General features: G+C 45.8%; 3 protein-coding genes across 3 annotated transcripts; 2 read left to right on the top strand and 1 right to left on the bottom strand.

The window, feature by feature from the left end:
* Nucleotides 1-23,843: 23,843 nt before the first annotated feature.
* Nucleotides 23,844-26,823, bottom strand: LOC123411776 (elongation factor 1-gamma 2-like). Its single transcript, XM_045104741.1, has 8 exons — nucleotides 26,709-26,823; nucleotides 26,524-26,575; nucleotides 25,767-25,916; nucleotides 25,632-25,692; nucleotides 25,494-25,546; nucleotides 25,317-25,418; nucleotides 24,750-25,236; nucleotides 23,844-24,390 (listed from the first exon to the last, which is right to left on the bottom strand). The coding sequence occupies exons 2-8, from the start codon at nucleotides 26,530-26,532 to the stop codon at nucleotides 24,011-24,013; spliced, it is 1,242 nt and encodes a 413-aa protein (XP_044960676.1). The 5' UTR covers nucleotides 26,533-26,575; nucleotides 26,709-26,823; the 3' UTR covers nucleotides 23,844-24,010.
* A 3,956-nt stretch (nucleotides 26,824-30,779) lies between these two features.
* On the top strand, nucleotides 30,780-45,995 carry LOC123409169. Its single transcript, XM_045102135.1, has 5 exons — nucleotides 30,780-30,964; nucleotides 31,013-31,016; nucleotides 45,248-45,339; nucleotides 45,475-45,670; nucleotides 45,761-45,995. The coding sequence occupies exons 1-5, from the start codon at nucleotides 30,780-30,782 to the stop codon at nucleotides 45,983-45,985; spliced, it is 702 nt and encodes a 233-aa protein (XP_044958070.1). The 3' UTR covers nucleotides 45,986-45,995.
* Nucleotides 45,996-51,609: 5,614 nt separating this feature from the next.
* Nucleotides 51,610-56,388, top strand: LOC123408325. Its single transcript, XM_045101450.1, has 7 exons — nucleotides 51,610-52,801; nucleotides 52,890-53,024; nucleotides 53,108-53,695; nucleotides 53,862-54,154; nucleotides 54,324-54,453; nucleotides 54,542-55,120; nucleotides 55,203-56,388. Exons 6-7 carry the CDS (start codon nucleotides 54,836-54,838, stop codon nucleotides 56,277-56,279), a joined length of 1,362 nt encoding a protein of 453 aa, XP_044957385.1. The 5' UTR covers nucleotides 51,610-52,801; nucleotides 52,890-53,024; nucleotides 53,108-53,695; nucleotides 53,862-54,154; nucleotides 54,324-54,453; nucleotides 54,542-54,835; the 3' UTR covers nucleotides 56,280-56,388.
* Nucleotides 56,389-71,849: the final 15,461 nt, after the last annotated feature.

The raw sequence follows: 71,849 nt of genomic DNA, 5'->3' as shown, positions 1-71,849 counted from the left end.
TATCCTAGAAATCATGTTGTTAGACAACGGTGAACCTTCAAACTATGAAGAAGCCATGGCGGGCCCGGATTTCAACAATGGCTTGAAGCCATGAAATTCGAGATAGGATCCATGTATGAGTACAAAGTATGGACTTTGGTGGACTTGCCCGATGATCGTCAAACCATAGAAAATTAATGGATCTTTAAGAAGAAGACTTGCGCGGATGGTAATGTGATCGTCTATAAGGCTCGGCTTGTCGCTAAGGATTATCAACAAGTTCAAGGAGTACTACGATGAGACTTTTTCACCCGTAGCGATGCTGAAGTCCGTCCGAATCATGTTAGCAGTTGCCGCATTTTATGATTATGAGATCTGGCAAATGGACGTCAAAAAGGAATTCCTTAACGGCTTCCTTAAGGAAGAACTGTATATGATGCAGCCGGAAGGTTTTGTCAATCCTAAGAATGTTGACAAGGTATGCAAGCTCCGGCGCTCCATCTATGGGCTGGTGCTGGCATCTCACAGTTGGAACATTCGCTTTGATGAGGTGATCAAAGCATTTGGGTTTGTACAAACTTATGGAGAAGCTTGTATTTACAAGAAAGTGAGTGGGAGCTCTGTAGCATTTCTCATTTTTTATGTGGATGACATATTGTTGATGGGAAATGATATATAACTTTTGTAAATAATAAATGCCTACTTGAATAAGTGTTTTCCAATGAAGGACCTTGGAGAAGTTGCTTACATATTAGGCATCAAGATTTATAGAGATAGATCGAGACGCCTCATTGGTCTTTCACAAAGCACATACCTTGACAAGATATTGAAGAAGTTCAATATGGATGAGTCCAAGAAGGGGTTCTTGCCTGTATTGCAAGGTGTGAGATTGAGCACAGCTCAATGCCCAACCACAGTAGAAGATAGAGAAAAGATGAGTGTCGTCCCCTATGCCTCAGCCATAGGCTCTATTATGTATGCCATGTTGTGTACCAGACCTGATGTGAACCATGCCATAAGTTTGGTAGGGAGGTACCAAAGTGATCCCGGAATGGAACACTAGACAGCGGTCAAGAATATCCTTAAGTACCTGAAAAGGACTAAAGATATGTTTCTCGTTTATGGAGGTGCCGAAGAGATTGTCATAAAGGGTTACGTTGATGCTAGCTTCGACACAGATCCGGATGACTCCAAGTCACAAACCGGATACGTGTATATTTTGAACGGTGGGACAGTCAGCTGGTGTCGTTGCAAGCAAAGCGTCGTGGCGGCATCTACATGTGAAGCGGAGTACATAGCTGCTTCGGAAGCAATGCAGGAAGGAGTATGGATGAAGGAGTTCATCGCCGACCTAGGAGTGATTCCTAATGCATCGGGTCCGATGACTCTCTTCTGTGACAACACTGGGGCTATTGCCATTGCCAAGGAGCCCAGGTTTCACAAGAAGACCAAGCACATCAAGCGCCGCTTCAACTCCATTTGTGGTTACATTCAGGATGGAGATATAGATATTTGTAAAGTACAAGATCGTGCAGTTGGTTTGCTAGAGCTTTTCTAATGTAAAAGTATTATTTCCATAGACCATGAGATTGTGCAACTCCCGGATACCGTAGGAATGCTTTGGGTGTATCAAACGTCACAACGTAACTGTGTGACTATAAAGGTGCACTATAGGTATCTCCGAAAGTGTCTATTGGGTTGGTACGAATCGAGACTGGGATTTTTCACTCCGTGTGACGGAGAGGTATCTCTCGGCCCACTCGGTAATACATCATCATAATGAGCTCAATGTGACTAAGGAGTTAGTCACGGGATCATGTGTTATGGAACGAGTAAAGAGACTTGTTGGTAACAAGATTGAACAAGGTATAGGGATACCGACGGTCGAATCTCGGGCAAGTATCATAACGATAGACAAAGGGAATTTTATATGGGATTGAGTGAATACTCGACATCGTGGTTCATCCGATGATATCATCGTGGAACATGAGGGAGCCGATATGGGTATCCAGATCCCGCTATTAGTTATTGGTCGGAGAGGTGTCTCAGTCATGTTTGCATGGTTCCCGAACCCGTAGGGTCTACACAGTTAAGGTTTGGTGACGCTAGAGTTGTGATGGGAATTGTATATGTGGTTACCGAAAGTTGTCCGGAGTCCCGGATGAGATCCTGGACATCCGAGGAGTTCCGGAATAGTCCGGGGTGAAGATTTATATATGGGAAGTCCAGTTTCGGTCACCGGAAAGGTTTCGGGGTTTATCGGTATTGTACTAGGACCACCGAAAGGGTACCGAGGGTCCTCCGAGAGGGGACACCTATCCCGGAGGGCCACATGGGCCAAAAGTGGGAGGGAACCAGCTCCCTCGTGGGCTGGTGCTCACCACCAAAGGGGCCCAAGGCGCCTAGGGCTGAAACCCTAGGACGTGGGGCTGCCTCCCGCCAACTTGGGAGGCAAGCCACCCCCTTGGTCACCACCGCCCCCTCCTAGGGTTTCCTAGGGTAGCCGGCCCCCTCTCCCCTTCCTCCTATAAATAGAGGAGGATTGGGAGGGTTGCGCACACACCTGAACCCTCCCCCTTGGCGCAGCCCTACCCCTCCTCTTCTCCTCCTCTGCAACGCTTGGCGAAGCCCTGCCGAAGAACCACAAGCTCCACCGCCACCATGCCATCGTGCTGCCGGAGCTCTCCCTCAACTTCTCCTTCACCCTTGCTATATCAAGAAGGAGGAGACGTACCCGAGTTGTACATGTGTTGAACGTGGAGGCACCGTTCTTTTGGTGCTTGGATCATACCTTCCGCGATTTGAATCGCCGCGACTACGACTCCATCAACCGCGTTCATTGTAACGCTTCCGCTTAGCGATCTTCAACGGTATGAAGGTGCTCTCCCTCTCTCACGTTGCTAGCATCTCCTAGATTGATCTTGGTGACGTAGGAGAATTTTGAATTATTACTACGTTCTCCAACACTTTAGCCATGAAGAAGTTTCCAAACCCCTCATTTGGTGAATCAAATATGTTGTAGGAGTTGGAGGAAATGAGTGCAATGCCGGCAACACCTTCATCTTGACTATAGTCGAAGTCGGGGTGGTAGCTTCTCTCGGATTGGTTTTGAGACTCGGAGCGAGAAACCCATTCGCCAACATGAGATTTATGTCTTTTTCTAGACTTGCTCTTGGTGTATTTGTCCTTCTTCTCTAATTCCTTACCTCTCCGTGAGTGTCTTCGTTCATAATGATCTTCTCTACTCCTTCTCTCTCTCTGCAAGGTGACTCGTCTCTTGAGCTTCGTCTTCAAGGTGACTCTTCTCTTCGTTTGTAGGGAGCCGAGCACTCATTGGACTAGTGTCCGGGCTTCCCACAGCTGTAGCAGTTTCGGTCACGACTGGACAAATGCTTGTCATCATGTCTTGAGCTTGAGCTTCTCTCTTTGCCTCTACTCTTGTAGAACTTGTTGAATTTTCTGACCATGAGGCTTATCTCTTCATTGGTAACAAGGTTGTCCTTTGAAGTAGTGGGAGCATCACTTGAAGCTTTGTACGCACCGCTTGACTTGTTTTGCAACTCATCCTTGTCCTTGAGCGACAATCCTTCCAATGACTTCTGTTGGCTTGAGATCTTTGTAGTGTGGCATCAGTTGGATCAATGTGCACACGGTGTCATACTTTCCATCTAGAGCTCTAAGTATCTTCTTGATGGTGAATTTTTCGGTCATCTCTTCGCTTCCTACGCCTGCAATCTCATTTGTGATGAGAGCAAGCCTAGAGTACATTTCAGCGACTCCTTCAACATCCTTCATCTTGAACTTGTCAAGTTGACTTTGAAGCACATCCAACTTAGATTCTTTGACAGAATCAGTACATTCGTGCATATCAACCAAAGTATCCCAAATTTCCTTTGCATTCTCAAGGCGGCTGATTTTGTTGAATTCTTCGAGGCATAGATAGTTGAAGATGATGTCACAAGCTTGTGCATTGAATTGCAACATCTTCAATTCTTCTGTTGTTGCATCACGATATGGGTCACGCCCTTCTCCAAAGAAATCACCTTGCACACCAACGCGGACAACAGCCCGTGCGGCAGGATTATAACCAAGAATATGCATTTTTATCTTATGCTTCCAACTAGAAAAATTAGTTCCAGCAAAGTATGGACCTCTATGGTGATAACTTCTCTCACTAGACGCCATACTCTCCTAGGTTGTGAAACCAATGCAATGGAGACCAAAGCTCTGATACCAATTGTAGGATCGAAAGTATGTCTAGAGGGGGGTGATTAGACTACTTGACCAATAAAAACTTAGCCTTTTCCCAATTTTAGTTGTGGGAAAGTTTTAGCAATTGTGGCAAGTCAAGTACACCCTACACATGCACATCTAAGAGTATAGCAGCGGAATGTAAACATGCAAGTGTAAAGTAAAGGAGTAAGGTAGGGAGATCAAACGCAAGAGGTTGACACGACAATTTTTGGCATGGTTCTGATAGGTGGCGCTATCGTACGTCCATGTTAGTGGAGACTTCAACCCGCTGAGGGTAACGGCTGCTAGAGTCCACGGAGGGCTCCACCCACAAGGGTTCTATGAAGAAGCGGCCTTGTCTATTCCACCACGGCTTCCGTCCACACAGTACTAGCCTCACTCATGGTAGATCTTCATGAAGTAGGCGATCTCCTTACACTTACCTTGGTTCAACTCCACAACACGAAGTAGGAGGCTCCCAAGCGACACCTAACCAATCTAGGAGGCACCACCCTCCAAAAGGTAATATATGTGGTAGAACGATGAACTCCTTGCTCTTGTGCTTCTAAAGATAGTCTCCTCAACACTCAATCACTCTCTTACAGAATAGGCATGGGTAGGAGAGATTGATTTGGTGGAAAGCCACATGGGGAGGCTAGAGATCAAGTTTCAAATGAATGGATTGGAATATTTTGATCTCAACACATGAGTAGGTGGCTCTCTCGCAGAAAAATTAATCTGGCAATGAAGTGTGTGTTCTGAGTGCTTCATGTGCGAATAAGTGGAAGTTCAAGGGGTATATATAGGCAGCACCCAAAATCCAACCATTACACCTAAAGTTACAAACTTGGTGACACCGAAGTCATAAACTCGGTGGTACCGACTGCACAAAAGGGGCAACTTGGTGGCACCGATTTTGGATATTTGGCTTTGCACAGAAATGTTATGTGGGAAAATGAGTGAGTATTTTTGGTGGCTATCTGTGAGCACTTGAGCAAGCAGTTCATTTTAATACCTCACACCCTTTTAATAATATTGGCTTTCCTATGGACTTAAAAGTGGTTTCTCACAAATATAAAATGAAAAGTCTTCTTGCTTGAAGCTTGAGCCGATCTTATTCATTTCTTGCATCAAGGGGCATCTCCACATAAGCTTTTAGCCAATGCATCTTTTGAACTTTTCTGAAATATACTTGGATAGAATCATAAGTCCAATGATGCATATGTTGTGATCAATTATCAAACCCACCTTAGGGAGCAATTGTGCTTTCACACTCAACGTACACCATTCCATGTTTCATGTCAAATTTATCATGTTTCGGGTGTGGATAGATCTTGCAACCTTTTGTGTTGGTACAAAATCCACACTATGATTTTTAATATACAAATTATGTCTGGTGTATAGGTAGAGCTCATAGCGTGACCAAGGTGTAAAACTATTTGCTAAGAATGGTTGTCTAATCTTATTAGGTCTCCAATAAGTGCTCCATTCAGTCAATGCAAGAAATTAGAAATGCAATCAAAGCAACACAAAGGCCCACAATCAACGCATGCAGAGGATGCTACCATGCATGCATTGGAGGCAAGCGCTGCATGCAACAATTAGGAATTAATTTTCTGGGAGAGTGAAGGCGAGTCATACTCCCTCCATCACAGTTTAGAAGGTGTGCTTGGAAATACTTTGGAACCTAGGTGGTTATTAATTGGTTGTGAGATGGACTGAAAAATAGCATTCACACTATGCATGCATATAGAAATAGTATATAGCGGAGTACTAATTAGCTGCTAGAATTAAATGCAATGTGCCATAATCCTTGTCTATTATGGAAATACACGTAAATTTAACCATGTCTTCTAAACTGTGACGGATGGAGTACTATTTAATTAGGATAACTTATATCTATCAGGCCTTATTCTTAAAGCAAAGTGGAACAAATAATTTTTTCTTGTAAGACTTGCACATCAGAGCGAAGGGAGTAGTACATGATGTATCCTACTCCCTCCGTTCCTAAATATAAGTTTTTCTAGAGGTTTCATTAGAAGATATACAGACATACTTTAAAATAAGGATTCATTCATTTTGTTTCGTATGTAGTCTCTTAATAAAACCTTTTAAAAAAACTTACATTCAAGAAAGGAGGGGATATGATAACTTTACATGATCAATACTTCCTCCATTCGTACTTGATCCCGCCTCCTAATTTGAAGGCCGGTTGTAGTTACCATGCTACTTTTCTGCTCGAATCTACTGATGTTATTCACATTGATTCGCCGAGCATGACAAGCGGTTGCACACATATATAAAACATTGATGTTGCATTGTATTTAAATAGATGAGAAACGGGAGTTGTATGCTACTGAAGATACTACCCTTAGCTCATTTTTTTCCTATGCATTGTAATTAATACCATGATCGTGCGTGGCTTATTATTATTTTCCAATCCCTTCCCTCTATGAGACCATGACTAGACCACGACGTTAAGATGCAAATATGATCCATAGGACAATTAAATGCAAATCACTTTAGATACAACACCTAAGAGACCAACTTCCCCATCATGACATTTATACTATTCCCTTCTATAGAGAAATACTAGTGGGTAATGCGCGGCGGCACGCCGCGCCACATGGATTGATAAGCTATTTAGTTTTTTGTAATATTGGGTATGTCAGTCCCAAGACTTTATTCCTAGCAAAATAATTTATACAAGGAAAGGGTACATCTAGTTAATACATGCATAAGTGATCTACAACACATAATGATAGTAGGTAATGGATGCAGAATTGTGAAGCTCTTGTCATTCATAGACGTGGGATATTGATCCTCCAGGTAGGTTTGTCTCTGTAATGTGGTGGTAGAGAAATGAATCTAGTTTTTTTGCTCTTATTGTTGGTGGTCTGTTTTATGTGTAGACAATGTTGCAGTTGTTGCTCATGCACGTTATGGCTGTTAACGGATTGGCAAATTATCTTGAAACTGGTGACAAATAATTTAGGATGGAGGGAGTTTCAAATTTACCCAAATGGTTGCCTCACGTCCATTTATGTGACAAATAATTTAGGATGGAAGGAGTTTCAAATTTTCCCAAATGGTTGCCGCGCCCTAGAAGCTAAGCTAGACCAAATGATATATATGCATCAGTATTCCATACCGATTAATTCCGCTTGAGAATGCTCTAGATTATCTATGCGTTCTAAATATTGCAAAGAAAAAAACAAATAACTACAATGTACTCCCTTTAAAGTAATATAAACGTTTTGAATCATTAAAGTAGTGATTTAAAAAGTCCTATATAGGGAGCAGTTTGCACATGTTGTTACAAAGAGTTCTTTCATTTGATAAATGCTTATTAGGACACACTACAGGAATCAAACTCTTTGTCGTCTACTATAACAGACGGCAAAGAGGTGTTCCACGGACGGCAATGTCCTTTGTCGTCTGTCTCCTATTGGCAATGTTTTTGCATGAGCTTTCGACGGCAGAGTACCTTCTTTGTCGTCTGCCTCCAGGAAGCGGACAGCAATGTCCTTTGCCGTCAGCCGGCTCATGGCAAATTAACTTTAGACGACAACCGAAGGAAACTACACCGTTAGGTGACTAACGGAGCACTTTGTCGTGAGCCTTCTTTTGCAGCCTTTGTCGTCTGCCTTACAGGCCTTTGTCGTCTGCCTCCTGGCCTCTTTGATGCCTGCCTCGCAAGCCCTTTGTCGTCTACCTCCTGCATCTTTGCCGCCTGCTGGCTTTGGTGGCGGAGGGCAAAATGACTAAATGGGCTAGCTGCTGATGTCCCGGGTTGCATAGGTGGCTTCCACCTGGCCTCTTTGCCATTTGCTCCATGATGACAAAGGCCTTTGCCATGAGCTGGCAGACGGCAAAGAGCCCATATAGTCCCTGTTTTATTAGTTTTATTTTAGTTCATGGCACATATATGTATTTGACAGCACATATATGATATATTTTTCACAACACATATATATAGTTCACAGCACATATTTGATATACATATAAAGTTCATCAATGTACATCCCATATATCGAAAGAACCAACATACAAAGTTTTACACTATTCATCCATAGATACATATACATATAGTTCGACATTGTTCATCAACTCAAATGAGAACTAGAACTAAAACACTCCGTGAATGCCATCTTCCATGCATGTAGTACATCCAATCTGCAAAAATGTGAATAAGAAAGTCGGAAGAAGAAGAACAACAACATATGATGTTTTTGAGTTAATCAACAACAACAACAAAAATGTGAATATGAAAGAGGAGAAGAAAGAGGAGGAGGAGAAGAAGAAAAGAGATCAAGAAGAAGGAGAAGAAGAAGGAGAAAAAGGAGGAGGAGGACAAGGAGGATAAGGTCTTCTCCTCCTTCTCCTTCTTCTCCTCCTCCTCTCCTTCTCCTTCTCTTCTTCTTCTCTTGTTCTTCTTCTTGTTCGTCCTTCTTTTTATTTTTCCTATTTCTTCACCTCTTCTCCTCTTCTTGGAGCTAAATTATTTAATTATGTCTTTTTGGAGCTAAATGGGGTAATTATGTCATTTTAGAGGAAAACAAGCTAAGTATATAATATTCATGAGCTAACCAAGGTTATTATGCCATTTTGAGATTATTATGTCATTTTGGAGCTAAATGGGCTAATTATGTCATTGTTGGGGAAAATAAGGTAAGGACAATATGAAAGAGGATAACAAAGAGGAGGAGGAGAAGAAGAAGAAGAAATCAAGAAGAAGGAGAAGGAGAAGGAGAAGGAGGAGGAGGAGGAGGAGGAGAAGGTGTTCTCCTCCTTCTACTTCTTCTCCTCCTCCTCTCCTCCTCCTTCTTCTCCTCCTCCTCCTTCTCCTTCTCTTCTTATTCTTCTTCTTACTTCTTTTCATTTTTCCTATTTCTTCTCCCCTTCTCCTCTTGTTGGAGCTAAATTATCTAATTATGTCTTTTTGGAGCTAAATGGGCTAATTATGTCATTTTGGAGCTAAATGGGAAAATTATGTCATTGTTGGGGAAAATAAGGTAAGGATAATATGAAAGAGGAGAAGAAAGAGGAGGAGGAGAAGAAGAAGAAGGAATCAAGAAGAACGAGAAGAAGAAGGAGAAGGAGGAGGAGGAGGAGAAGGAGGAGAATAAGGAAAAGGTCTTCTCCTCCTTCTCCTTCTTCTCCTCATCCTCTCCTCCTCCTTCTTCTCCTCCTCCTCCTTCTCCTTCTCTTCTTCTTATCTTCTTCTTCTTCTTCTTCCTTCTTTTCATTTTTCCTATTTCTTATCCTCTTCTCCTATTCTTGGAGCTAAATTTTCTAATTATGTCTTTTTGGAGCTAAATGGGCTAATTATGTCATTTTAGAGCTAAATTAGCTAAGTATATAATATTCATGAGCTAACCAAGGTTCTTATGCAATTTTGAGATTATTATGTCATTTTGGAGCTAAATGGGCTAATTATGTCATTGTTGGGGAAAATAAGGTAAGGAGAATATGAAAGAGGAGAAGAAAGAGGAGGAGGAGAAGAAGAATAAGAAATCAAGAAGAAGAAGCAGAAGAAGGAGAAGGAGGAGAAGGAGGAGAAGAAGGAGAAGGTCTTCTCCTCCTTCTCCTTCTTCTCCTCCTCCTCTCCTCCTCCTTCTCCTTCTTCTCCTCCTCCTCCTTCTCCTTGTTCTTCTCTTCTTCTTCTTCTTCCTTATTTTCATTTTTCCTATTTCTTCTCCTCTTCTCCTCTTCTTGGAGCTAAATTATGTAATTATGTCTTTTTGGAGCTAAATGGGCTAATTATGTCATTTTGGAGCTAAATGAGCTAATTATGTCATTTTGGAGCTAAATTAGTTAAGTTGTGAGCTAACCAAGGTTCTTACGATGTTTTTACCTAACTAAGCTAAACTAGCTAATTATGTCAAAAATGAACTAGAGAAAACGTACCAGAGTGGTCATCAAGGAGGAGAAACACCAGGGTTGCTCGCGTCGGCTTCGTTTGGAGGCGGTTGCCCTTGAGAAGGGTCGTGCGATGCCGCTCGGGAGTTATTCTGCAGAAAAGATATTTTGCAATGTCTCAGTTAGCATTATGACACACAATTGTTGATACTAGTTTATAATGACCATTGAAATGAAACTCACCATGCCAATCGCACAGAAGACGGGCATCGGTGGAGGGGCTTGACCGAACTTCTCATACATAGACTGCACATTCGGTTTTGAAGAGTCGGCCGTATTAGTTAGTAATGAAACAGACATTACACACATGATTTGGCTAACGTGAAAAAGAAACTTACCACAATAAGCTCGTACATGGCCAGGTGAGCCGCCTCATTCCGGGTCCTCTCCTCCTCAATCAACTCAGTCATGGTCCGGTCCCTCTCCTCAAGAGCAGCCTGAAGAGTAGCCTGGCTTTCCGCTCTCTCTTTCTCAAGAGAAGCCTCGGTTGTCGCTCTCTCTTTCTCAAGAGCAATCTCGTTTTCCGCTCTCTCTTTCTTAAGATCAAGCTGCAACACCATTCCTCGTTACCACAGTAATGATCGATGGCCACACGCACAATGAAATGGATGAAAGTTTTTTGAGTCCGTACAACTAACCTGGATGGCAAGATCAACTAGCCGTGGACGAGGCGTTATCTCAGGACAGGAGCTCGACTGGCGCGCCTTGATCTCCGGGAGAGTGAGTGGACAACGTATTATCCCATCTCCAATGGCTATCCAGCCATGGGGCCTCCCGCCACCATATATCATCACCAGCTCTAGATCCAAAGGTTCCTGGCTCGGGTTAAAGTCCTCCCCTTTCCAAGCCTTCCCTGTGTCCCTGTATTTCACGAGCTTGCGGTGGGATGAGATGTTGGTGAAGTTATTTGGATCATCCAGGTCAGACTCAGAGAATGCCTTCGCCTTCTTGTACAAGGCGGTATGGGCCATGCCATAAAGGTCGTACAACTCTGGCATCTCCGTCTTATTGTGATGCGCCTAAAAGAGAGGAACAAAGTATTAGTAAGGGGCTCAAGCTAGCATGAAGAATGAATTGCATGAATCATGAACCAAACCACATACCCGGTTTCGTCCGAACTGAAGTAAGTTGGCGTTACCTTGATGGTGTGGCACACCAACCATTTGGCTACGCTGATCCTTTGCATTGTCGTGGATGGCTCGCTAGTTGCCTGTGCACCACTCATCCACCAACGCCTCCCAACAATCCATTTTATCCGCACACCATCTCAGGGGCACCTATAAGTTATTAGAAAGAATTTTGAGCGCTACGCCTATGAATCAAATCAAGAAAACTACATACAAGGCCTGAAGAATAGGTAATTACCTTCATGTACTGGTCCTTCTTCAGATACTTTCCGCGGCACTCCTTCTTCTGCTTCTTAATACCACGCGTGGCGTAGTAGTCTCGAATGGCCTACGGCCGAGCCCCGTGGCGTAAGTTCTGTAATAACCACCTACACTCGGCCTCGATAACCTTGGCCGCCTCCTCCTCATATCCCTCCTCACACCTATAGAAGGTATCCAATCAAACAAGACAACCGATTAGTACCATAATTAGCTATATTATTAATTTTAGATTGTGTAAAAGGATAATTTACCCAAAAGTTGTTGACCACCATCTCAGCTCTTGTGTGGCACAAGACACCATCTATAATCTCCTCTGGCGGGGCCTGCGCAGCCTGGTAGTGCTCCCAGGTAAATCCTAGTGTAGGAACCTGACCCTCACCAGGCAACGTGACAAACCCCGGGAAATTTGTGCGGCAAAGCACACCAAGGACGTTGTTCGGCTTGTGGACTCCACCAGGGTGTTTCCATCCCCTGCAGTATGATAAGGTCAACGCATTAGATATTTGAAGAAACTTCAAGTTAGAAGCTAAAAAAAGAGTAAATGTACTTACCTATCCCCTTCAGGCTTAATCAACGGCCTCTGCTCGCGGGTAGCCGGCACGACCGGGAGACGTGTACTACCACGCTTGTACATGGTGGCCCCGTCCACCTGCACGTCGCCCTCACTATCCGTAGACTCATCCCCGCCATCAACAGAACAACCACCCGGACCCTCGGTCCAATCCGGCACCTTGGTACGATCCGGCCAGGCACCCCATCCTGACCTCTCCACGTCGGACGAAGCGTGTGTGGCAGGAGTCTCCTGGGACGTAGCCTCAGGAACCGGAGTCTTGTGGGCCGAAGGCACCTTGACCCGAGGTTGATCCTGGACCGGAGTCTCATGGGCCAAATGCCCGTCCACCCGAGGCTCCTAGACCGGAGTCCTCATAGCCTCCTACTCAAACGGGTCCACCATAGTAGTCATGTGCTCCGGTGAATGAACTGGTGGTGGTGGCGAGGACGGTGCAACAGTCCGCCTACCTCTTCTGTGGCCACCACCTCTCCCTGTACCCTTCCCCTTCTTCCCTACCCGACCAGCACCTCTCCCAGTGGGCAATGCCACCGACGAAGAAGCACCCGCGTATGGTGTCGTCAGACTGTCCGCCAAGGCTCTACGGAGAGATAGGGGTGGAATGGAAGTACCACCCTCGTGCGGGCCGCCGACGAAGAACCCGTCGAGCGATCTGGACCCGCACCCACCATCTTTCAACACCTGCTGACCTGCCATGATAAAGATTAAAAGAAATTAGTAAAACATAAAAAAATTGAATAACTGACATGAATAATAATATGTACATATATAATTTAAGTTGGGAATCTTACAAACTAATAATCATCATCAATAAATGCATCATCATCATCAGTATCACGCATGTATTCATGGATGACGTGCTCATCGGGTTCAACGGCATGAAGTTGTGGAAGGCCTTTTCGTAATCGGTCAAGCATTGACAGGTCATCCGCATCAGTAACCTCTTCTAGTTCCAGCTGTGCTGGTTCCGGCTCAGGGGTGAAGTCGGATTCATCGTCGCTGTCTACTTCCATGTTCTGGGGTGAAGCACGGCGGTTCTTGAAACGTTTCTTGGAAAGACGTGTTTCTTGGAAGAATTCCCCATCATATGTGTCTGGGTTAATGTGAGGTTCATAATCCTGTTCATTTGGGAGAGGTGGTCTAACACGTGGCGGCACTTCATAAACAACATGCCAACCTTCCATATTCTTATCAGTTTGGCATATGCCCACGGTAGATAGAAAACTTGGGTCACCTTTTGAGCCGTAATATAGACATCGGGAACATCTAAATGGGTGTTTGGATTGATTTCGACTAGTCCTATATGTTCATGAGTCCTTCTAGTCTCCTTCGGCTGGAACCAATAACATTTGAAGACTACGACGTTCGGTGGGTTTTCACCATAGAATTGAAGTTCATAAATTGCTTCAACTCTTCCATAATACTCGATAACACCTTCACCGATAGCAGAGACACCACAATTTGTAGATTTCCGGTCGGGCATAGATAGCTCTTTGCCAAAGGTACGAAAGAGATACCCGTTGATGTTGTATTTCTCAAATGAACGGACCTTATAGTCAAAACCATTAGCGGCTTGTCTCAATTCGGCATCCATAGACTCTTGAATTAGCCTACAAGTTTACTACGAAATGATTGTTGCATTAGCCGCAAATTAGACCAAGAAATGAAATGGTCCATTATTGATAATTACCGTTTATTTGAACCAAGAGATGAAACCGGGATAGCCGCCTCCTCTCTTTGCCAGAAGCTCATACTCTTCAACAGAATCAGTTTGGATCACCGCTCCATCCGAGAATTTGGTGACGTATCGGTTGTATGAAATATCCGGGAATAAGAGCAGTTCAAAGGAATTAGAAGTTACGAGAAAATGTGTCGAGAACTTACTCGATGTACGGACGCACTTCTGTTAGGTTGTTGAAGATATACAACAAAATGTTCCGCCATTCTTCGACATCCAACGTTATTGGTTCGAAGCACTGGCTGGTGCGAGCTTCCCTTTGAATAGGCTGAGGTTCGATCCACCTTTTTTAGGGTCTCCATCATTGTGCCGAGGCTTCAGATTATGCAAATGATAATTTTTGGCTTCGTAGTGTGCTGTCACAAAGTTTGCCACCTCCTCAGTAATGAATGCCTCAGCCATCGATGCTTCAATTCTACGCTTATTTTTACATTTAGCTCGAAGCGTCTTCTACATCCTCTCAGTTGCATAGCACCAACGATTTTGCACGGGCCCACCCAATCTTGCCTCGGTCGGTAGATGTAAAATCAAATGCTGCATTGGATTAAAGAAGCCCGGCGGAAAGATCTTCTCTAACTTGCACAGCAACTCCGGTGCAAACTCCTCCATGTCATCTACCACGCAGGCGACAATTCTTTTGCACAATGAACATGAAAGAAATAGCTCAGCTCCGCCAGTACTAGTCATTCATACTCAGGAATAAAGCCACGTAACATCACCGGCATTACTCGCTCTAGCCATATGTGCCAATCATGACTCTTGAGACCAAAGATTTTTAATTTTTCAAGACTCGCTCCCCTCTTTAGATTCGCTACATACCCATCGGGGAACATCAGGTGCATTTTGACCCACAAGATAATTTCCCTCATACCTGACCTTCCAAGATTGAACCAGGCCTTTGGCTTCGACCACTTCTGCTTTCCTTTGCCTTCTCGCATGTTTTGTAACGGTCTGTAACATAGTGTCTCTTGATCGACTCTAGCCTTAGTATTATTCTTTGTCTTCCCATCTATGTCGAACAATGTACCAAAAATAGCCTCTTCGATATTCTTTTCAGTGTGCATCATGTCGATATTGTGTGGAAGAAGGAGGTCTTTGAAGTAAGGCAAATTCCAAAAGCATGACTTGAAATACCCTGGACGCTCTGGATCAGACTCGAGGGCGTTTAACTGATCCAGGATCTGTTGGCCTGTCAACGCAGGTGGTGCCAAGTTTTTGACAACTTTACCTTTGGTAAAGTTCTTCTTGTCTTTTTTGAACTGATGGTCAGGATCCAGGAACTGTCTATGCAAGTCAAAGCAAGAATACTTCCGACCCTCCTGCAACCAATGAAACTGAAGAGTTGCCTTGCATTGGGGGCACGGGAACCTTCCATGCACACACCATCCACAGAATAGCGCATACGTCGGCAAGTCATGCATAGAGTACATGTACCACACCTGCATTTTGAAGTTTTGTTTTCTAGCGGCATCGTATGTCTTGACCCCATTATCCCAAACTTCTTCTAATTCATCCTTAAGCGGTTGCAGGTACACATTCATATTCTTCCCCGGATAATTGGGCCCTGGAATTATCAACATCAGAAATATGTTCTTTCTTTACATAATCTGCCCGGGGGGGATTGAGTGGAATCACAAATACAGGCCAACAACTGCATTGGGTTGCCGTCATGCCGAAGGGATTAAAATCATCCGTGGCGGCGCAGACTCGAGGATTCCTTGGATCTGCCGCTTTATCATGATGCAATCAATCGAAATGTTTCCACCCTTCCCCGCCTGATGTGTGTACCGCCATCTTATTCCCATCCGCATCTAGTTTGGTTCTTTTTCCCAATTTGTGCCATGTCATCTGTCTGGCTGTCTCTTCAACCATGAAAAGACGTTGAAGCCTTGGTACGATTGGCATATATCAAAGGACACTAACTGCGATTTTGGTCTGACTCTTCTCACCCATACCGTTGTCTACCACAAGATACCTGCAAGACTCGCAATTGGGACAATAGTCCAAGTGTGTATATTCCTTCCCAAATAAGACACATCCTTTCTCACATGCATCTATCTTCTCATAGGGCATCTTAAGTACACGAAGTATTTTGTCTGACTGGTACAGGTTTGCAGGCATGACATGGCCTTTGGGTAGGAAGCGTCCAAATAGTGTCATCATTGCGTTGTAGCTTTCTCTTACCAAGTTGAACTAAGCCTTCGGAGCCATTACTTGTGTAATTGCATCCAGCTAACAAAGCTCGGTGTGCTCATGGAGAGGACGTTTTGAAGACTCCAACATTTCATAGAAGGCCTTTGCAGATTCCTCCATCTCATCTTCCGAATCCCGAGCATCATCAAAGTCTTGCATCATGTCTTCGATCCCGGTACCATGCTCGTCGGTGCGATGACGGACAACCTCAGCTCTGGTGCATTGTATAGACTCACCATGAAATGTCCACACTTTATAATTAGGCTTAAAACCCCTCCTCTGTAGGTGTTTAATCATTACAGCCTCTGTTGTCTTTTTATAGTTGTCGCATCCAGGACAGGGGCAATAGTTCCTTTCCTCACCATTTGCAAATGCGGCTTTCACAAATTCCTTGGTTTTTAGAAACCATTCTTTCGTCATCTCTTTCTGACTAGGGTGACCGGTGTACATCGACGCACGATCACTCATCTTGCCTAGCTACTAAATACACAAGAAATATATTTATATATAATTTAGCATATATATTCATCAGTTAATCAAGTTCACCATTTTTATTACGTCCATGCAATCGACACGCTAATAGGTAAAGATAGGTCCTAATCCCACCCGAGTATGTGTAGATTGGGTTCGTTTTCCCATGCTCTACTCCGGATTCAATAAAAAAAATTGGCAGCACCTCCATGTTGTTCTCCTGATACACGTCTCCGCAATAAACAGAGAGGATGTGTATCCGAAGAACAACAGGGAGGCACTGACGAAATTATGCATCGGATCCGGAAGAAAGCATATGGGAAAACGAGCCCAATCTACACATACTCGGGTTGTCCATGAATAACGTTGGACAATTCGAAAGAATCACGGTTATAAATATAAGCAAATGCATGCATATTTATAACTATAACCCTTTCGAACGGGAGACGCATACTGGTCACGCATACTGATAAATTAATTTAATTACCTACATCTAGCAAGTTTCATCCAAAAACCGACCCACAGTAAATGAAGGGGCGAGGAGGAGATGACATTTGTACTGACCCACGAATGGGGGGAGCTCGTAGAATGCATGGGGAGGTCTTCGCACGGCATACCTCACAGCGACGAGACAACTGTCACATGTAAATCCACCCGATCAACACAAATATTTTGTGTTCATTAATAAAATTGAAAAATATACGACCTAACACAAATATACAGCGTATTAACAGTTGCGCAGAATTTCGTGCTGGGGTGTCAGGATGTCGTGTCGGGGCGTCGTGTCGGGGTGTCGGGGCATCGTGTCACGGTGTTAGGGTGTCATTTTCTACTTCGGTCGATTCTTTTTTCCTCTTCTTCCTTTTCTTCTTCTTCTTCTTCTTCTTCTTCTTCTCTTCTTCTTCTGCCGGCAGGAGGAGAAAAGAAGGAGAAGAAGAAGGAGGGCTCCTTCTCCTCCTCCTCCTTCTCCTTCTTCTCTTCTTCTTCTTCTTCCATCCTTTCATTTTTCCTATTTCTTCTCCTCTTCTCTTCTTCTTCTTCTTCTTCTTCTTCTCCTCCTCCTCCTCCTCCTCTTCTAACTCCTCTTCTTCCTCCTCTTCTTCTTCTTCTTCCTCTTATTTCTATTTCAATTTTTCTTTATCCTCTTCGTCTACTTATTCTTCTTTTCTTCTTTTTTCTCTTCTTCTCCTTCTTTTTTTTCTTCTTCTCTTCTTCTTTTCTTCTTCTTCTCTTCTTATCTTCTTCTCTTCTTCTTTTCTTATTCTCCTTCTTATTTTTTTTCTTCTCCTCTTCTTCTCCTCCTCCTCCTCCTCCTCCTCTTCTCCTCTTCTCCTCCTCCTCTTCTTCTTCTTCTTCCTCTTCTTTCTATTAAGCTAGCTAACTAACCTAACTAACCAAGCTAACTAACTAACCTAACTAATTTAACAAGCTAACTAACTAACCTAAACCTAATAAACTAAAAAACTAACCTAACTAATTTAACATAAATAAAAATAAGGAAAAACTAACCTAACCATAAGAAAGGGGGCTCACCGGCGGGGGCGGCTGGGGCATCGTGCGCGTTGGGGTGCCGGGGCGTTGGGGGCTGTCGGACGCCGTGCGGCGGCGGCGGCGGTGTTGGGGCGGCGGGGCGGCGCCGGGGGCGATGGGGCGGCGGCGCCGGGGCTGTGGGGCACCGGGGCGGCGCCGGGGGCGGTGGGGCGACGGCGCAACAGCGCCAGTGGGGAGGCGATGGTGGTGGCGGTGGTGGGCGTCGGGGAGCGGAGTGGAAGAGAGGGGTCGGTGTGAGTGAGTGAGAGAGAGGGGCCGGGTGGGGGCAAAGAATCATTACTGACGTTAGCTCTTTGGCGTCTGCTGGCGGCTCTTTGCCGTCCGCGGCTGACGGCAAAGAAGAGATCCCAGTTCGCCCTAACGTCCCCGCATTCACGTGGTCCCCACCGGTAGCTTTGTCGTCTCTTGTGCGGCTCTTTGCCGTCAGCCGCAGACGGCAAAGAAGTGATTCCAGTTTGACCTACCATCCCCGTAGTCAGGTGGGCCCCCACCTGTAGCTTTGCCGTTTGCTGTGCGGCGCTTTGCCGTCTGCGGCTGACGGTAAAGAAGTGACTGATGGAAAATAAGTTCTATGCCATCAGCTAGCTCTTTGTCGTCCGCTTTGTGGAAGCTGACGGCAAAGACACTCTTTGCCATCAGCCAGCAGATGGTAAAGATCTGGCAGACGGCAAATAACTGAATTCGAGTAGTGACATATTCCTTTTAAAGAATATACACTATTGCATATGGTTAGCAACATAGGTAAAAATATATAATCCAAATCAATGGTCATATATACATTCTGAAAGAGAGAAAACTTAGCTTGCCAGGGCTTTCCTTTTCTCTAATCCACAAACCAATCTATAATATAAAAGGTTATATGCATAAATGAGTAGCGGAAGAATGAGAAATGGAAGGATAATCCGTTGATAAAAAAACCTGAATGGAAATGAAAATGTGTGCTCTTTCTGAAGACTTTATAGACCATTATTAATGGAATTCTAAACCGTGTATGTCAATTCACTACATGTGATAAAATCTATACAATAGAGACCATATAATGGAAGGATAATGGAACGAAAATACGTATGCAATTTTTCTTAACGCAAAATGGCCATGGAGTGTCACTTTAATAGTCGAAGTAGGTAGATAAATTTTATCCATTGATCAGCAAATGGAAAAATATGCATCCATACTCGGCTAATTCAGACTATGGCAAGTCTAAGAACAGGTCTAGAAATTCATCCACCATAATGTTGGTAGGACAAATAATAGCTCGGCTAGATAAATATTATGTATCATCATAATAAAGAAAAAATGAATCATAAACATAATCAACAATAGCTGCATATTATCTGCCGTAGGCCGAAGTAACAAATCATGAGGTATATGAATCCAAGATGGCATAGACTCGTCACGCTTACAATGCATAGGAACAGATGTCAGCGGTGCTTGGTCGACACCTATGGGAATCAACGTAAAACCCTTGTGATCGTAGGGCGGGGAAAGGTGACGTCAACAGCAGAGCTAACGATCAGCACCCGGCAAGCCTTTTTACCCAGGTTCGGGCCGCTTACGCGTAAAACCCTACGTCCTGGTTGTTTGGTTTCTATTAAGCGTTTTGTCGTTGATCGTTACAGTGACTGGTGATAACCTTCTTCTAGGCCAATGTCCAAAGAGTCTAACCCTTCCTCGTTACAGCATCTCGGCTGCTACGAAGAGAGCTCGAGCGAGACTGAAAGCCCTTCCTCGCGTGGGAGTGGCGAGGAAGGGACGGATGATGACGACAGCGGAAGCGGGTCAGGCCCCCTGCACACATTGTCTGCAGACGGGGACCTGCCCTCGGGCTAACCGTCGACCGTATCATCGTCGTCAGTCTGCCGCTCGCTCCCTCCCGCACCGGACCGACCGGAGCTACCTCATCTTCCCGTCAGCGCCCGGCCTTTTGCTCCTCCATCTCTTCGGGCTTCGTTCTCCTCCGCGCAATGCTGGTCCCGAAGGAACCAGCTTGGATCGCACGCAGGGCCGCTCCATGTCTTCCTGAACTCCAGTTCGGCGAACGTAGTTCCTTGCCAAAGACAGTAGCTTGAGGTTAGAGTGGATCATATCATCCATGTAATATGTTCGAGAATATCCCAAACAAATGAATGAAAAGATTGTTTTCCCTTTTCTCGATTCTGTTCTTTGTATGATTCTTCTTTGCATAATCTGGGACCTTGCCGGCAACTACCGGCAAGGCTCCTTGTCGCGTTCAGTGCAACCATGGAAATCGCCAAGCGCAGCTTGAGACGAGATCGGGTGCTACGTAGCCTCTTGCTCTGTTGATCAGGTTCGCAACTGTTTGAAGGCGCTCTGTGGCCGTTCAGGTCGTTTGAACGAGTTCGAAACAAAGACAAGGTGCACTGATCTTTGGAAAGGTCCCAGTATGCGCAAACTCCACACACAAAGATTGGAAACTTTCAAAGGGAAAAAACAAAGAATCTATCTACTTCGGATCTGAATCTCAAACTTAAAAACTTATCTGCTCACGTCGCGCTTGTGTGGCGCTTGAGTCTTTTGCCACGGCGTCGGAGCCCTCGGCAACCAGGGAATCACCGCTCCTCGCGGCCTTTCCCTCCAGCAAAGTCTTCTTGCCGACGGTCCGTGACCGTCGTTTGGAAAAAAAGGTGGCCAGGGTGTAACCCCTTTGCTTTTCTCTTGCTAGGTTGTGCTTGCGGAGCCCCCGAGCACGTCTTTGGGCGACGATGTGACGCTCTGAGGGGCGCAACACTCGCACTGGAGTGCGCGCCGGGGCTTCGGGACCGTGTGGCGCATCCTCAACGACTATGCATCACTCTGCAGAGGTGCGTCCGCCGGAGTATGCACCGAGGCCTCTGTGAAGCGCTCAGGCACGCCCTCGACAGCTGCGCGTTGGCCCCAAGCGACGCATCGGCCTAACGGCGCCGCCTTTGGAGCCTCTCCCTCCCTGCCCCGCGCTCGCGCATGCCTTGGGAAGCCATAGCAGAACAAAGCGTCCGCTGCGGTACCCCATTTCCGGGGGAACGCGGCGTAGCGCCCAAACTTCAAAGAATCTGGTGTTGAGTTTGCTCTGATTCACGCACAACTCCTCACCCCCTACCTGGTGCGCCGAAGATGTCGGCGGTGCTTGGTCGACACCTATGGGAATCAACGTGAAACCCTTGTGATCGTTGGGCGGGGAAAAGTGACGTCAAGAGCACAGCTAACGATCAGCACCCAGCAAGCCTTTTTACCCAGGTTCGGGCCGCTTACGCGTAAAACCCTACGTCCTGCTTGTCTGGTTTCTATTAAGCGTTTTGTCGTTGATCGTTACAGTGACTGTTGATAACCTTCTTCTGGGCCAATGTCCAAAGAGTCTAACCCTATGTGAATGAGCTAAGGGCCTCCTTTTATAGGCAAAGGGGTCACCTACAGTGCTCGGTGGTAGGTTCACAAGAAGTTACAGTGAACCTAGAGCGGTGCTTATCCATCTACCGCCGTTAGGTGCATTAAATGCACGTCTTGTCCTAGTCAGTGATATGCTGGTGAAGACATGTATCCAGGTGTTTCGACACCTGGACACTGCGCTGGCGCATGCGGAATGCGCTGGAACTTGGGGGGCGGCGGCACTGTGGCAAGGGCGGTCGCCCTCTAGTTCCTAGCCCCGTTATCCCGGCAAGGGAGGCTTGCCGGGGGCTTCGGTCGTCATCCCGGCAAGGGAGGCTTGCCGAGGTCTTGTACTTGGTGAGTTCATCATGCCCACCAAATGGACGTGGCCTTGGTTATCTTCCCGGCAAGTAAGGCTTGCCTAGGCCTTGGTAAACTTGGGGGTTGTATCTTGTCTGGGTCCTGCCATGCCCAGCGTGCAAGGGCTCTTTGCGCTCGTCCACAAGTCTGGGACACTAGGGACCACAGTCTTTAGTGCACCAACAACAGATCCAGTGCCAATACCCAGCACCCATTCAGAAAATTCAGAAAGATCCACTCTTTCATCATCAGATAAACCAAAACATCGGAAAATTCAGAAAGATCCACTCTTTCATCATCACATAAACGAGAACATCAAAGACGCATGTTGCAATGAAGTTTCAACACCTTGACATGCTGCCGCAAGGGAGAAACAATCAAAGATGCATTAATGATATCATCTCTCGCGCCACCCTCTATAAGCGGTAAAGTCTGCGTGAAATCACCACAAAGTACAACAACTTTTCCACCAAAAGGAAGCAAAGCATTCTCTTTATTTTCAACAGAAAGAACATCTTTCAAAGTCCTATAAACGCTTCGAAACACCAACGATGTGTCATAGGAGCTTCATCCCAAAGAATCAAGCAAGCTTGTTGAAATAATTCAGCCGAATTAAAATTCCTCGAAATGATACACTCATGTGATAGATCCCTCTTGAGGGCGGGTCGAGCTTCTCGATCCCACCATCCCTCTTCCTTCCCCACGCTCCCAAGTGAAAAAAATTGCCTTTTGGGTCAGACGACGACGGCGTTTCAGCGGCCTTGTCCTCCTTGGAGGCGTCATTCTAGGGGTGGGTGGAGGTTGAGGTTGTCGTGGTTGGTGGTGGTAGTGGTGCATTGCTCTCTTGGTCGTCGACGGTGTGGGAGACGAGTTGGATGGTCTGTAATCCTTCAACGACTTCTGTCTGGTACCCTTGTGGGTCGTTGGCCGGTGTACGGCGTCCCCGTGTAGTGGCATGACATGGACGAGGTGGAGATTGTGGTCTATCTCCAACATCGGCTCCCTTGGGTCGATGGCAGAGCGGATATTCTCTCCATGCGGTTTAGCTTCTCCCATCTGCGTCCATTGACGTTTCCGGTTGGCATCTGCACTATTGTTCTAGCTGTGTTTGGGACTCCGACGGCTTGACCTGGCATTTGTTGTTGTGCTCCTTGTAGCTCTTGGTCTCAAGTGTAATTTGCGTGTATCTTTCAGTTTTGTGTCAAGTTTTAGCCTTTGTAATCAGCTCCTCATGTATCCTAATCGGTTGATGACTTCATTAATTTAAAGTTAAGCTTTATGTTTTTCTCTAAATAAAAAAAAGAATTTGCAAATTAATAAACCGGGTGGACGGATTTTCTACCTCCAAAAAAAAGGCCATCAATTTTTCTATGGTCTGCTCTGTTTACAATTCTTTCACTCTTTTCTCTTTACCACGTGATAGATCAATGAAGCAACAAAAAAGTGAAGATGAATATTTCCATTTCACAAGGAGTGTGCATCGTCTTACTAGATAAATCCCTAAGCCTTTTGGAGCTTCCAGTCTACATAAAGCTCTCCCGTACACTTCAAAATTGGGTGAGTGTTTTTTCCCAAAAATTTATACTCGAAGCACTCCATTCAGAATTCTTTTCTTACAAGTGCCGAACTCGTAAATTCCCATAATAGAAATGTACCCCTTCGTTTCAGGACCGAGGGAGTATTTTTTTTCTATAGAATATATTTGTCCTCCAGGAACATACTCCTTCCATTCTAAAATAAATGACTGGGTTTAGACGTTGATACGACTTCACCGAGCCTACTATAGCTGGATCGTTACCACAGGTGGAAGTTCGATACAGTACCCACGTGTAGGACTTACCAAAATGGATTTGTTCTACAGTAGCAAACTCTTGGCTAGACATTACTCTACATGATCTGAAGATTTGATGTAATGGCCCACAAATCAGTATATAATGCTACCCCGCTGAAAGAAAAACATTGTTTGCATGTCTTCAGTTGCTCAGAAATAGTTAGCGGCTACAAATAAGCAGCAATATCACGATTCACATAAGTAGATGGCTCCTCCCAGAATAAGGAGACAGCAGGACCAATATACCCAAAAACTCTTAGCATAGCACAAAATTAACCAGTTCACCAGGTCAAATATCCATTGAGTAACAAGCAAACTCTTCCAAAAAAAGACCAACTGTTTCGACACTGAATTTCAAGTCCTAGATAGGTTCTTTGCCACCACCATCACGATCCCAGGCAGTGCTCCGCTCACTTGAAGCACTTGGCGTCCAGCAAGGACTGCCCCTCGAACGGCTCAAGGTCCTCGATCATGGCCTCAACACGCTTCTTCTGGGCCTCATCGGAGAGGTCAACCTTGGTCCACTCATAGAGCTCCATGTCATAGACCTCGTTCATGACAAACTCAGGGATGTCCTGCCCACGGAAGAGCCACAGTCCCTTGACCTTGAAGGGCGCCTCAGAACCAATCACGAGCATCTTGCCAAAAGCATATTTGCGGCACAGATCCATCCGCTGCAGGAACCCGCCGACCTTGTTCAGGGTAACGTAGGACACAGTGTTCTCTTCCTGGTACTTGTAGTCACAGAACCACAGAGAGTAACCCTCTGGGTCATACATCTCCCAGAAACCTGAAACATAAACCATATGAGTTTTGGTACATGTTAAGATCAGGGTTAGAATGAACAAGAATGGTTTCTGCAAATGTTTCACAAGGAGATAATGCATATCCGCTACAAAAGATCCAACACATTCTAGTCTCCTTTGATAACAAGGATACGACAGATGTTCAATGTTAAGTAAACAAACAAGATAGAATGGACAATGAGATCCTCTCAAGAGGAAATTTGGAAGTATCAGCGTTTGATCATATTGCTATATTGTGAAATCAAGGCATCACTGACATTTAAACAAACATCAAGGGTAGAAAATGCAAGGCATCACTAACATGTAATTAGCATACTGGAATTCTATTAGGCAGAAATAATACCTTTAACAGCAACATCATGGAAGTTGCTCTTAGTGTTTGAGTATAGCCTCTTCCAGTCATCAAGTACCATCTTGCTCGGTGGCAGTAGATCAAGGGGATTCTTGGGCTTAGGCTTTGGTGCCTCTTCCTCTGGTGCCTCAACCACAGCTGGCTTTGGGGCCTCCTTGGGAGCCTCTTTCTTGGCCTCCTTTGGTTTAGCAGGAGCAGCCTTCTTCTGAACAGATGGTACAACCTCTGCCTGCTTGAAATCACCAATGACCTTCTTGAAGTTAGGCTGGTTAACCATGGTCCAGAAGTACCTCTCAACATGAGGGAACTCGGATGTGAAAGTCTTGGTCAAGATCCGGGCAAAACCATGGTAGAGGTTGCATGTCATGACAATATCAGCCAGAGTGACAGAATGTCCAACAAGGAATGTGTTTGACGCCAGGTGTGTGTTCAATGCTTCAAGTGCCCTCTTTAATCCAGCAATGCCGAATTCCTCAGACTGCAAAGGTAAATGTTAGAATCTTGCACCTTTCTAATGCTTGGACATAGAGAATTCTGATATCTAATCAGTACACTAACCTGGGCATTGAAAGGCGCATAACCAAGCCTTGGGTACAACCACCTTGCGATATTGGGATCAACCTCTGTGGCAGCGAAGTCCATCCATTGCTCAACACGTGCCTGCAAGAATTATCAACAAATAAGCACGGATGCTTGCTAAGCTACAAGTATAGGAGTACTTGTTATATAACTCACATATTCAATAAGAGAACCACCCCAAAGCAGGTTGTCACCCTTTGAGCGAGCAACTGAAGGAAGAAAATAAATCAGTGTTCAATTTAGGCACTGTGGAATCAGTAGCAAGGATTGATTCAAAAAAGGTAAAATAAGTACCATAGCGTGCAATAGCATTGCTCTCAAAAACAGCACCATCAGGAGTCTCAAGAACAGGGACCTGCAAATAATTATTAGTTCCTTGCACTCTGACTCACTGTATATTGAACTAATCTGTGAGTCTAAGCGATGTACCTTCCCAAGGGGATTCATCTTGATGAATTCAGGGGTTTTGTTTGATACACCCATCTCAAAGTTCTTGGGCAGCTCAACCTTGACCCCACAGTACTCTGCAGCAATAAGTGCCTTGAAGGCATTCTTGTTGCCGCTGCCCGAATGCAAAACCTAAATGGATAAAGCAGAAGACATATTCAGAACAATGGACAAACATAGGATATAAGGTCACTTGATCATACAAGCAAAAGCAGATCAAACTTATGTAGACCAGCAAGCTAAGCTAAATGAAAGAAGCAGAGATGCAGTAGTCCCTCGGGTAACAAAAAAAGTCACCTAAATCTATTCAGAAGCGGTCACATACAAATTACAGCGGCTCAAAAGCTCAAGAATTCGCAAATTTATGAACAACTGACATCCTGGAGACCTGTCAGACTAGCGCATGATCATACACAAATCTACGACCCTATGACCAAATATTAAAACGAGTAAACGGGCCATCGATCCAGCGCCAGCAACGAAATCGATAATTGGATCAGAATCCTAAAAATCACACATCCAGGACCCGCGAACCGCATCCCTCGGAGACGTTACACATGCATAAACATATCGACCCGCGTCAAGCATCAGAACCAGCCAACCGCGAATCAAGCGCGGCCCAAATCGGAGTGGCTCGACAGAACTCAAATCGGACCAACACCGACTCGCATGCAACCCTAAACGACACAACCATACAGAAGCAAACAACGAAATCTACGAGGCGGGATGAGAGACTCACGAGCGCCATGTCGGCAGGAGCTGCAGGCCTCGCCCGATTCCAAATCTCAGATCTGCACAGACGGGAAAGGAAACACCACGGGAAAACGGTGAGCTCGACCGGGAATCACCACGGGCAGGCGAGGAGGGAAGGGAGAGGGGTCGAGATGGGGGAGGGGGGAGTAGGGAGGAGGTTCGGGATCTTACCGCGCGTGTGGATCGAGACGAGATCGCGGCGGAAACCTCAACGGCCGAGGGTGAGGAAGGAGAGGGGTTTAGAAAGGGGACGGGGTCGCGGATTTATGGCGGCGCGGGGGGAGTGGGGAGGGGAGAGGGAGCTCCGGGGCTTTCTAGGGTTGCGGAACGGAGGGTCCCGATGGCGGGATGGGACGATTGGACGGACGGGATGGTTCGAGGAATGGGGGGCGATGGGCGGGCGGTTGTTTTCGTGTTGGCCCCCTGGGTTTTCTTGGAGCCTGTGTCGGGTCCCTGTAGGATCGGTCCGTGCGTGCGTGCCACGGAAACCGAACGGGCTGGCGAGGGTCACGCCGTCCGCGGAGAGTTTTGCGTGGGGGATACTCCGGCTTTTCACGGTTTTCCTTTTTTGGAGTAACACCGGCCTTCCACGTACGATGGCATATCCGTCCCTCGGATTCTATGGTTCTTCCTGTTGGAAAACTTTTTTTTTTAGAGCGAGATTCCTGTTGGAAAACTTGGCGTGTGACCGAAGCCCATTAAGAACCAAGTCACTGCATTTCTCTCCCTGATCTCTCCCTAATCTATATCTATACCTACCCGTCGAAAAACCCACCACGGTATTTTTATAAAAAAAAAACCTCTAATTTTTGTTATTCAACTCGCAGTTTAAAAACGTTTTGTTCATGAACGACACAAGGGCACTCGACCCAAGCGCACCTAATAATAATTAAAAACGAGCGTCGTTCTCCGCATGATCTCGCCTCGCTTGACCAGTTTCGGACAAGGACTCTGCAGGAGGCTCGAAGCATCACGGCCCGATCCATGACTATATAAATTAACACCGGTCAATATATCAAGCCTCGAAACTCCTCGCTACCGAAATCGCCTGTCGCTCCCCACGCAACTGCGCGTTCAGCCGCGCTCATCTTCCTCCCCATCGGCTATAGGTCAGGTAGTCCTGAAATCTTAAAAAAAAGATCATTGGTGCGACTCCACGCCACCGAGCTAGCCGGCGGAGAATCGAGATCTCCTCCGCTCCCTCGCCTGTGAGTCTCGTCGAAATCGAGCTCCTGGAGAGGCAGGAGCTTGCCTCGCTACCTTGGCTGCGTTGGTCGCCGATCGCCGACCGCCACACTTGCGCAGTTACCTCGAGTGCCTCCAAGCGACACAGATCTAAGGTAGGAAGGGACTTTGCGTGAAAAGAAAGAGATGGAGACTTAGAGAGACGATGCATGGACAAAATCGCTGGAAAGAGAATAACGGCAGACAACCAACCGTCGATAGCCTATCCATCTTAGCATCAAACCAAAACAAATATGGGTCCCACGAAGGGGCCTGCGGTGTGTAGCACAATTGACTACGTGATGTGCTCTAGATTTCCTATTATATTCTTTCTGATGCGTATACAATATACGGTTCATTTTGAGCTGAGATTTTTGCATGCACAAGTGAATTTTGTGCCTCCTAATGATTACGTATGTCTCATGAATTTGTGGCTACTGGCCTACTACTTGTTTGTCACATGATTAGTCATGTGAAGATGGATTTCTGGATACAAGTGATTAAGCTTGTGATTTTATGATCCTTATCTCCATTCTTTTCTTGATATCGCTTTTGCACCATCAATTTTTCTCATCTTCTCTTTTAATATGTTTTTTCTATCGTGCCTACTATTTTTCGTAGGTGCTGGGCAGAAAGGTTATGCGTGGGCGGATCCATCAAGATACTACTATACCTCGACCCAAGATCATCACGTGTGAGAGGTGGGTGTTTCGACCACACAAAGACATAAATGAGATTTAGTTGCACAGTTTAATGTTTAAATTTAAAGTTGTTTGTTCAAAATCCATACTAAAATGCGAAGAGTCTTGCCTATAAAATAATTGTATTTTGCGCATAAAAAACAAATATTGTTCTTTCCGTTGCAAAGCACGGGCATTTGTGCTATTAATAATGAAGCAAATTCGGTTTCTGGTCGTCGTCTTAAAAATTACCCCTAAAGTTTGCATAAATTACCCACCATGCCACCGGTAAGTAATAGAAAACGTTTCACAAAGCGAAAAATCTTGGACTGGGCCGGCCCATGTAAAAACCTCCTATATTACGCTCTGCACGCTCGGAGAATATCCAGCACACCGAATGGGCCGGCCCATGCACAGGCGCGTGCTTTTAGTTCCGTTTATTTATTTATTTTCAGTTCTGTTTTATTTTTTTATTTTAAATAATTTAGAACTTTAAATAATCTTTAAAATTTTAATAAACTGAAAATTATAAATCAACATATTTAAAAAATTAAATTTCTGTGACTTCAAAAACTACTCGGAGTTTTGTAAAAATGCTCGCATATACAATAAAATGTTTGCAATTTTATAGAAATCTGTGTACAATAAGAATAGTCCATGATCTCAAATACAATTCCATGTATTAAAAACTATTAAATGCATTTAACAAAATACTTTCTAATTGAAAATATGTCCTAAAATTTTAAAAATAGCTAAGGCCTGTTTTGATAGTTTTTTTTAAAAAAAAATCCTTTCCATTTTTTTATTTATAATTTAAATAATTTAGAATTACAAAAACTTTTGCATGTTAAAAAATAGGAATTTGGACTAAAATACCGACGAATTTTTATTTTGAATCAAAAATAGGATTCAAAAAAGCGCTGGATTTTTATATTTTTTTGCAAATTCCAAAAGAATGTCCATGAATTTAATAAATATATTAATGATTTATAAAAATGTTTGTTTATTCAGAAAAACTTCATGCATTTCAAAAAATGTTTGTGAATCTAAAATAAAATCCTCCAACATAAAAAATTATGTTCGTTTGAATTGGTGGCCAATTCAAAAGAAAATATTTAAACCTGTTCGAAATATAAAAAATATTCATGATTTTTAGTAAATGTTTGTAAATTGTAAAAAATGTTCTCGATTTTAAAATCGTTCCCGTATTTGTAAAATTGTTCACGAAATATCTAATGTATGTAGTTAAAAATTAATGCTTCTAAGTCTTTGTGACAATATACGTGTGTGAATTTTGAAGAATTAATTGTTGAATGGATCGGATTATTATTGTATGTTTTCTAAAAAAAAATTGAAATTCAGAATAAATCTTTGAGTTACCAAGATTTTTGACAACCATGATATATATTTTTTGAAAATGTAAAGATTGCTTCAACTTGTGAATAAATTTAAAAGAAGAAATATTTTCTTGCGTTTGTGCAGAAAATTTTCTAAATCAAGCGATGATATGTGAACATAGATTATGTTTTTTTCTTCCGTGGCAACGCACGAGCCATTTTGCTAGTCTCTCCCTAATAATAAAGCACCGATGGCTTCTGTCGTCCGTCGTGACGTTTTTGCGAAAAAGTCCCTCCGTTTTCGAGGATTCAACCCGCAGTCCCCGATTAAGTGGATATTAGAAAAAACGTTTCAGATTTGCAAGAAAGACCCTGCATCTGTAAAATTTCCACTCGCGATCCTTTGTTTGATCTTATCCTCTTTCCAGCCGCATCGGAGCAGGAGAAGGTGAGGGGCGGCGCCCTTGTCGCCGGACTGGAGGAGATCCTCACCGACGGAGATGCCCCGCCCTGCCATCGCCGGATTCTTCTTCCCGTCCCCACCCGCCCCCAAATCCTCACCCCCACCATCCTTCACCCTCGAGGGTTGCAGATCCAGCGTCGGGGGATCGGGAGCAGGAGGATGACGACATGTAGATTTCCCCCCGATTCATCAGGCATGTGTGTATTCTAATATGTGGCGTCCTTCTTTTCCGGCGGGGGGCAGGTTGCCTGTGGCTTACCGGGATCTCGAGCTCGATCGCGTACAACTGGTCGCGGCCCAACATGAAGACCAGCGTCAAGCTCATCCATGCAAGGTTTGCGCATTTGTCATTTGTTAATTACGTTTCACCCCCTTTTGGTTCATATGCTTCTTGTCGTTGGAGATTGGTCTGTACTACTATCATCACAAGATTATTTCGTTAAATTGTTTTCCCTATCTGTGCCAAATTTGGATAGTAAGCACATTGGTTTGTTTCACGGTGGTGACCCAATCACAGCATCGGTGAGTGGCCGTGCAGATGACCTTGCTCTACAATGTGACGTTGGTGTACTACCTGTCGCACTACCTGGTGGACATCGTGAGCGAGAAGGCCGGCCGCGTGCTCAAGCTCGACAAGATCGACGAGAGCCACAATTGGCTCGGCGCCGACATGCTCGTCTTCGACTCCTGGCACTGGTGGCCGCGCTCCGGCAAGGATCAACCGTAAGACCGGCGTTGCGTTGTCTGTTTCTCCGGGCTGCGTTTTTTCAGGCAGGTTATGACTGACTCAACTCTGAACTCGCACGGCGCGCGCGTGTGTGTGTGTGTGTGTGTGTCGTTGCTGCAGCTAGGACTATATGCAGGAGGGAATCTACATGCTTAACAGACTCAAGCAATCAATGTTTGCCGTTTACAATCTGTGTCCTTCATTTATGTTTTGTGTACAACTTCCATGTAGATTGGTAGTTTCAGTCTCTTTTTTTGTGTGAGAATTATTGCTTCGCTTGAATTTCATTATGAGCACTAAGGTAGGTGGCCTCTTATTTCTAATTTTGCTAAGGCTAAAAGAGGATCATGTTGTTGCTTGTTTTACAAGTTTTATTCAAGTATATCTCTGTCATTTGTGCATAAGTATGTGGATGGTAGTATCACAACCAATTTCATGTGAAGAAATGGTGTTTATAATAATTCTTTCCCCATGTAATTCCAAGCCAATTTACTGAATGCCCACTCAATAGGCCCGGTTCTGCCAAGTATTTTGTGTTTTATTTGTAGCCCCATCTTGTGGCATGCCTTTGGTTGCAACCTAATCTCCCTTGGTAGTACATTGGTAGTTCATATGTTGATGGGGTCATAGTCCTAGGGTAGGGTCATAGGCCTGTCCTACAGGTCCTACCCAAGGACTACCCCACGCAAGGGACGGGACCTTAAGTATGCCCGACTGTATTAAGGTGCCCCCATCATCCAGTCGGTAAGAGGTCCAGAATTATCCAGTCGGAGACTAAGACTCGGAGGACACCGGACCTACCGACTAGATACACTCGGTTCGTCGTAACCTCCCTGGAGGGAAACTGCCGTACGTTTCCGGGTGCATTAACTAGCATTTATAGCATACGTTACCTGTAACGCATGCATTCAATCGCCACTACTCCACCCTTGAATCAGAAAGAGGGCAGCGCACTCTATATAAGCCGCCCTCCCCCACTGGTAAAAGGGTTAGAAAAACATTGTACTCCATATTACACTCGGTAACCAGCTCCAAGAGCACTGAGACGTAGGGCTATTACCTCCACCGTAGAGGGGCCTGAACTCATACAACCTCGCCGTAGCTAGGACTCTGCCCATCTCATTCGTACCCTACACATCTACTGTCAGGCTTATACCCACGACAGTTGGCGCCCACCGTGGGGCAGGCGTCTAAGCGACTTCCGGCGAGTTTGCGACTACTTCCTTTCGTCATGTCGTCCGGTGGAGTTTCAAGCATGGGTCACCAGATCCTCTTCGGTGCTCTCTCCTTCGTCGTCGACGATTCGGCGTGGCTTCGGGAGGCACCCCTTGACGTCAAGGCGCTTCCCCATCGCGGGGCCGCGCACTTTCGTGTCGGCGCTCGCGGCGTTCTTCTTCTCCAACAATCGGCTCCGTTGCCGGCTTGCACCTTCGTCACGCGCCGCAGCAGGCGATCTCGCAGTCCGCGTCTACAACGTTGGGTGCAGCATGCCCGAGCGCGCCAGTTCGCCTTCTCTCAGGTGGCAGTCCTGGAGTCTGTTGTTGTCGCCCCACACTCCTAGTGCTCGGACTCGGTTCCGACTGAGCTTCCTACCGAGTACGTGGGTCGTGGGCCTACAGCAGAAGTACATATGGCCAACTCCCATGAAGATCCTCGTCAAGCCGACCGAGGTGAAGTTGGCGAAGTATCCGGTGCGCGTCGTCCGCCTCGTCGTTCTGCCAGCCGACACACTCGGCGGAGCAACGTGGAGGTGTTCCGCACACCTCTCCTCAACCTGGTCGCGGCTGCCCAGATTGCCGATTCCCTCCAGCCGACTGATTCAGAGGCAGGAAGGGGAATCGAACAAATCCGAGCCCTGTTGCGCACGGCGCAGCAACAGAATTCTGCAGTCTCCCAGTCACACAATCGGATCCACAATAGTTCCGTCCATGCAAACACGCATAGATCGGTTCACAGCCCTGGATCTCATCAGTATCGCCGTCGCTCACGCACCCCTCCACGGGGTGGCCCCTATGGGTCCCGGCATCATGATGATCGGCGTTTAGTCGGCGACACCTACGACCCAAGACCCGACGCAAGGGGCCGAATCGCCCAGCGAAGAGTTGACAGAGGTTGAGCCCACCGCGATGGCCGCGATATGGACCGTCCGAGTGGAAGCAGGGCCATCGTATCTGGCCCTCAGTGTTTTAGTCGAGCCATCTGCTCGGCTGATATCCCGCCCAACTTCCGATTGGCTGCGGGAATTGGTAAATTCTCAGGAGAGTCCAAGCCCGAAACATGGCTAGACGACTACCGAGTGGCAGCCCAGATCGGAGGAGGAGACGACCATGTTGCTATGAAGCACCTCCCTCTGATGTTGGACGGCTCGGCCCGAGCTTGGCTGAACCAGTTGGCCCCCTCAAGCATTTACAGTTGGGCAGATCTAGCCCGAGTGTTCATCAGAACCTTCGAAGGAACGTGCAAGCGCCCTGCAGGTCTTGTGGAGCTTCAGCACTGTGTCCAGAAGCCGAATGAACCCTTGCGCGACTTCATCCAGCGATGGACGACTCTTTACCACAAGGTGGAGAACGTCACCGAGCATCAAGCTGTCTGCGCTTTCAAGGCAGGCGTGCGGTACAGGGAGCTGTACTTGAAGTTTGGTCGAACCGGCGACATCTCCATGAGCAAGATGATGGAGATAGCAACTCGCTACGCAAATGGCAAAGAAGAGGACCGCATCCGGAGCGGTAAACACAAGACAGTCGGCGATACCGACGGAGGTAACACTCGAAAGCAGAAACCGAAGGTTCCTCCCACGCCGCAAGCAGAAGCTGCAGCTGTAACCAGCGCCAAATTCAAGGGCAAAGGGAAAGCGCAGTTCACTCCCAAGAAAAAGCCTTTCAACAATCCCATACTGGACCAGCCTTGTCCAATCCATACTAAGATGGATGAGGAAGGTAACCCCATATACGCAAAGCACACCACTCGACAGTGCCGTCTCCTGATCCAGGGTTTCACCGAAGGGCAGCCGAGTGAGCAGAATCCTGAACAGGATGAGGAGGACAAGGAGGATCCGTTCCCCCAAGTCCATGCAACCCTCATGATCTTCGCCGACGTCGAAAGCAAGAGTCGACTGAAGCTAGTAAACAGAGAAGTCAACATGGCCGTTCCGACTGCCCCTAAGTTTCTCAAATGGTCTCAAACTGCGATTACCTTCGATCAGTCGGATCATCCAACACATGTCCCCACCCCAGGAAGGCAGGCTCTGGTCGTCGACCCGATGGTGGAAGGGGTCCGCCTGCGCAAAGTCCTAATGGACGGCGGCAGCGGGTTGAATATTATGTACGCTCGCACTCTCAAGGGGATGGGCATTCCGATGTCCAGACTCAGCGAGAGCAATATGCAGTTCCACGGAGTCGTCCCAGGGCGGAAGGCCAAATCACTCGACCAGATCGCATTGGAGGTCATCTTCGGCTCCGACAAGAACTTTCGCAAGGAGAAGCTCATATTCGAGGTGGTGGACTTCCAGAGCGCTTACCATGCAATTATGGGCCGCCCGGCATATGTGAGTTTCATGGCACGACCGTGCTATGTGTATTTGAAGTTGAAAATGCCTGGTCCAAAAGGCGTTATCACCATCACCGGCAACCACCAGCGAGCCGAGGAGTGTCTGCAAGAGGGGTCGAGGATCGCCGACCATCAGATGGCTGTACTCGAGCTCGAAGAGTACAAGAAGACAGTCGACCCCGCTGACTTAATGCGCTCGAAGAAGCCAGCTTCTAAGTCCGCGTTTCAGTCGGCAGGGGAGACTAAGAAGGTTAGCATCCACCCGACGGACGAGTCTGCCGCCCCGACGAACATCTCCACCACCCTGGATCCCAAATAGGAAGCCGAGCTCACCCAATTCCTCCGTGAGAACTGGGACATCTTTGCATGGAAGCCATCTGACATGCCGGGTGTACCTAGGGAGTTGGCTGAGCATCGACTGCATGTGGATCCCGCTGCTCAGCCCATCCGAGAGCGCCTGCACCGGTCCGCCGCGCACAAAAGGAAGGCAATCGGAGAAGAGGTGGCTAAGCTGCTAGCTGCGAGATTCATTCGCGAGGTTCACCACTCCGAGTGGCTCGCCAATGTAGTCATGGTGCCCAAGAAGGACAAGTCACTCCGAATGTGCATTGACTTCAAGCACCTTAATAAGGTCTGCCCGAAAGACCATTTTCCGCTCCCCCGCATAGATCAAATTGTCGATTCGACTGCGGGGTGCGAGCGTTTATCATTTCTGGATGCCTACTCGGGTTATCATCAGATCCGTCTGTATGGCCCCGATGAGTTGAAAACAGCTTTCATCACCCCGTTTGGGTGCTTCTGCTACATCACCATGCCTTTCGGTTTGAAGAATGCAGGAGCTACCTTTATGCGCATGATCCAAAAATGCCTCCTCGACCAGATCGGTCGCAATGTGGAGGCATACATGGATGATATCGTAGTCAAGTCCCGCAAAGGTTCCGACCTGCTGACTGACTTGGCAGAAACATTCGCCAACCTTCGTAGGTACGATATCAAGCTAAATCCTGCCAAGTGTTCATTCGGTGTTCCCAGCGGAAAGTTACTCGGTTTCTCCGTTTCCGAACGAGGGATCGATGTTAACCCCGAAAAGATCGGGACCATCGTCCGAATGGAGAGGCCGGTCAGAATACACGATGTTCAACGACTCACAGGTTGCTTAGCAGCTTTGAGCAGGTTCATCAGTCGACTCGGCGAAAAAGCACTTCCTCTGTACCGACTCATGAAGAAATCAGATACCTTCGAGTGGACAGACGAAGCCCAAGTCGCATTCGACGACCTCAAAGTCCTACTTTCCACCCAGCCGGTTCTTACTGCTCCGCTCAGTAAAGAGCCCCTTCTTCTGTATATCGCGGCTACAAATCAAGTCGTCAGTACTGTTCTTACAGTCGAGCGAGAAGAAGAAGGCAAAGCATACAAAGTTCAGCGGCCAGTGTACTATGTCTCCGAGGTCCTGACCCCTTCCAAGAAGAGGTATCCCCATTATCAAAAGCTTATCTATGGGATCTATTTGACTGCGAAGAAGGTTGCCCATTATTTCCAAGACCACTCGGTATCTGTCGTTTCTGATTCTCCTTTGTCGGAAATTCTCCACAATCGAGACGCGTTAGGCCGAGTGGCGAAGTGGGCGATGGAGATGTTGTACTGTGACATCAAGTTCGAGGCCAAGAAAGCTATTAAGTCTCAAGCCCTGGCTGACTTTATAGCAGAATGGGTAGAACAACAGCAACCGACCCACATCTACTCGGCTCATTGGACAATGTTCTTCGATGGGTCTAAGATGTTGAATGGATCCGGCGCTGGTGTTGTGATCGTATCACCAAAGGGTGACAAGCTCAAGTATGTGCTTCAGATACACTTTGATTCCTCTAACAATGAGGCAGAGTATGAAGCTCTTCTCTACGGATTGCGCATGGCCATCTCATTCGACGTCCGTCGCCTGATGGTCTACGGCGATTCAGACTTGGTGGTCAACCAAGTTATGAAAGAGTGGGACGTAAGGAACCCCACTATGACAACCTACCGCAATGCAGTCAGGAAGCTGGAGAAGAAGTTTGAAGGTCTAGAACTTCATCATGTTCCAAGGCTAAAGAACCAAGCGACGGACGAATTGGCTAAGCTCGGATCCACTCGGAGACCCGTCCCGAGTGATGTCTGCCTCGAGCACCTCCATCTTCCTTCGGTCAAAGAAGATCCCTTCACGGAAGAGCCAGTGCAACCCAAGAGCGCAACAGAACCGACTGAAGTCGATGTGCCTGCTATGGTTGATCTGGTCACAGAGATTCTGGTAATTATCCCCGAGTGGACTGCGCCGATTATGGCATATATCCTAAGGCAAGAGCTTCCAGAAGACGAAGTCCAAGCCCGACAAATAGTCCACAGGTCGAAGGCGTTTACCGTCATTAACGGTCAATTGTATAAGGAGAGTGTTTCAGGCGTTCTCCAACGTTGCATTTCCCCAGAGGAAGGGCAGTTGATCCTAGAGGATATCCACTCGAGAACCTGCGGCGTTCAGGGCTGGATTCTTCTGGCTGCAGGCTAACGAAATGGCCAAAGCTATGGTCGATCGATGCGAAGGCTGTCAGTTCTACTCCAACAAGTCCCACAAGCCAACATCTGCACTTAAGACAATCCCGCTTGTGTGGCCATTTGCAGTTTGGGGATTAGACACAGTCGGTCCATTCAAGATAGGCCAAGGAGGCTACACACATCTGTTGGTGGTAGTCGACAAGTTTACAAAGTGGATAGAAGCCAAGCCCATCAAGAAACTCGACGCCTCCACAGCCGTGAAGTTTGTCGGAGACATCATCTCCAGATTCGGAGTGCCTCACAGCATAATCACGGACAATGGGACAAACTTCGACTCAGACAGATTCAAAGGTTTCTGCGCGAGTCAAGGTATCCGAGTGAATTTTGCTTCCGTAGCACATCCGCAATCCAATGGACAAGCTGAGCGTGCAAATGGACTTATCCTTCAAGGTTTGAAGCCTCGACTCTTGCGAGAGATAGGACATGCTGCTCGTGCGTGGGTAACCGAGTTACCTTCAGTACTTTGGGGTCTCTGCACCACTCCGAACAGATCAACGGGGCGATCACCGTTCTTCCTCGTCTATGGAGCAAAAGCGGTCCTTCCGAGTGACCTGCTTCACAATGCCCCACGGGTCGAACTCTTCTCCGAAGCCGAAGCAGAACAAGCAAGGCAAGATGGAGTCGATCTTCTAGAGGAGGAGCGCGAAATGGCACTTACTCGCTCAACAATTTATCAGCAAGATCTGCGACGTTTTCATGCACGACATGTCAGAAGCCGCACGTTCCAGGCTGGCGATTTGGTGCTCCGAGTGGATCAGCAGAGACCACACAAGTTGGCTCCGGCCTGGGAAGGTCCTTTCATCATTTCAAAGGTGCTGAACAACGGAGCATACAGACTCTACAACATTCAGAAGGAGACCGACGAACCCCGCGCGTGGAACGGAGACCTCCTCAAGCGTTTTTATACATGATCGCCGACTGAAGCAGTGTAACGAACAAGTTTTGGAGAAATAATATACAGCAGATTCAGTTTCTTTTGCAGATTCAGAGTTCTTCCGTGGTTGCAGACTATGGTCACAAAAAAAAAAAAACTTAGTTGTGATCCCGCATCGCCTAAGTATTAACTTCCTCCGAGTGTGCACTTTGCATCACGCTCGGGGACTTAGCTGCGATCCCGCATCGCCTAAGTATTAACTTCCTCCGAGTGTGCACTTTGCGTCACCCTCGGGGACTTAGCTGCGATCCCGCATCGCCTAAGTATTAACTTCCTCCGAGTGTGCACTTTGCGTCACCCTCGGGGACTTAGCTGCGATCCCGCATCGCCTAAGTATTAACTTCCTCCGAGTGTGCACTTTGCGTCACACTCGGGGACTTAGCTGCGATCCCGCATCGCCTAAGTATTAACTTCCTCCGAGTGTGCACTTTGCGTCACACTCGGGGACTTAGCTGCGATCCCGCATCGCCTAAGTATTAACCTCCTCCGAGTGTGCACTTTGCGTCACACTCGGGGACTTAGCTGTGATCCCGCATCGCCTAAGTATTAACTTCCTCCGAGTGTGCACTTTGCGTCACACTCGGGGACTTAGCTGCGGTCCCGCATCGCCTAAGTATTAACGTCCTCCGAGTGTGCACTTTGCGTCACACTCGGGGACTTAGCTGCGCTCCCGCATCGCCTAAGTATTAACCTCCTCCGAGTGTGCACTTTGCGTCACACTCGGGGACTTAGTTGTGATCCCACATCGCCTAAGTATTAAGTTCCTCTGAGTGTGCACTTTGCGTCACACTCGGGAACTTAGCTGCGATCCCGCATCGCCTAAGTATTAACTTCCTCCGAGTGTGCACTTTGCGTCACACTCGGGGACTTAGCTGCGATCCCGCATCGCCTAAGTATTAACCTCCTCCGAGTGTGCACTTTGCGTAACACTCGGGGACTTAGCTGCGATCCCGCATCGCCTAAGTATTAAGTTCCTCCGAGTGTGCACTTTGCGTCACACTCGGGGACTTAGCTGCGATCCCGCATCGCCTAAGTATTAACTTCCTCCGAGTGTGCACTTTGCGTCACACTCGGGGACTTAGGTGCGATCCCGCATCGCCTAAGTATTAACTTCCTCCGAGTGTGCACTTTGCGTCACACTCGGGGACTTAGCTGCGATCCTGCATCGCCTAAGTATTAACTTCCTCCGAGTGTGCACTTTGCGTCACACTCGGGGACTTAGCTGCGATCCCGCATCGCCTATGTTTTAACTTCCTCCGAGTGTGCACTTTGCGTCACACTCGGGGACTTAGCTGCGATCCCGCATCGCCTAAGTATTAATTTCCTCCGAGTGTGCACTTTGCGTCACACTCGGGGACTTAGCTGCGATCCCGCATCGCCTAAGTATTAACTTCCTTCGAGTGTGCACTTTGCGTCACACTCGGGGACTTAGCTGCGATCCCGCATCGTCTAAGTACTAACTTCCTCCGAGTGTGCACTTTGCGTCACACTCGGGGACTTAGTTGCGATCCCGCATCGCCTAAGTATTAACTTCCTCCGAGTGTGCACTTTGCGTCACACTCGGGGACTTAGCTGCGACCCTGCATCGCCTAAGTATTAACTTTCTCCGAGTGTGCACTTTGCGACACACTCGGAGACTTAGCTGCGATCAAGCATCGCCTAAGTATTACCTTCCTCCGAGTGTGCACTTTGCGTCACACTCGGGGACTTAGCTGCGACCCTGCGTCGCCTAAGTATTAACTACCTCCGAGTGTGCACTTTGGTCACACTCGGGGACTTAGCTGCGATCACGTATCACCTAAGTCCTAATATTTTACGAGTACACATTTAGTGTTCAACTCCAAACAACATTCAAGCAAAAGAATAAGTGTTTTCGTTGTCACTCCAACAGTCTAGACACAATAACAGACTCGGTGCGGATCAAGCTTACCCGCACCGATCCAAAAGTATGACTGCCAACAGAAGTGGCCAGAATATCGTATAGGTAAACACTCGGCATACCGAGGATAAAGTTCGATCATGACTCAGCTGGGCCCGCGTCAGGACTGGAGGGTTCCACAAAAGTATCCAGGTCGATTCCATCAGCAATGCGGGTCGCAGTCTCCAAGAATGTCTCCATGAAGTCTTCGAATTGAAGCTTCTTCGTGTTGGCAACTTTCAAGGCTTTCAGCTTATCTTCCCGCACTTCTTTGCAATGGACTCGGACCAAGGATAGCGCCACATCAGCACCGCAACGCGCTGCCGATTTCTTCCAAGATTGCACTCGGGCCGGAATCTCCCCCAGTCGCCCCAACAGAGTCTCCATCTTCTCCCGCGACTCCTCCTCCGGCCAAAGCTCCTTCTCAATGCGACCGAAGATTTCTCTTAGTCGGTTGATGAACGGACCCACTTTGCCTACGCGGATATAAGCACGGAGTAGATTCCGGTTGGCGTCCTCGCTGAGTGGTACATTGTCCTTCATGGATCGTTCCACGACCGCTGCTTCAGCTTCGGCGTCACCACAAAAATCTGCAACAAACGAGCAAATATAAATTACAAACCGAGTGTTCGTCACAAGATGCAACCACTCGACAAATCATCAGACTTACCAGCCAGACGACTCATCATCTGGACAGCCAAGTCGTTCACATACTTCTCCCGAGCTGTCCATCGTTTGTTCCAAGCAGTCATTTGATCGTACGCTTCGATCCTCTGTTTTTTCAGCCTCTCCACCTCCGCCACCAACGCCCTGTTTGCCTCCAGCTCTTCCTCCAAGGATTTCTCTCGAACTTCCAGCGCGTTCTTCATGCCAGTCATGGCGAGCGTTGCGGCTTCTAGTTCACCAGCATAGTGGTTCTTCTCAGCCCTCAAGGCTTCATAAGCGCTCCCCATCTCACACGTTTTCTACAAAACAAAACAAAGGGGTATCAGCAACTTTCTCAATACAAACTATGTTCTTCAGACCCCTGCCGACGCAAGCAGTCGACAGCGGTCTCGGGGACTACACCCAGTGGGTTCACTAAGAGTGACCCCACTGGCATGCACCTCAAGCATGTCTGCCCTATTGAGGTGCACATTTTCACCTACGCCTCCGAGGCTAAAGCTACTCCACCTGTGGACAGTTTACTCTAGGGAACTCTTACAGCAAGAGTACTTCGACTGCAGTAAGTACTTGCACTCAGAAATCTTGTCTACGGACATGACAAAAATAAAGACCAAAATTATAAAGACAACTGTCGGTGCAAGCACTCGACAGAAGTCTCGGGGACTACACCCACTGGGTTCACTCGGAGTGAACCCATTTCAAACAATAGACTACGACAACACCCAATGGGTTACAAAAGAAAAGTAAGTACTTACTAGACTACTTACTCGAATGTCGTCGCACAGCTCCAAGCTCCGCTGGTACAAAGCCGCAACGGAGTCATAAGCCTTCTTGGCCTCCCCGGTCATCAGCTCCGCTTGGATCATGGCTCCCTTGGCTGCTCCCACCTGCTCCTCTGGGACACACCGAATGCTGAACTCAACATTCGACGAACCGGGAACCGTGGGAAGATCCTGGGGCATCCCAAGGTTCGCCCCAGTCAGTTCGTCACCCACCGGCACTGGTTCGGTCGGTGGAGGCATTTCAGTCGGCGGAGCGTCGGCGGTAGGGGCAGCAGCAGGAGGAGCAGCCTCAAGGATAGGCTCCACGACAGGCTCCGCGGCCGGGTCAGCTCTCCCCTGCCCGTCTTCGTCCGGGTGAATCACCCCTGACAAGCCGAATAGCATGATGATTCGGAAAAAGAAAAAGATAGTACAGTCAATAGGAATGAAACACCTGACTCTCCTACAACATACCCGGCTGGGACGAGACGACGTTGTCTGTGTCCATGGGGTCATCCCCTTGGCGGACTGGAGAGGTAGTAGAAGTGGCAACCCTGTCAAGTGAAGCCCATTCGACTTGTAAAGCGGGAGTTCGCTCGGATAACATAAAAAGCCGAGAGTTAGATTCGCTTACGTGGATGTGACGGGGATGGCAACCCTCATGCGCGGCAGAGCCCTCCGAGGTTTAGGCCCACTCGGTTTGGGTGCCCTGGGAGATTGGCCTGCAGGCTCGGCGGAGACGTCCCTGGACCTCTTCATGCCTCGAGCACTCGGGGCCGCCGGAGCGGTAGGTAGAGCACTCGACAACGCGGGGGGAGCCGAAGGGACGACGGGCTCGTGTCGACGCTTACTCCGCTGTTCCGGCGGTGGAGGTGGAGAGTCACGCTCTTCGTCTTCTTCCTCCTCCTCGCTGTCCTCCTCCTCCGACTCCCTGCTGTCGGAGACATATTCAGCCTATCCACGCTCCCCTCCTGGCTACCTTCTTCCTCCTCCTCCTCCGGATCCCCGTTCGAGACAGGGGAGGACCAGTTGGTCCATTCCTACATGAGATTCAGTCGGAAACATTAAGCATCACACGAGGATATAAGTGAACGACTGAAATCAAAACAGTTCGATATATTCGGTTAATGCTACTCACCTGATTCAGTGGCGGGTTGTCCGCGCTGTAAGGCACCACTCGGAGAGCTCCTTTAGGGTTCTCGCAAGGTCCCATGATTTGGAGCACTATCGAGGTCACCTTCTCCTCGAGTATGCCCACCGCGACGATCCGAGTGGAGTCCTCGGGCCCCGTGTAGAGCCACATAGCATGGTGGCGAGCTTGAAGAGGCTGGATCCGTCGACCGATGAAGACTTCCAACAGGTCAATACCGGTGACCCCCCTCCGGACAACATCCGCGAGTGCCTCAACCAAAGGTTGGATGTCATTCCTCTCGGCTTTCGAGAAGGCGGGTTGTTTGGGTGGAGCAGGGCGATCCAGACTAAATGGAGGTAGCCCAGTCGACGCGTTCGGACAGGCTATGTCCTGGCAGTAGAACCACGTCGACTGCCAGTTCCTAACCGACTCGTTCAGCTGGAGAGCAGGGTAGCTACTCCAACTCTTTTTCTGAAACCCTAAACCCCCGCAGAGCTGGAGGAGGTGCGTCTTGTCATCCGACTGACTGAGACGTTTAATGGTTTGAGAGCGGGCGGAGAAGATATGTTTGAACAAACCCCAATGAGGGGGGCAACCGATAAAGCATTCGCACAGAACAATGAAAGCAGAAAGGTGGGCGATAGCATTTGGAGGGAAGTGATGGAGTTGAGCACCAAAATGATTCATGATGCCCTTGAAGAAAGGGTGGGGGGGCAGAGAGAAACCTCGGTGAATGTGGTTGAGGAGCAAGACGCGCTCCCCCTCCCGCGGCGCCGGCTCAATCTCGTCGTCCGCCGGCAACCTCCAAGATTTATGCACGAGCTGGCCGTGCTCAACCAGCTCCAACAGGTCCCCCTCTGTCACTGTGGAGGGGAGAAAGTCCCCCTGGATCCATCCCGTCCGAGAAGGATGGGAAGAGAAAGGTGTATGAGCGCAAGAGGTGGCGAGGAAGGCGGAACAAGCGAGAGCAGAGGATTCGGCGAGCGTAACCGAAGGGTCTCGTCGGCCGGAGTTAAATAGAACACCGACTGGGTCGCTGGCGAGCGGGCCCGAAATCTTATCCGCCCAACCAGCCGCGGCGATATCGGCAGAAGAGTTGAAGGCGCGAGGATCGAGGAGTCAGGCGCTACTCGAGCGCGCTGACGTCGCCCCCGCTAAGCGCGCGGAACCAGAAATTTGAGATCCCGGAAAATCCGCCGTTGTCAGTTGACCGGTCGTGTCAAAAGATGCCGCGAAGGCACTCGGTTCCCGACAGTCCGTTCTGCAGAGCACATTCACGCGGATCATCGGCCAAGAGAGATAGAATGGATAGAGGCAAGCAACGCCTAAGCCGAACCTAATCCAGTCGGATCTGAGCATCGAGCACTGCTTTGACGTTTCAACCCCAATCCATTCGGGGACTAATGATGGGGTCATAGTCCTAGGGTAGGGTCATAGGCATGTCCTACAGGTCCTACCCAAGGACTACCCCACGCAAGGGACGGGACCTTAAGTATGCCCGACTGTATTAAGGTGCCCCCATCATCCAGTCGGTAACAGGCCCAGAATTATCCAGTCGGAGACTAAGACTCGGAGGACACCGGACCTACCGACTAGATACACTCGGTTCGTCGTAACCTCCCTGGAGGGAAACTGCCGTACGTTTCCGGGTGCATTAACTAGCATTTGTAGCATACGTTACCTGTAACGCATGCATTCAATCGCCACTACTCCACCCTTGAATCAGAACCGTTGTGGAGGGCAGCGCACTCTATATAAGCCGCCCTCCCCCACTGGTAAAAGGGTTAGAAAAACATTGTACTCCATATTACACTCGGTAACCAGCTCCAAGAGCACTGAGACGTAGGGCTATTACCTCCACCGTAGAGGGGCCTGAACTCATACGACCTCGCCGTAGCTAGGACTCTGCCCATCTCATTCGTAACCTACACATCTACTGTCAGGCTTATACCCACGACATATGTGATTACGTATGTATGGGCTTCGCGTTATGTAAGAGTTTTTTGGCGAAAAAAAATTCAGTATAACCTAATCGCCCAGTACCCGCATTGCTGAATTTGGACAGTATACTGAATTGTTCAGTGGCGCCTATTTATTTAGGTTAAGTTTACTTGAGTGGTGTAGTGGAACCAGACATCTTGATTAGATGGATAGGTTGTCCTCATCAGGGTTGATATCTTCTGCCGCAAACTGTGTAGGAGGTCATTCATGGTTGGTGCTGATAAGAAAAATGGCATAATCTGGACCACAATGGTGTATGGATAAAAAACTTTCACATAGGTGCAGTTGTCTTATACTCCTATGTGTTTCTTGTTTCCTGTTATAGCCTCTCATGGAAACCTATTTGATTGTTGAGGTTTTGACTACCTGAGTAGATAGATGTGAAATGTTAGCATTCATTTGTTTAAGCAAGCGTGAATGAAACTTCGTGGAAGCTGCTCTCATGAAGAAGTTAGTATGTAACCTGTTTGTCACTGATGTTAAAGCGGTGATCATATGAAATGAGTTCACACAAATCTGAATGTCACCGTGTAACGATGAAGTTAACGCAAAATAGGTTTCTGATACAAAGATTTTTGTTGTGTAGTTGAAAATTATAGCATTCCACATTCCAGGAGTTCCCCTTCACTTAAATGCCCATGCCCAGATATAGTGCATGATTTTGGTAGCTCTTTCTCATGAAACTTCCGTTCCTGCAATTGCTGCTATATTGATGTACATTCTATTGTTTTATAGGGTACACTAGATGCAGCAAGACGTGCCTCGGCATTTTTTCGGGTTGATGACGTTGTTCACAAGTTATTCACAGAGCTTGCATACCGCTACAAGTAAGTTTTACCTATGTTATGGGTTGGTTTCTATTTTGGTCTGGTTAGCATGTTCAAAAGAACCTCTCAAGCTATATATCTTATGTATCTTTGTTATTTTCTACTTATATCTAGGGCGTCGACTGATTGACGGTGTTGGCAATGCCCCCTCCAGATCTACATCTTCTTCCCGAACGAGCCCAAGCCCGGCGTGAAGACGGTCAAGAGCTCGAAGATGAAGCAGGAGAACGTGTACAATGGCGTACTCGTCGTGCAGCAGGCGCTGACCGCCTTCTCCCGCAACTTGCTGCTCGGGTTATCGCAGGAGAAATTGCAGCTCGAGGTCTTCCAGGTCGCGCTCTACATTCATGCCTCGTGCTCGTATGACTAATATCCACTGCTTCTCGCCATGTCTGATGTTTAATGTAGCCCTGTCCCGCAGGAAGGGGAGCTTCTTATAAACATTAAGAATCACGATCTGGTTCCTGAGCACGTGCTCCTCACAAAGGAGCAAAAGAAGACGTTGTTGGAGAAATACACTGTGAAAGAAACTCAGGTCATACAGATTTGCCAACCCTTTGCCCACTGTAACCGACCTGATATTCTAATCGATGCAAGCATGTCATTATGTGAAATGTATTTCTGTTTCAGCCATGTAAGTCTTTGATAATCATCTCAGAAAAACAATTATATAACTATAAACCATGACACTGTATTCCAGTATACCTTCATGTACATATTCCAGATGGCGGTGTTGGGAGGAAACACATTATTAATTTGAAAGAAAAGGCTCCCTCTACTTCATCAAGCTATATCTGTTAGTTCATATTCATAGTGTAATCTCTAGAAGGTCTTATATTTAGGAACGGAGGGAGTAATACTTATTTAGCTATAAAACGATGTTTACAGTTTATAAGCTAGCCCTTCTTATTATATTTCAGAAGATTGATAATCCCCATTACATTACTACAGTGGTGTAATATGCAGAACCTGAGTTTTGGTTGCCAAGCAAAAATTTTTATACTTCCATTTTAATTGCCAATACTTTCCATACTTGCATATTTCTTACCCACCTTATGACATTGTTTGACTATTACAATTTCCTTTTCATTGATGGTAATGGTAAAAATAAGAATATGCTGCTTTGCTACGCACACATGTTATGTTTGACCAGCTGACTTCTGGATGGTTTATGGTATTTTGGGAGGTTATGCAACACTTGGGCTCTATAAATTTAGTTTTGTATGTTTATTAGATGAACTAGACAGAACCACAAGATGCCGATTTGGATGAGCCTTGAACATGAACATGCAGTTTTTAAATACAAAATGTGTGGATGCGACGTGTTTTTTCTCCCGGTGCAACGCACGGGCATATTTTAGCACCGACGGCTTCTACCGTACGTCGCGGCGTTTTTGCGTAAACGCCCTTGTACTTTTCTATAATTAAACCCGCGGTCCTTTTTAGTGGAAAGATAACGTTTCCTTTTTACAAAAAGACGTTTCCTTTTTACAAAAAGAACCCTGTATCCAACCTGCGGTCATCCTCAGACGCTCCCATTTGTATGTGCCGTCGGCAGCTCTCTTCGGCCTCCGCCTCGCCGGGGCGTGTGCTCAGGTGAGGGGCGTCGCCCTTGTTGGCGACGGGGACAACTCTTCCTGGTCCCCATGTAGGTGCCCAGCGCCCTCCACTGCTGTTCTCGAAGCAGAGGACGACGAGAATGCAAGGATGCAGTCAAGCTCGGCGTCACCCAGAACCGATTCGCCACCACGCCCAGGAACTGCGCCTCTCCGGGGCCGTCAGGCGTCAGCCACCGCGCGCGCAGCTCAACCAAGACCCCACTGCGAAGGCCGCCGTTGCTGGAGTCGAACTGCGGCTCGCCGGCGTCGCGACAGCGAAATCTGAGCCTGGGCCGTCGCGATTTGCAGCGAGGCAGCTGAATTCAGGCTGGGTGGTGCCGTGATTGGATCGGATTTGTGTGCGGTGCGTCGTATGGCGCAGTGAGGGAGGGAGCTGGTGGCCGAGGTATGGTGGCGCATGCAGGCAGGGGCAGCGATGGATCCGGGAGGCGCATAGATGTACTCCGTAGTACTTAGCTAGCTAGGGGAGAGATGAGATGCTTTGCGCAATGGCACACGCTGCCTGGCTGGGTGCTTGCTCTCAGCACAAGGCAGGAGATGCTTTGCCCAAGACTCAGTGCCACGCGAGCATCTGATGCTGTGCTAATGAATCGCCTCCAACTTGTTTTATATGCCAGCTTTCTTTGCACCGCTTCGCTTCGATACAACCCCTACACGTCAACCTTTCAAATTAACCTATACCTCTTCATAAAAAAGGCAGGACGGGAATAAAAATATACACGTGGTATCGCGCCCTAACGTGCCGCACTACGCCGTATCGCGCCCTAACGTGCCGCACTGCGCCGTATGTGGCCCGTACGAAGACGTGTCCGCCTATACGTGACCCGCGTACGGCTGATAAGCGCGAACCCTACCTCGCCCTCCGCCCGCGTTACTGCGGCGTAGAGGGCCATTTAGTCGCGTCAACCGCCCGTCATTACTCCGACGCGGATTGCTGTGACCATTACTCCGACGCGGACCGCCGAAACGTCACGTCGTTGGCGTGTGTTTTCACGCACGGTGTCGATCCGCACATCACCTTGGTCAACCCGTCGCCGCTTCGGTCCGCCCGCCTTTGTCATCAATGCCCCCAACCACCGCTGACGTTCGCCTCCTCCCGACCGTTTAATCGCGTCAACCGCCTCATTACTCCAACGCGTACCGCCGAAGCGTCCCATCGACCGCGTCGGTGGCGCGCTTTTCCACGCGCGACGTCGATCCGCACGTCACCTCGGTCAGCCTGTCGCCGCCTGGGTCCGCCCGCCTTCGTCATCAACGCCCCCAACCACCACCGCCGTTCGCCTCCTCCCGCTCTCCCTATATAAACGCCCCGCCACGGCGCCTGACTCCCGCACCAGCTCACCCCTCTCTCCCTCTCGCCTCATCGCCTCTTCCTGCTCCTATCTCGCCCATCTCCCTCCATCTCCGATGATGACGCGCCCTAACCTGACGCTTGAGGAGGCGGAGGAGCTCGCCCACTTCGGCATCCCCATGGCGTCGGACGTGCGGATGCCGTCAGGGTGGCACCTCAGCGTCGACGGAGTGCCGGTGGCGCCGGTGCCCGAGGCCGGTACCCACCTGTTCGCCCGCGCCGTCGGCCTCTACCGGGCACGGCTGTCGGCAGAGGAGCTGCAGAACCCTCTGTATGCCCCCAACAACCCCGCCTGGCCGGACACGCTCGCCGCCGACCGCGACGCGTGCCTCCACGCGTTCGCCGGCCCGCGGCCGCCGGTAAAGCACAACCGCGCCCGACATCACCAACTGTGGGACGGCCGCAGCTTCGAGGAGGTCGTCGCCCCGCATCGCGCGCAGGCGGCCGCCGGTTCCATTCCAGCCCCCATCAACGCCGACTTTGCCGCCTTCCGCCGCGCGCTTGCACCGGAGCCGGAGCCGAAGCCTGCCATTTTGGCGGAGTACCGGCAGGTTGTGGTGCAGGAGGGCGATCCGGACGACATGCCGAGGCTGCAGGAGGCCATCCATGCGTCACAGATGGCCGTGCCGCCGCAGCTTGTCCAAGACTACATCCAGATTGCGCGTGTCGCCGGCCACCCCAAGGACCCGCCCGACTTCCCCGGCTACAATGCTGCCGTTGCCAACTCCATTGCACTTGTCATCAACGTAAGTAACGACTCCATTGCACTTGTCATCAACGTAAGCAGCAGCAGCGACGATGATGACGAACACGACGGCGAAGCGTTTGGCTTCGACGAGGAGGACCTCGGCAGCACCGACGACGACTAGATTAAGACGTAGAATATTTAGTTTAAATTTCATTCAACTGTTATCTAATATTTCCTAAAAAGTTGAATGAAATTAAGGGTTTTATTTTAAATAATTGTTTGAATGAAATTGACTAACTATTTGCATTAACCTTTTTATTTTTTTTGTATCTTGTTAAATAAAGTTGTAAAAAATGTTGGAAAATAAAGTTTTATAAAAGAAATATCTCTTTAATAATAAAACACATATGGCTTCTGCCGTCCGTTACTCTAAAATCCACTCAAACTTTAGTTTATTCTGAGCGAGCGCTTTATAAAGCATGAGTAGCCAAGTAGCATAGCGGCCTAAGCCTCTCTTCCCCACAAAGGAGACCAGGGTTTGAACCCAGCTACTCTCATATTTTTGCATTTTTTCTTAAATTTTCGTGAGCGTAGAAAAGTTCACTCGCCCATGCATTCCTTAGTAGCGTTCAATTTTTGGTGTCGGTTGAGCTACTCAGTTTTGCAACGTTTTGTTTTCTTTTTTGACGAATCAAATGCTTTAAAATATTATATCTTTCAAACCTTAACATTAAATTAAACAGTTCACTCGCCCATGCATTCCTTAGTAGCGTTCAATTTTTTATGTCGGGCGAGCTACTCAGTTTTGGAACGTTTTGTTTTCTTTTTTGACGAATCAAATGCTTTAAAAAATTATATCTTTCAAACCTTAACATTAAATTGAACATTTATTTATGAAAAATTCTTAGAAAAATGTGTACTAAATATGCTACAATCATGTACGTTAATTATTTCTAAAATTATGTTTAGGATGATCCTTAAAAATTCCTATTATATGTGAGTTCTATCTTTTTAAATTAACTAGAAAGAATAGTTTTTTGTTTAGGACTGACCATATTCAAACGCGTTTTCTTTGTGTAAGCACTCAGACCACTGTTGATAACATAAAATGTGATGTCATTCGGAACTAAAAGACGTGAATCTATTAAGGTCTTCAGTCGTGGTTATTGGGTTAAGAGTATGTGTTATTTTTTCTTCCGTTGCAACGCACAGACTCTTTTTTATACATATTTTATAATCTAAGACCTTACGTACATGTTTTTTTTGAGTGTATCCACGCGTGTTTTTACCAATGGACTACATTTTTTCATTGTTCATTTTTCTCCCGTTGCAACGCACGGGCATTTGTGCTAATCTTTACCTACTAATAAAACAAATATTGTTTCTGCCGTACGTCATTCAAATTGCCCCTAAAGTTGGCTAAAATTACCCACAAATGCCACATATAAGTAACAGAAAACGTTTAAAACAGAAAAATCACCGGACTGGGCCGGCCCATGTAGGCGTCTCCTATATTACGCTCTGGGCATTGGAAAAAATGCAGCACACTTGTTTGGGCTGGCCCATGCGTGGGCGTCTGTTTTTTTAGTTTAGTTTTTAATTTTTCTTTTCCGTTTCATTTCGTTTTTCTACTTTAAATAATTTAAAACCTCAAGTAACTTTTCTCAATTTTAAGAAACTGAGAATTTCGAAATAAAATATTTTTAAAAACATAATAGTTTTGAGAATTCAAAAACTACTCAGGAGTTTTGAAAAATGTTTGCATATGAAAAAAATGTTTAAATTTTGAAAAATGTCCATAAAATAAAAAAGTCAATGATTTTAAACAAAAGTCCGTGTAAAAATCTTAAAGACAGTTCATGCCTCTGTTTTTAGTCTCATTTTTTATTTTCATTTTCTGTTCCATTTTTTAATTTAAATAATTTAGAACTTTGAAAAATTTATGTAATTTCTAAAACTTAGAATTTTGAAATAAAAGTTTGAAGAAAGCATAAAATGTTTGTGAATTCAAAAAATGCTCGGGATTTTTGTAAAAATATTCGCATATTCAGAAAAATGTTCATAATTTTGAGAACAATGTTGGTGAAAATAATAGAATTTCATGATTTTGAAGAAAAAAAATTAAGTATAATTTTTTGAGTGAAATTGAAAAAGATGTTTGCTAATTTAAAAAATGTTCATGCATTTCAAAAAAGTGCTAAAATTTTAAAGACATAATATGTCCAGCACCATTGGAGATTATAATTGTTTCTCCCGTTGCAACGCACGGGTCCTTTTGCTAATAATAATAAAGCAAATAGGGTTTCTGGTCGTCCGTCATGGCAGTTTTGCGAAAAAGTCCCTCAATTTTCAGTTAATCAACCCGCAGTTCTTTCTTAAGTGAAAAAACGTTTCGTCCGTGCATCTTTGCGGAAACACCCTCCCTCCCCTCCCCCTCCTCCTCCCGGCCGCCCGTCCTCCTCCCTCCCTCCCCTCCCCCTCCTCCTCCTCCCGGTCGCCCCTCCTCCTCCTCCTCCTCCCTCCCTCCCCTCCCCCTCCTCCTCCTCCTCCCTCCCCTCCCCCTCCTCCTCCTCCCGGCCGCCCCTCCTCCTCCTCCTCCCTCCCTCCCTCCCCTCCCCCTCCTCCTCCTCCCGGCCGCCCTCCTCCTCCCCTCGCTGATGCGGTGGTGGGTGCCTCCGCGCACGAGGCATCGGCGGTGGAGCTACCGCTGAAGTACGCGGCCTTGGGGCAAGTACGCGGCGGAGATCCGGGACTCGACGCGGAACGGCAAATGTTCTTCTCCGTCGCGCTACAATCGAACTCACATCACGTATAGGGAGCGGTCGGCCGGCTGTTGTTGCCATCGATCGAGATGTGAATCCACGGCTGCCGGAAGAGAAGTTGCTTCTTAGCATTACTTTTTTGTTGAGGTTGTACTACCAGTGAAGTGACAAGTGACGATGTACATTTGGCCTACTTTTAATTCATTCTGCCCTATGAGATACGAGGGTTGCAGACATTTACCTTCCTTGACAAGAATCGGCAAAATTTTAATTAGAAGTTAAAAGTTTGAATTTTGATTCATTTTCTGCTTAGCAACTACAGAAACTGGAATTTTCTGAACCCTTGCGGTGAAAAGATCAGAGAGGTTTGTTATGCGATTGATTGGCACTTGGTTTTATTTAAAACTTAGAATCATATTGGTGGTTAGGGATGGCTGGCATGGATAAAAACTGAACCGAGTAGTAATCTGTTTTCCTGAATAGTGGCTAACTTACCGGCGACGACTCCTGGCAACTTTATTTGTGATCTTCTTGTCAGATTTTGTTCCCTACAATGTTTTGTTGTGCTCTTCTCATCCTTAGATATTGTGGCATGAGTGTACTGTATGATTTTCTTGACCTCTGGTTATAAAGCGAAGATCTATACTGGCTTTTGCACGATAAATTAATGCTGCTGACATATGCATACATTATTTTATTTCACAAGAGCTAGATGTTGGGAACGCTTGTACCCAAAAGTATGCTTCTTAGCCACTGCTTATAATTCTGTGATTCTTTAGGTTAATTTAATGCTTTTGACAGGAGTTTGATTTTGTTAACTTTTATTTGCATCTCATTCCAAAGTTCTACAGATGGTCCTTGAATTGCGTATTAACATTGACATACACTTCTTTTTCCAAATGGTCACAAACTCACAATTTAGAACTAACCATTTGTTTATAACATTAGTACAACTGATATTGTTATCTGAATTTATACCTTCGCGTTGGGCCTGGATAAGGCTAACATCACTGTACTTTGCATGTTCTGTTACATGCCTTTGGTACGTCTATTTATATGATCTAAAGCTAGAAATTTATGTAGCTATATTTTTTGAATCATCAACTTACCTCGTTATTACTTTTTGTCAGTTTCATTTTCCTTTCTCTTGAGAACTATGGTGAGGAAACTGGAAGCTGTATTTGCAGTTTTGATTGCAACGATGGCAGTGTCCTTTGCATGGGTGTTCACTGATACCAAGCCTAATGGGAAGGACCTGTTAATTGGTAAGTTTCTCACAGATTAGCCTTTGATGCTTTAACTTGTCCCATATACTCCTGTCCATTGATCGCACCTAATTTATAAACAGGTATTTTGGTTCCAAAATTGAGCTCTAAGACAATAAGACAAGCAGTTGGGGTTGTTGGTTGTGTTATTATGCCCCACAACGTTTTCCTCCATTCAGCGCTTGTACAATCGAGAAAAATAGACCCAAAAAAGGAGTAGCAAGTCCGTGAAGCATTGAGATACTACTCAATAGAGTCAACGGTTGCGTTGGCTATATCCTTCATGATAAATCTCTTTGTCACAACTGTTTTCGCTAAAGGATTCTATGGCAGTAAAGAAGCTGGCAGTATCGGCCTCGAAAACGCTGGGCAATATCTATAAGAGAAGTTTGGTGGGGGCTTTTTACCTATCCTCTACATTTGGGGGATTGGGCTATTAGCGGCCGGGCAGAGTAGCACAATAACAGGAACTTATGCTGGACAGTTTATAATGGGTGGGTTCCTAAATTTGAGGTTAAAGAAGTGGATGAGGGCGCTGATCACGAGAAGCTCTAAACGAGTGGCTCAATGTGCTCCAATCAATTCAGATTCCTTTTGCACTGATTCCTCTGATAACCTTGGTATCCAAGGAACAAGTCATGGGAGTATTTAGAATAGGTCGGAAAATGCAAGTACGTCCTTCCTTAACCTCAGATCTAATCCTTCTCCTGTTTTTTTTTCTTCATATACTTGTGCACCTTTATTTTCTGACATGCTCAGATGTTCTGTGTGAAAGCATTTACCGAGCCACACCATATTCTCTGGAGGGATGTATGTTTTAAGATTATTCATGTGCAGGTCTGTTTCTAGGTTGAAAATGCTGGCACATTTGCTTGCAAATAATTGCAGTACTGTAGCCAGTGTTCCCTTATGGAAATTGTTGCCATCGATCGAGATGTGAATCCACTGCTGCCGGAAGAGAAGTTGCTTCTTAGCATTTTCCATGGTGTGTTTATTTACAAGGTAATGAGCAGTGTTGGAAATCTGGCACTAATTTGGGCGACGGTCGTGCTTCTTGGTGGATTCGTCACACTGATTAAACCGCTTGACTTCTGGATTGTTACCACCATTGTCTTCATCCAAGCAATAAAGTATTTATTCCAAGTAAATTGTTTATCAAGAACATATCTATTATTCACCTAGCCAGTTTTCCTTTTTCTTTTAGGGGGAACAAAGCTGGCCACTTGCTTGTTTTAATTGAAGTTCCTATTGAGTACTAATCTGAACTTAATATCATGTTTATTCTTTTTGCTTGCGAAGGCTGTATCGAAAGCTGCAGAAGCAAAGCCATCTTCGAAACCTCCCAGAGCTCTGCCAAGAGTTGCTACAATGAGAGCACCGACTAACACAGCTGTCACCTCTGGGATTTCAGACAAAAGAAGCAACACTGGTGTGTGAATGTGAATCAACATACTTAAATTTGTTTTGCCATAAATGTTAATAGATAGCAAGACTAATACACTTTTTCCCTCTTGTAGGAGGTGTAGTCAACAGGCAGACAATTGCTAAGTCTGCTAACAGTTCAGCCAACGTGCCATCTCGGCCTGGTGGAGGGACAAAGAACAACTCAACATCAAAATCTGGTGCTTTGTCGTCGGCAGCAAGTTCTTCCTTGCATAGTGCTCCCATGGCAGGTGGGAAAACAAAGTCCCCAATCTTAATTAGCAAGAACAGGGCCACTCAGAGGATCCCTATCCGTGCATCATCAAAGAAATAAGATTCATGGCGAGGGTGCATCACCAATCGTTTCACCTAGCAGCTCTGTGGACAGCATGTGCTCTGTGATTTCTGGGGTTTCAACAGCATCCACTGTAGGGAGAGCGAGTCATACATCTGAGACCTTTAGTACAAGGTCATCTTCATTGTCCCCTTCCACCAGAAAGAGCAATGACCACCCTCCAACCACACTACCGAGGCCTCAAATTGTTGCAGAAGGACAGGCTTCAAGAACATTTTTTGATAATGTGAAATCCGATGTCAACACATCCACCCAAGGAAATGGTTTTAAGCCATCTAGTTTACGAAAGCCTACACCAAAGATTGGATATTTTGATGCCGTAAGTGTGTTGTATGTTTTCTTCCTTGTAATGATGCCAATGTTTATTTGTTCTAACACTCTTGGATCTGTTATGTCTTCAGGAGAAATCTGTTGAACAAAAAGCCGGTGCACGGGCACAACTGCAACCCACGAAGGTTCTGTTTTCACCGCTGGCCACACAGAGCTCTTGGATTCCATCTACTCCGAAGACAATCCCTGCATCTCTTACATTTGAGCAAGAAGAACCAAAATCTAGGGCAGCAGCACCTTCTCAAACCAAAGCGTCGCCTTCACTGCCTCTCAAAGTCGCACAAAGTGAATTAAAACCATCAAAGGTTACAGAGCCTGAAGCTTCTAAATCTAAAGCATCAACTCCACTGCGTCTCACAGTTGCACGAATTGAAGTAAAACAATCAAAGTTGACCGAGCCTGAAGCTTCTCAAGCCAAGGCATCAACTCCACTGCCTATCAAACTTGACCGAACTGAAGTAAAACCATCAAAGGTGACAGAGCATGATGCTTCTCAAACTAAGACATTGTCTTCACTGCCCGTCAGACTTTCACAAGCTGAAGTAGACCCATCAAAGGTGGCAGAGCATGAAGCTTCTCAAACTGAGGCATTGCATTTACTGTCTCCCAGAGTTGCGCAGACTGAAGTAGAACCAGCAAAGGTGGCGGAGCATGACGTTTCTGGAACAAAGGCATCACATTCAGCGCCTTTAATTAGAGATGTGCAAACTGAAATAGAAACACCAAAGGTGTCAGAGCATGAAAAACACATGCAGGATACTGGTCCATTGGTGGTCGCCATGGACATTGCAGAGGAGGGCATTGAAGCTTTGCATGAGAATGTCCAGTCCACTGGTGAAGTAGAATCACCAAATGTGTCTGAGCTGGAAGCACGCGTGAATGAGATTGGTTTGTTGCTCGCCATGGACGTTGCAGAGGAGGGCTTTCCAGCTTTGCATGAGAATGTCCAGGTTAATGGACATTCAGTAGAATCATCAAAGGTGTCGGATCATGAAGCACACGTGCAGGAGACTGGCTTGTTGGTTGCTATGGACATTGCAGAGGAGGAGGGCATTCCAGCTTTGCATGAAAATGCCCAGGCTAATGGCGAAGTAGAATCATTAACAGTTGAGCTGTCATCATGTACCTCTGGTCAGCAAGAATCATAAACTACATCAGCACCTTGTGAGGACAGCAGTCCTTCACAAATCTAGAGAAATGTTCTAATTTTCATAAACATTTAAGATTATTAAAGAAGTGTTCCAGTTTTGATTTAAACCTTAACTTTTATTAAAAATAAGGAAATTTTCATGTTTAAAAAAAACCATTGACAGACTATTCCATGCAAAACTTCTCTTTCATATGATGAAGAACGCTAAGTTGGCTTCTTCACGTCCAAACTTGATTCTACAAAAAGCAATAATCAGTTTTACCTTATTATCGATGTCTATTAAAACCGGATATATAAAATCGTGCATAATGAAATATAAAGCTGGTTGTGCCTCTTTCTTGCCCGGTGCGTTAGCATTTGTACTAGTAACACTAAAGAGCTGAAATCAAAAATACACTAGAGGTGCAGAAATAAAACAACGAGCTTCTCTGTTGAACTGTTCTTTAAAATTTAAAGGCAGAGCCACTAAGAGCATGGTTAATAGTATAGCCAACTGCTGGTTATAAGCAGTCTTATAGCTCATCTTATAGCTAGCTTGTATAATAGTTAGCTATAAAAGAGTACTACTTTTATCATATATGGCCCACATTTCATTCTCACAAAGCACCTAGGAGCACGTGCTAGAGCTGGCTCTTCACGAAGAGCCCGCTTCCCTTCTCTCTTCTCTTCTCTCTCATCCAACTCAGCAAAAATATAGTATTTTAATCCTTACAACCTGCTGACTGTACCTTATTGTACTTGCTCTAATGGTGATACCGATAGGTTAGTAAAAAAATATCCTTTGGGTGAGAGTCCACGCGTTTGGCTTTCTTGAGCCCCATGATTCATTTGTATCCCACATCATATGGAATGTGATCTATAAAGTTTGGTTTCAACCTCTCAAAAATAAAGTAGAGGTGCATAGTGAATCCATGTCACCTGTCAGAGAACTATTTGGACCTACTAACTAGCGTGGGGAAATCTAAAGAGGGTGTTTCGGGTACTTGAAGGACGGGATTTGGAAGCATGTCCAAGGTTGGACGGAGAAGTGTCTTGGGTGGAGGTGAAGAGGTGCTCGTCAAATTAGTTCCTTAAGTCATTCCCACTTATTCCATGTCGTGAATCAAGTTCCGTTTGGTATAATTTCTAAGGAGCGGTCAGCCTTCGTCCCAGGTAGATTGATCACGGATAATATCATCACAACTTATGAGTGCCTTCACTCTATGAAGAGGAACAACGCCAGAAAACATCAATCTTGTGCCTTGAAGGTGGATATGATGAAGGCGTATGACACGATAGAGTGGCCATACCTCAAGGCCATTATGCTAAAATTGGGTTTTACTAACAGGTGGCTAAACATAGTCATGAGTGTGGCATCAATTCTCAAATTTTATGACATGTTTAATGGAAGAAAACTGGAAGCGTCCAAGCCTTCAAGAAGAATCAAAAAAGGGGAAATAATTTCTCCATACTTGTTCTTATTAGGAGAGGCCCTGTGTCGTCCCTCCTAAAATCAGGAGGAGAGTCGTCTAATTTGAATGGTTTGCAGGTAGACCCTCAGCGCCTCCGATAAACCATCTTTTTATTCGTTGATGACATGTGATGTTTTTAGGGCAAAAAGTGTGGAAGCAATTGAGGTGAACCATGTAACGGATATTTATTGCCAAGCTACAATTCAATGTGTCAATTACTCCAAAATCCTTAATTTTCTTTAGTAGGATGTGCCACAGAGCATGAGAAATGAAATAAAAACCTTACTCAATGTTGCCAATGAAACTATAAATGAAAAAAATACTTGGGTATGCCATCCCACATTGAAAACTCAAAAATTGGGGCTTTCAAAAATCTGAACGATCGGTTATGGAGTAAGGTCCAGGGGTGGACAGAAAAAACTTTGTCATCGGTAGGAAAAGAAGTATTAATAAAATACGTGGCGCGGGTCATGCCAGTGTTTTCCATGTCATGTTTCAAGCTTCCAAGGGGCTTTGTGAGCATCTCAATATGCCGATAGTGAAGTTCTGGTGAGAGAGTAAGGACGGTAAACGTAAGCCACACTCGGTTTCCTGGAAGGCAATGACGCAACCTAAAGTGGTGGGCGGCCTAGGCTTCAAAGAATTTGAATTATTCAATTTGTCTATGTTGGCTAAGCAAGCTTGACAGCTACTCCAAGAGCCCGAGAGTTTTAATGCTTTAAAGTGTATATTTTCCATGCATCTACATTGCATGCTAAGTTGGGCAGACACCCTAGCCTAATCTGGAGGGCCATCTTAAAGTGGAAAATATTCCTAAGCAAGGTCTAATTAAGAGGATAAGGAATGGGAAGACAATCAACATATGGGAGGGAAACTGGTTGCCTCAACATGAGATGTTGCGTCCATAGAGTTGTATCAGCCCCACTGAGGGAGTCCGGGGCTAAGGGGTCCTCGGGCTGCTGACCTATTTTCATGGGCCGGACTCATGGGTCGCCGTGTGATTATCATCGAAGGCCGAATTACGAGACAATGTCGTATCTAGGACGGATTCTTGTGAAGCCATGGTGTGCGTTCCAAGTCAAGAAGACAAACAGCATGTTTTCTCCTTGGTGTAATCGACAATGTGTAACCCTAATACCCCTTGTATCTATATAAACCAAAGGGCCTTAGCTCATAGGGCACGTTATGGTCATTACTCGTAGGGTTTATACCATAATGTACAATCTCAAGGTAGATCAACTCTGTACTCGATACTCAATCATCAGTATAAACAAAAGCAGGACGTAGGGTTTTAACTCCTTGAAGAGGGCCCGAACCTGGGTAAACATTGTCTCCCTTGTTTCCTCTTACCCACCGATCCAAGATCCATAGTTCAGGACCCCTACCCAAGATATGCCGGTTTTGACACCGACATCGATGCTTTCATTGCGAGTTCTGCTCTGTGATCACCAAGGGATCGATGGCTTGCCTAATCATCAGCGACGACATCTGTAATGGGGAAGTTTTCATCCCTGGACATATCTCCGCCTTCGACAGCGTCATGCTGCATGCTGGTCCAACCGACCGCCTTGGCCAGGTCAAAAACCTCGCCCCCGATCAGGAGATTGGGTATGGGAACCTATAGTTTGCTGTCGACTCGAGGGGGTCTTATTCCGACAAAACTTTTGACTCCCCTCGAAGAGCTCTTGAGTCCCAACGCCCCGACGTTGGGAGAGGTGGACCACGCCCTCAAGGCGTCCTCCACCCTGGGTCCGGCCCTAGAGCCCGAACCATTCGGCATATCCGAATCAACTTCAGATGAACATTGCCCTAACGTAACTTTAAGCGCCCTTGGAATGACAACATTGCGGGTTGATCCCATGTACTCTGGAAACATGAACTCTGCGGACGTCACAACACTTAACAAGTTGTTTGGACGGATCGAGGCCATGGGGATAGCGAGCGACCAACCCTTGGTCTACGATCAGATCAAGCTTAAACCCGATGACAGGGAAATCTACATCCCACCTATCATGCTGAAAAGGACGTGGATGTCGCCTAGAGGGGGGGGGGTGAATAGGCGCTTTAAAATAGTTAAGGTTTAGGCTTGAACAAATGCGGAATAAAACTAACGTTTAATATGTCAAGCACAAAACCTACAAACAACTAGGCTCACCTATGTGCACCAACAACTTATGCTAAGCAAGATAAACAACTAAGTGATAGCAAGATATATTACAATAAACAATATGTCTATCACAAAGTAAAGTGCATAAGTAAAGGGTTCGGGTAAGAGATAACCGAGGCACGGGGAGACGATGATGTATCCCGAAGTTCACACCCTTGCGGATGCTAATCTCCGTTAGAGCGGTGTGGAGGCACAATGCTCCCCAAGATGCCACTAAGGCCACCGTAATCTCATCATGCCCTCGCACAATGCAAGATGCCGTGATTCCACTAAGGGACCCTTGAGGGCGGTCACCGAACCCGTACAAATGGCAACCCTTGGGGGCGGTCACCGAACCCGTACACGTGGCAACCCTTGGGGGCGGTTACCGGTACCCGTACAAATTGCTCGGGGCAATCTCCACAACCTAATTCGAGACACCGACGCTTCCCGGAGCTTCACACCACAATGATTGAGCTCCGAGACACCACCAAGCTTCTAGGACGCCAAAGCATCCACGAAGAACAATATCAAGGGTACTAAGTACCAAAGGTAGTAAGCTTCTCAACTTCTCACTTCCACGTATCACCGTGGAGAACTCAAACCGATGCAACTAATGCAATGGCAAGAACACACGAAGTGGTCAAGTCCCTCACACTCAAATCCCTCCACAACAACAAAAGCTATGAAGAAATATGAGAGGAAGAACAAGGAGCTCACAAAGAACTCCAAGATCAAGATCCAAGGGGTTCCCCTCACATAGAGGAGAAAGTGATTGGTGGAGATGTGGATCTAGATCTCCTCTCTCTTTTCCCTCAAGAACAAGCAAGAATCATTGGAGGGATAGAGAGTAATCAAGCTCTAAGAATGTCAACAACGGAGGTAGAACAAGAGCTCAACGGATGGATAAGGCCAAGGGGGAAGAAGACCCCCTTTATATAGTGGGGGAAAGAATCAGACCGTTACCCCCACTCTCTGCCCGAGCTCCAGCGGTACTACCGCTGGCTGCAGCGGTACTACCGCTGGCACTCCAGCGGTACTACCGCTGGCCCTAGCGGTACTACCGCTGGGCCCCTGGTAGTGCAAAGGCACTACCACCGCCAAGAAAGTCTTCGCAAAAAGGTCCGTCGACGAACAACCGCTAGGCAGGCGGTACTAAGCTCCTGGAGCGGTACTACCGCTGACCAAGGGCGGTACTACCGCGAGCCAGCGGTACTACCGCTAGGGCCAGCGGTACTACCGCCAACTCTAGCGGTACTACCGCTAGGTCCAGCGGTACTACCGCTAGGTCCAGCGGTACTACCGCTCGCCACTGAAACAACCATAACTTTTGCATACGAGCTCCGAATCGAGCAAACCCAAGCTTGTTGGATTCAGGACGACAAGGGCTATCCAAACAACGACCTTAAGACCATGCGGTTATCAATATGCCAAAGATATAGAGATGTGAGATCTCTATGAATGAAGAACCGGCAAAAACTCCAACATCGAAAACATCATAGTAGATGCATATGGACTCCGTTTTCGATGAACTCGAGCTTGTCACGAAGATGACCATAAGCTCTAAAACTCACAAAGAGAAACACCAAACAAGAACCAAGAAGTATGATGCAAGGATGCAAATGGTTTGATCTCTCAACGAACGATACGATCAAGCTACTCACTTGAGAGCCCCCCTTGATAGAACAGCAATCTATCCTAACCAGAAAACCTATCAAGGGCAAACCTATACCTTGCACCTTGTCCTCTTGAGCTAGATGATGATGATCCTGGCTTCCTCAAGATGGACCACCTTTCTTGATTGTGTTGGCTTGATGAAGACTAGTTGATTGCTCCCCCATACTCACTATGGGTGAGCCACTCTTCAGCATATCTTCACAAGTCCATTGCCACCACAATGGACGGCAAGCTTCAAGCATGCTATCTTCGTGCTGATCCACTTGAACTTGCACATCGCAATCTTGATGACGATCACAACTTGACCTCATACTCCATGGGTTGCATGAGATCTTCCCTTTGACGCAAGCCCATGGAAACACAACTAACCCCCACATAGAACTCTCACGAAGACCATGGGTTAGTACACAAACACATAATGGACAATGCTTACCATACCATGGGATCACTTGATCCCTCTCGGTACATCTTGTACGCTTTGTGTGTTGATCATCTTGATTTACTCTTTGTCTGAGATCTTGATCAACCATTGATGATGATCACAACTTGACGTCATACTCCATGGGTTGTATGAGATCTTCCCTTTGACGCAAGCCCATGTAAACACACCTAACCCCCACATAGAACTCTCACGAAGACCATGGGTTAGTACACAAACACGTAATGGACAATGCTTACCATACCATGGGATCACTTGATCCCTCTCGGTACATCTTGTACGCTTTGGGTGTTGATCATCTTGATTTACTCTTTGTCTGAGATCTTGATCAACCATGTGTCTCTATGACCATTCTTTGGATAATACCTTGAATACCATCTTGGTCATCATATAAACTCCTTGAACCCAACAGATGGACTTCAAGAAGTGCCTATGGACAAATCCATACCATGGGATCACTTGATCCCTCTCGGTACATCTTGTACGCTTTGTGTGTTGATCATCTTGATTTACTCTTTGTCTGAGATCTTGATCAACCATGTGTCTCTATGACCATTCTTCGGATAATACCTTGAATACCATCTTGGTCATCATATAAACTCCTTGAACCCAATAGATGGACTTCAAGAAGTGCCTATGGACAAATCCTATAAATGTAACTTAAGGCAACCATTAGTCCATAGGAATTGTCATCAAGTACCAAAACCACATATGGAGATATATGCTCCAACAATCTCCCCCATTTTGGTAATTGATGACAACTACTTCAAGAGAGTTTATATAAGGAAATAAGCATAACCAACCGCACACATACAAAACAATAATGCATGCGTGCTAGATGTAAATGCTTACGCAATAAAAGCAAACCCCTCTAAACATATCCAAAGTAAACTAAACTCTCTAAACTTCTCCCCCATTGGCATCGATTGCCAAAATGGACGAAAAGTTTAGAAAGCCAATATATTTGGTGGTCCTCCAAAAAGTGTGTACTTCTGAGCAAATGAGTGCAAAGAAATACACAAATACAATGATAAGTAGTTGGAGGAAAACAAACTATATTGAGGACCCAAAGATTGCAAATAAAGGAATCGTATGCCACAAGGACGTACCAAAATAGAGGCAAGCAATCAAAAGATACCGGATGGAACAAACAATCATATGGTCCTTCGAACCACATGAATAAAAGATATTATGATAAAAGCAACGGAGTGTTTTATCAAAACTAGAGAAGCTCCCCATGATTTGTGCACTAATAAGAGATTTTTGTATATGATACAAGTGCACAAAATAGGATCGTTGCTCCCCCAAAATTAATAAAAACACACAACGGGTGCAAGAAGAAAGATGAGACAATAAGCAAATCTCTTGCACAAAACAAGTGGTTGAGCAATATGTAAAAGAAGCAACTTAAGATTAGGCTCAACCAAAATAATGTGTGTGAGTCATGGCAAGGCACTTGAGAAGACTAAGATAAGGATGAACATTACTCATCAACATAGTCTTGATGAAATGAGACACAAAGTGCAAGACATATCATTCCCACACACACCTACTAGAAAATGGGTTCACAAGCTTACTAATAAACAAAATAAGAACCAACGCTTGTGACAACCCATGGTGAAGATAGGAAATAAGAACCTTGTCAAGAGAGGAGGGATACCAATCGAAATGGCAAAACCCTCATCAAGACAGGCATGAGGAAAAATTATCTTCACGGCCAAAGAGTGCATCTTGTCAAGAGAGGAGGGATACCAATCGAAATGGCAAAACCCTCATCAAGACAGGCATGAGGAAAAATTATCTTCACGGCCAAAGAGTGCATCAAGATGTAGGAAAATAAGATACGCACTCAAGACAAATCCTTTCACGAAGCCACCAAAAACTGAAAAAGGAAATGCAACGGTGGACGTAAAAGAAAAGAGGATATCAATTAGAGATGTAACTTCTCTCATGTGTAAAAGCTTCTAAGTAGAAGACAATCATGATGATATATATCCACAAAGAAGAATGTACACACGAAATGGTTACAAGAAGGAACAAACTAGATATCCAAAAGGAAGTCATAAACATATCTATATGATCTTTTGCTTGGAAGCATAGCACATGGCCTAATATTTTCTTATTGTACAATATGAACTTCCAACATACGAACATCAAAGACATCCCAACTAGTAATAAGACATCATCGTTAGGATGCTTTGAGAGAGGAAACAAGTACTACAAGAACGAATCAAGAGATTCATGCCATGATGCACCCTGCAAAGAAAAGACAGGGGCGCCTTTGCAAGAAAAGAATGCATGAAGTAGATACTTGTTAACGATACAACATTGGATTGATGTAGTAGATAGTTGTTCTTTGATCATCCTAACTTGGCTCCAATAATCACATGGTCTCAACACCTTCCTTATAGGTGAGCCGAGCATCCAATGCATCTCCAATTGTTCCTGGAACAACAAAACAAACAAAATGGTGCCCAAACTCATTGGGACCAAAGAGTTAGAATAACCGATAATACATAGGACAAAGTCCACATACAAATGTGCATATAGATATGAATTTGAATTTCATGCACACGTTAGCCATTTTATGACAAGGTGAAGTTTCCCCTATATATTGGGTCAAAGAAAGAAAGCATGCCAAAGGGAATACATATAGTAAATATGCATGCTCAAGGCTTTCAAGAATCCAATCAACATATAGTTGATAAGATACCAAAAGACAAGGTATCAAGTGATAATAAGATAGCAAATGAAAAACTATCACTTGAGGGATATCAATTAAAATATTCAACAAGGCATGAGATATCCATTGACACATGCAAAATAAAAAGGAAACAAGATACCAATTGAAGGAAAACAAACACGAGGTATCTAGTTTCCAAAAGAGAGCTAGGTTCCAATAAACCAAACCCTCGACTAATTTTCATGATGGCACAAAGCATCATAAAGAGCAAGACTTGCCTCCCATCAACATACACTTGATGGGGATCAAAAGATTTTATGATGGGCGTATAAAGAGAGTGTTCTAAAGAAAATAGGATAGCTCCCCCAAGGGTTGTGCATTATATAGAATTTGCATTTAAATACAAAATGCACAAGATGGGATCATAACTTTGTCTATATTTATAAAAACACTAGACAAGTTAAAATAGATCCACAAGAGGCAAGGAAGACAAACGAAACACAAGATCCAATGTAAAGACGATTAGCAATTCCTACCACGTGATGGGAATACCAATTGTCAAGGACAAGGAGTATTTTGGAAATGATACTCATTGGTAGATCGCAAATATATCCAAGATCATCTTTACCCATAAACCGCAAGCAAATGACACTTGTAGAGCAAACATGCCACCTAGGAACAAGATAATTTACAATATCAACACTAAGTGGCAATACCTCAAATGTACACATTCTCTAGGCTTGTAATATGCACACAGCATATTACTCCCCCATAATGTGATAACCCAACAATATTAACAAGTGGCGAATGAAAAACCAACAAGAGATAATTAATGGACCATTTAGAATTTGAATTTCTCATGAGTAAGAGATACCACATAGAAACTAGATAATCTTGAAATATCAATACTAAGTGGTATTCCCCATGTATACAAATTTATAGGACCGTGAGATGTGCAAAGCACATCACTCCCCCATAATGAAATAATCCATTAATCTCTCAAAAGAGCCAATCAAAGATACAAACAAGATGCAATAAGGCTCAACAGAAGACTCACATGAACATGATATGCAAACCAACATACACATATTCGCTTACTCAAGATAAGCAAGTTGGAAGCACAACATATACAAACACATGCAAGGTACAAAACCACAACATGCAAAAGGGGCAAGCAACTAACAATGTAAATAGTTTAAGTACAAGTTACCGTAAGGAGGCACATTGGATATAAGATAGAAACTCGATAATCCAAATGACTTGGCTTGAGATAATATGAATGATGAAGACCCCTTAATTCTTCATTATGTATCCAAGTCTCTAATGTCCTCCATATTCACCTATTGATCAAGTTTGAGCTTGTTGGTCCCCAACCACGTTGGGTCCTAAGAGGTTAGTCACAATAGGCTTGGCAACCCAAATGGTACTTTTCTTGACACCACTTTGAGTACCAACAAACTTGGCAAACACATTGCCAACCTTATCCTTCCCAAGAGAATAGATATCATCAATAATGATTGGGTTGGATAAATTACCTCTCGTGCAAGAAGAAGCGAAGTGACCCTTCTGACGACATAAGTAGCAACATCTACCCTTTAATTTCTTCCCTATTGATTTCTCAACATGAGGAGTGTTGGATTGGGTATTCTTGGGAAGGGGCCTTTCTTCAACTTGTAGTTGGGTATGTGAGTGCACTTGTGGCCTCTTCCCTTGTTGCTTGTGACTTTGGGGCTTCTTCTTTAGCGGGCAAGATCTAACATGGTGCCCTTCAATTTTGCACTTGAAGCAAATAATCTTGGCCAAATTCTTGACTTGTTCTTGGCCCTTCTTCTTGAAGCTTTTGGACTTCTTCTTCTTGTTGGAGTTGAATCCAAGTCCATTTTTATCATTCGGGGATTTTTGTCCACACAAGACATTGTTGAGTATGGACATTCCTTCATGACTCTTTTCCAAGTCTTTCTTCAAGGAAGTGACTTGGGCCTTGAGCTCTTTGATTTCCTCTACATGGTTAGTATCAACACAAGTACTAGAGGAAGTATAAGCTTCATTGTTAGAGCAACAAGGCATGGAAAGTAATTCATCACAAGATGTAGCAACATTATGAGTAGATGAATTACAAGGACTAGCACATGGCAATATAGATTTTTGACTAGAAGTAGTGCTAATGTCCACATGAGGCTCACTCGATGTTACCTTGGTAGTAATAGCCTCATGAGCTAATTTTAGCACATTATGGGATGCTAGAAGATCATCATGAGAGCTTGTGAGCATTACATTGCTTTCTTCCAATTTCCCATAATTGCTAGATAGCAACTCAAGTTGAGCCTTTAGCTCAACATTCTCCTTTAAAATGGATGCTTCACAAGAATTAGAGTTAGTAGCACAAGCATCATTAATAGCAATAAGAGGAGAAGGCACCTTGGCAAGCTCTTTAGCATATGAAGCTTCAAGTTGAGCATGAGACTCGGTGAGTTCGATGAGCGAGCTCTTAATAGCCCTTGAGCCATTTCCGAGGTGCTCATAGTCCTCAAGGAGTTTAGCATGTGCAACTTGAAGCTTATCATTTTTAGTTCGAAAATCATTAGCCACCACGAGAGCTCTATCATAGGATCCCTTTAATCTAGATAATTCTAGAGCAAAGGTTTCCTCAAGAGATTCCTTGGTGGTTTGTTCATTATCAAGAGCTTGAGATAGCTCTGCGATCTCATTAGCGTAATCACGCTCATGACCTTGCATTGTCTCAATGGTGGCCTCATGCTCCTCAAGATGAGCTTCCAACTCCTCAATGTATTTCTTGCCCTCAGTGGCAATAGACATGATTTCCAAGAAGTTGGAACAAGCAAGTTTATTCTTATAAAGGGATTTAAAAATTATTTCACCCTTAATTTTTAAGGATGCAATATTATCACTCTCTTTATCATTATTCTCATCCCCATTATCATCAACATCATCATCATGAGATATATTGGAATTCAAAGTAGGAGATACCTTTGAAGCCTTAGCCATAAGGCAAAAGTGAGTCACAATAGATGATGATGTAGGATCCCTTGAAGCATCATTCAAGGCCACATCTTGTTCCATGGGGTGATGAATTTCCTCTACATTGTTAGCACAACAACTCGAGGAAATATATACATTTTTATCATGGCAACAAGATATAGGAGGCATATCATCATGAGATTTAGACAGGCAGTTTTTACATGATATGCACGGACTATCAACACAAGCATGTGAAACATTTAGAGTGCTCGAAGTGTTAACGCCCAAAGATGAAGCATTGCAATAATATAGTGATGAGGGATCATCAACAATAAACCCACTTTCATTATTTCAATGGTCACCAGTACTCACCATATCATTACCTTGTGGCAATCCACATGTAGGTGAAGTAGATGAAGTTGAGAAGACCACACGACCGGAGGTGGAGGGAGAACAATCATCCCTGCAAATCTTGGACACACCATATTTGTCTTGAAGCTTTGTCCACAACTCATGAGCATCCCGGAATGGCATGAGTTGAAATATAACTACATTGCTCAAAGCATCAAAAAGCACATTAGAAGCTTGAGCATTGAGATAAAAGTTTTTCTCATCCTCTAAAGATATACTTTGAGAATCCTTTGGAGGAGAAAAACCCATATATACAATTCGCTCTAAATTTGGGTCTATGACCCTAAAGTGATTAAGCATGCGAATTACCCAAACATCAAAATTTGTGCCATCGAAACTAAGAGTGTCAGTGAATCCTAAACCCCTAGTCGACATCCTTACTCTCTAGGTGGTTAAACCTAATAAAGAGAGACCTAGCTCTCATACCAATTGAAAAGGACGTGGATGTCGCCTAGAGGGGGGGGGGGGGTGAATAGGCGCTTTAAAATAGTTAAGGTTTAGGCTTGAACAAATGCGGAATAAAACTAACGTTTAATATGTCAAGCACAAAACCTACAAACAACTAGGCTCACCTATGTGCACCAACAACTTATGCTAAGCAAGATAAACAACAAAGTGATAGCAAGATATATTACAATAAACAATATGTCTATCACAAAGTAAAGTGCATAAGTAAAGGGTTCGGGTAAGAAATAACCGAGGCACGGGGAGACGATGATGTATCCCGAAGTTCACACCCTTGCGGATGCTAATCTCCGTTAGAGTGGTGTGGAGGCACAATGCTCCCCAAGATGCCAGTAAGGCCACCGTAATCTCCTCATGCCCTCGCACAATGCAAGATGCCGTGATTCCACTAAGGGACCCTTGAGGGCGGTCACCGAACCCGTACAAATGGCAACTCTTGGGGGCGGTCACCGAACCCGTACACGTGGCAACCCTTGGGGGCGGTTACCGGTACCCGTACAAATTGCTCGGGGCAATCTCCACAACCTAATTCGAGACACCGACGCTTCCCGGAGCTTCACACCACAATGATTGAGCTCCGAGACACCACCAAGCTTCTAGGACGCCAAAGCATCCACGAAGAACAATATCAAGGGTACTAAGTACCAAAGGTAGTAAGCTTCTCAACTTCTCACTTCCACGTATCACCGTGGAGAACTCAAACCGATGCAACTAATGCAATGGCAAGAACACACGAAGTGGTCAAGTCCCTCACACTCAAATCCCTCCACAACAACAAAAGCTATGAAGAAATATGAGAGGAAGAACAAGGAGCTCACAAAGAACTCCAAGATCAAGATCCAAGGGGTTCCCCTCACATAGAGGAGAAAGTGATTGGTGGAGATGTGGATCTAGATATCCTCTCTCTTTTCCCTCAAGAACAAGCAATAATCATTGGAGGGATAGAGAGTAATCAAGCTCTAAGAATGTCAACAATGGAGGTAGAACAAGAGCTCAACGGATGGATAAGGCCAAGGGGGAAGAAGACCCCCTTTATATAGTGGGGGAAAGAATCAGACCGTTACCCCCACTCTCTGCCCGAGCTCCAGCGGTACTACCGCTGGCTGCAGCGGTACTACCGCTGGCACTCCAGCGGTACTACCGCTGGCACTCCAGCGGTACTACCGCTGGGCCCCTGGTAGTGCAAAGGCACTACCACCGCCAAGAAAGTCTTCGCAAAAAGGTTCGTCCACGAACAACCGCTAGGCAGGCGGTACTAAGCTCCTGGAGCGGTACTACCGCTGACCAGGGGCGGTACTACCGCGAGCCAGCAGTACTACCGCTAGGGCCAGCGGTACTACCGCCAACTCTAGCGGTACTACCGCTAGGTCCAGCGGTACTACTGCTAGGTCCAGCGGTACTACCGCTCGCGAGTGAAACAGCCATAACTTTCGCATACGAGCTCCGAATCGAGCAAACCCAAGCTTGTTGGATTCAGGACGACAAGGGCTATCCAAACAGCGACCTTAAGACCATGCGGTTATCAATATGCCAAAGATATAGAGATGTGAGATCTCTATGAATGAAGAACCGGCAAAAACTCCAACATCGAAAACATCATAGTAGATGCATATGGACTCCGTTTTCGATGAACTCGAGCTTGTCACGAAGATGACCATAAGCTCTAAAACTCACAAAGAGAAACACCAAACAAGAACCAAGAAGTATGATGCAAGGATGCAAATGGTTTGAGCTCTCAATGAACGATACGATCAAGCTACTCACTTGAGAGCCCCCCTTGATAGAACAGCAATCTATCCTAACCAGAAAACCTATCAAGGGCAAACCTATACCTTGCACCTCGTCCTCTTGAGCTAGATGATGATGATCTTGGCTTCCTCAAGATGGACCACCTTTCTTGATTGTGTTGGCTTGATGAAGACTAGTTGATTGCTCCCCCATACTCACTATGGGTGAGCCACTCTTCAGCATATCTTCACAAGTCCATTGCCACCACAATGGACGGCAAGCTTCAAGCATGCGATCTTCGTGCTGATCCACTTGAACTTGCACATCGCAATCTTGATGACGATCACAACTTGACGTCATACTCCATGGGTTGTATGAGATCTTCCCTTTGACGCAAGCCCATGGAAACACACCTAACCCCCACATAGAACTCTCACGAAGACCATGGGTTAGTACACAAACACGTAATGGACAATGCTTACCATACCATGGGATCACTTGATCCCTCTCGGTACATCTTGTAAGCTTTGTGTGTTGATCATCTTGATTTACTCTTTGTCTGAGATCTTGATCAACCATTGATGATGATCACAACTTGACGTCATACTCCATGGGTTGTATGAGATCTTCCCTTTGACGCAAGCCCATGTAAACACACCTAACCCCCACATAGAACTCTCACGAAGACCATGGGTTAGTACACAAACACGTAATGGACAATGCTTACCATACCATGGGATCACTTGATCCCTCTCGGTACATCTTGTACGCTTTGTGTGTTGATCATCTTGATTTACTCTTTGTCTGAGATCTTGATCAATCATGTGTCTCTATGACCATTCTTTGGATAATACCTTGAATACCATATTGGTCATCATATAAACTCCTTGAACCCAACAGATGGACTTCAAGAAGTGCCTATGGACAAATCCATACCATGGGATCAGTTGATCCCTCTCGGTACATCTTGTACGCTTTGTGTGTTGATCATCTTGATTTACTCTTTGTCTGAGATCTTGATCAACCATGTGTCTCTATGACCATTCTTTGGATAATACCTTGAATACCATCTTGGTCATCATATAAACTCCTTGAACCCAACAGATGGACTTCAAGAAGTGCCTATGGACAAATCCTATAAATGTAACTTAAGGCAACCATTAGTCCATAGGAATTGTCATCAAGTACCAAAACCACATATGGAGATATATGCTCCAACACATGCATTTGGTTGCCACCCTCGAGGACCCAGCTCGAGGTTTACCTACCCAACAACCAGAGCTTAGGACGGTCTATGTTCGGGTGAAAGTGCAATCTTGCCTTTAAGATTGTTTTGATGTTGATGACAAACTACATATAGGGGACTAATTGTGTTTGTTGATTATATACACAGGTTATTAGTTCCCTTGGCATCACTTTGTGGGATCATGGACACATCATACGAGATATGACTCAAGCACAAAAGAAATGTTTGGTTCTTTTATATATTTCTTGAGTAATAGTGATCCCGCACTATTAAGAGGGGATCCAAGTGTTATGTTCAAGATTTTCTCAAGTATCATCATTTGGTCATGATCTCCTGACATACG

This window comes from Hordeum vulgare, chromosome 7H, assembly GCF_904849725.1.
Source record: "Hordeum vulgare subsp. vulgare chromosome 7H, MorexV3_pseudomolecules_assembly, whole genome shotgun sequence".
Lineage (NCBI taxonomy): Eukaryota > Viridiplantae > Streptophyta > Magnoliopsida > Poales > Poaceae > Hordeum > Hordeum vulgare.
This window is presented reverse-complemented; position numbering and strand designations above follow the sequence as displayed.

Excerpts from the sequence above, each read along its gene's own strand:
- LOC123411776 (XM_045104741.1), bottom strand. Across the intron at positions 25,693-25,766 it reads AGATGAATCCCCTTGGGAAG|GTCCCTGTTCTTGAGACTCC; the intron begins GTACATCGCTTA and ends AATTATTTGCAG. Across the intron at positions 25,237-25,316 it reads ATGCGCCTTTCAATGCCCAG|TCTGAGGAATTCGGCATTGC; the intron begins GTTAGTGTACTG and ends TTACCTTTGCAG.
- LOC123409169 (XM_045102135.1), top strand. The coding sequence starts at position 30,780 with ATGACCTTGCTCTACAATGTGACGTTGGTGTACTACCTGTCGCACTAC. Across the intron at positions 45,340-45,474 it reads GAGCTTGCATACCGCTACAA|TTGGCAATGCCCCCTCCAGA; the intron begins GTAAGTTTTACC and ends TGATTGACGGTG. Across the intron at positions 45,671-45,760 it reads TGCAGCTCGAGGTCTTCCAG|GAAGGGGAGCTTCTTATAAA; the intron begins GTCGCGCTCTAC and ends CCTGTCCCGCAG.
- LOC123408325 (XM_045101450.1), top strand. The coding sequence starts at position 54,836 with ATGTGCTCTGTGATTTCTGGGGTTTCAACAGCATCCACTGTAGGGAGA. Across the intron at positions 55,121-55,202 it reads AGATTGGATATTTTGATGCC|GAGAAATCTGTTGAACAAAA; the intron begins GTAAGTGTGTTG and ends TTATGTCTTCAG.